At 42.8% G+C, this 72,089-nt stretch overlaps 4 protein-coding genes across 4 annotated transcripts in view; all 4 read left to right on the forward strand.

The window, feature by feature from the left end:
- LOC133919680 (ADP,ATP carrier protein 2, mitochondrial) overlaps positions 1-1,532 on the forward strand; it is a 3,683-nt gene extending 2,151 nt beyond the window's left edge. The window contains exons 2-4 of the mRNA XM_062364151.1: positions 1-66; positions 371-742; positions 824-1,532. The exon at positions 1-66 is cut by the window's left edge and continues 451 nt beyond it. Of these exons, the coding sequence (XP_062220135.1) occupies positions 1-66; positions 371-742; positions 824-1,120 (735 nt within the window). The 3' untranslated portion in view covers positions 1,121-1,532. The remainder of the gene's footprint in view (positions 67-370; positions 743-823) is intronic.
- A 3,113-nt stretch (positions 1,533-4,645) lies between these two features.
- LOC133919681 (rho GDP-dissociation inhibitor 1-like) lies at positions 4,646-8,088 on the forward strand. Its single transcript, XM_062364152.1, has 5 exons — positions 4,646-5,940; positions 6,050-6,116; positions 7,090-7,308; positions 7,445-7,569; positions 7,675-8,088. The coding sequence occupies exons 1-5, from the start codon at positions 5,695-5,697 to the stop codon at positions 7,753-7,755; spliced, it is 738 nt and encodes a 245-aa protein (XP_062220136.1). The 5' UTR covers positions 4,646-5,694; the 3' UTR covers positions 7,756-8,088.
- Positions 8,089-16,905: 8,817 nt separating this feature from the next.
- LOC133919682 (fimbrin-4-like) lies at positions 16,906-22,338 on the forward strand. Its single transcript, XM_062364153.1, has 15 exons — positions 16,906-17,054; positions 17,170-17,297; positions 17,416-17,586; positions 17,697-17,953; positions 18,064-18,235; positions 18,619-18,657; positions 18,760-18,828; positions 18,914-19,030; positions 19,321-19,532; positions 19,722-19,880; positions 19,952-20,151; positions 20,253-20,419; positions 20,500-20,596; positions 20,719-20,810; positions 21,619-22,338. The coding sequence occupies exons 2-15, from the start codon at positions 17,211-17,213 to the stop codon at positions 21,898-21,900; spliced, it is 2,121 nt and encodes a 706-aa protein (XP_062220137.1). The 5' UTR covers positions 16,906-17,054; positions 17,170-17,210; the 3' UTR covers positions 21,901-22,338.
- A 19,391-nt stretch (positions 22,339-41,729) lies between these two features.
- On the forward strand, positions 41,730-43,631 carry LOC133919683 (anthranilate O-methyltransferase 2-like). The gene is made up of 4 exons (XM_062364154.1): positions 41,730-41,921; positions 42,018-42,416; positions 42,599-42,865; positions 42,964-43,631. The coding sequence occupies exons 1-4, from the start codon at positions 41,847-41,849 to the stop codon at positions 43,360-43,362; spliced, it is 1,140 nt and encodes a 379-aa protein (XP_062220138.1). The 5' UTR covers positions 41,730-41,846; the 3' UTR covers positions 43,363-43,631.
- The last annotated feature ends 28,458 nt before the right edge of the window (positions 43,632-72,089 follow it).

Below are 72,089 nucleotides of genomic sequence, written 5' to 3' on the forward strand. Positions count from 1 at the left end.
GATGAGGGTTTTGGCTCCTTGTGGAGGGGTAACACTGCTAATGTTATTCGCTACTTCCCTACTCAGGTAGCCAACACCTTTCTGGTAGCAGAATATCCAATAGCTTTTCTATCCGCATTAAAATTCTTGATATAGTGAATTTTGATGTTCCACAGTGATGGTATGATAGTTGCCCCGATGATCTGATATATACCATTTTTTTTTATTGTTATGTGCTGTACTGGCATTCATCTAGGTGTTGTTGCATTAGTTTTAATTTAGAGGACATCTGATTTGAATTGCTTTTAGATTTAATACAAATGCTTCTCTTGTCTTGCTTTCCAGATAATTAGTTATTTGCACTAAGATTGACATTTTTTCTTTCTCCTAGGCTTTGAACTTTGCTTTCAAGGACTACTTCAAGAGGCTGTTCAACTTTAAGAAGGACAGGGATGGTTACTGGAAGTGGTTTGGTGGCAACCTTGCCTCTGGTGGTGCTGCTGGTGCTTCCTCTCTGTTTTTTGTGTACTCCCTGGACTATGCAAGGACGAGGTTGGCCAATGATGCGAAAGCAGCTAAGGGAGGAGGTGAAAGGCAATTCAATGGTCTTGTGGATGTCTACCGCAAGACTCTCAAGTCAGATGGTATTGCTGGGCTTTACCGTGGATTTAACATCTCTTGTGTTGGAATCATTGTGTACCGTGGCCTGTATTTTGGGTTGTACGACTCTATTAAGCCAGTTGTCCTCACTGGCAACCTCCAGGTATGGTTTAATTTCTCTTCTTTGGACCCTTGTTGCTTTTGATATTGAATCCTCAAAATATGTGACTTTATTCTTTTGTAGGATAATTTCTTTGCCAGTTTCGCTCTGGGTTGGCTGATCACCAATGGTGCTGGTCTTGCATCTTACCCCATTGACACTGTCCGCAGAAGGATGATGATGACCTCCGGAGAGGCCGTCAAGTACAAGAGCTCGTTGGATGCATTCCAACAGATCCTGAAGAAGGAGGGTCCCAAGTCCCTGTTCAAGGGTGCTGGTGCCAACATCCTCCGTGCCATTGCTGGCGCTGGTGTGCTTTCCGGTTACGACCAGCTCCAGATCCTCTTCTTTGGAAAGAAGTACGGCTCAGGCGGTGCATAAACTCTGAAAAAATGATGACGAACAAGAGCAGTTTGTTCCCGTTCCTGCCCATACAGGATCTGGTTAAGTTTTTGCCTTTAATATCGGAAAAAAGTAATAATTCATGTAGAGGGGTATTCTCCCAACATTCGTTTTCGGTGGAGGCTTCGATCACCAAACACTATCGTAACTATTGTAGATGGAGGCATCAGTCTCCAAACTTAATCTTCATAGGTTGAGTTGAGTCTGCCCCTTCGATCTGTTGGGCAATTTTCCTTACATACATTCTTCGGTGAAGTATCGAATGAGTAAGTTAATTTTTAATCTTTTGTTACAGTTTGCAATGTTTTTTTTTGTCTTAGGCGATTTGGGTTATAGCTTATGTTACCTGGCCTGCGTTTTATATGACTAATATGAATAGTATATTTGTTTACGCATGTTCTCGTATGCTATCTTAGACCTCATTGGCCGATGCTTTGTCGGGTGTCTATTGATTTTCCATGGAAGTTTTTTGCTTCAATTTGGCCACATTGTTTCCAATTACCTGCACGGAACACACATTACCTGCATTATAATTTCCTCTAGGTGTCTAGGATGCTGGTAGGCTTAAGCATCATATTGCTTAGAGGCACCTGCCTGGACAAGGTTTCCTGTCAGACTAATTGTTTTTTCCTAAATGATTTAAGAACCTGTACTGTACACGTCAATAACAAGCGAAGAGGGAACGCGCGCCGAGCTCGGCGTTGCCCGGTCCAAATGACGAATCTATCTGCCCATCCGTTCCCTTCCTAGCCACGCCGGCGTCTGCCGCCTAGCTTGGGTTCCCACTTCCCACCCATCAAATCCCTCCTCTAACAGGATGCAGCCGCCAAGGAGAGGGAGGAGTGGAGCCTGCTAATTGACGCTCGCGCGAGTAGCACAGCGCGCGAACCACTTGGAGAGCCTTATTTTCGTTTTACACGAGAACAGTTTAACTTAAAAAAATTACACAAAAGTTTGTACAAGAAAATTTTAGTTAAATTTTTTAAGGAAAAGTTAATGAAAAAATTAAAAAAAATAAAAAAATTACTTAAAAGTTTTGAGAAAAAATTTACTATGCGTCCTACCCTATAGTCATCCGTGACTTAGCACAAGTGGTCCCACGTGGAAAAGAAATTCTAGGGAGTGGGTGGTGCTTCCATCAACCAAGTTCTCTAACCGATTGCTATGCATCGGTCACACCATGTTACTACTTCCCTTTCAGAGTGTTTAAATTGTCGTAGTTATGCATAATTTGTTCTGTGTTAAGATCTTGATCACACCACATTCTCATCAACTTCGTTTTTCACTGCTTAGTGCCTCAACTTATGCATATGTTAGTGTAAGAGTCACTGTCTTGATGTTTAATGACTTCACAATATGTCATTGTGCGATACTAAAAAAGCACTATGATTCAACAGCATTAAGCGTTAGGTGTTAGAAACATATAATACAGTCAGGTAAATTCACTTTAAATCTAGCTTCCTTGCTTATGTTACCCTGCTGTTCTAGAGAAATTGAAACGTGCAGCTCCCTTAAACGGTCATATCGCTCTCTACTGCGTTCACAACATGATAAAATTGGTACACACGAATAGGGATGGCAACAGACCATCCCCAACAAGGAGTTTCAAAACATCCTCGTTCCCTGCCACTATCCCCACACTTGGGGGCGGTTTTTTGGCCCCATCCCCATGCGGAGAACGGGCACTCGACAAATCATTTAACCCTGATAGAATTAACATAAGAAGTAGGAGGAGGATGATGATGCTGCGATCGAAAGTGGCAACACCCGAATCTAGAGGAGGCCTATGCTAGCAGTGCTTCGATCTAATGGTGGTTACGATGCTTGGCAAGGAAACTGTGGCGGTGACAAGTCAAAGGCGCAGCAGCGGATGGTTAGCGGCGTTCCGCTCCTTGGTTGGATCCAGTGTTTGGCTGGCCATGGAGCTTTGACTCTTAACGCTATCTCGCTCTAAGCCCAGTGTGTTTGGTGGCATCGAGATGCTTGTTTTTTTTGGAAGCGATGTGCGTGCTTATGTTGGTTATTGGTGGAGGCTAGGTGCTATGAAAATCGGGAACGTGAGGTGGGGAAAGGCTCTAGGGTTTTCTTAGGCTTGGGTCACATAAGGTATTTTGGGTTAAGGGGCAACTGCGTTGGGCTGGACAGTTGCACCCACCCAAGTCTCTATGGAGGAACGAGGACGGGGAGATGAAAGATTTTTTTTCTTTCTAATTTACCATAATTATACACCGGTTTCATTTCTTTTCTTTTTTCTTTTTTGCAAAAATAGGCCTTATCATCCGTTGAACGGCCAAGATATAAATCTATGAGTGGGTGAGAAGGGTGTTTTTATAACAAATTTGTATTACATATACATAGAGGTTATACTATCCACATCATTTCCTGTAAAAAATAAGTTTAATGTAGAATCAAATTCTAACAATGCGATGTGAACACATTATACTTAAAAGAGCTATGCTTGGACAACACGACATAGATTGCATCTATAAAAACACTATAAAAATTGCATCGGATTGATCATTTCACACTGATTCTGAGTCATTTAAGATGCCTATATTTCACTAGATTAGTCACATTTGTTAGAAATTTATTTTTAGAATGCCTCTATTTTCCAACCCTTTGAGAGGGCATTTTTTTTTAAATCTCATCCTCCCAACGCACTAGGAGCGCGGCTCCCATGGATCACCCACCAAGAGAAAGATTTTTATAAATCTTGCTCTCTCAACGTGTAATCTATTTCTTGGCCCCGATGGCGGCCATACAAGTCATGGTGGCAGATCAGATGAACTCTCCTCGCTTTTGGTTGAGCGATGATATTGATCACCCTATCAACCCTCCGAAAGGATAATTTTTATAAATCTCACCCGTTTAGGGGACGAGATTTATATCTTGCCAACTGAACGGGTGAGAATGGCTTATTTTGTAATTTTTTGAAATAGATGTTTATTTCTGCTAAATTAGAAAATAAAAATTCTCTTAGGAATTGGGTCGCCGACATTAACGGACTGACCTCGCTGCCGCGCAACAATGGCATAGCATTGCCTGTGCCTTGTGGTCCTAAAGAGGTTCAAGCCAGGACCGTGATTATCAGGTCCAGGCATAAATGGGGAGATTGGTACCATGCCTGTTGATGGAATTTCATCAGCATACGTCAATTTGCCTTTGCGAACAAGTCGTCGTTGTAGATTCTTTTATCTGCTAAATTGCAGCTCATATTGTAGAGCATTAGATCGTCTGCACATAGACGATAGGGACGATAGGACACCCGTGTTCCGAAATAAAAATAGCAACTGAAGACTGCAGGAGCAGATCCAACAGTTTTGCGAATAGATGTCATCACAACTTTTCACTCTTACAAAAATCCAACATCCTTGTTTCTACATTTTTGCTGAATAGGCTCAGTTAACACAAGCCAGGTCATGATCATTGCCTACAAATTCTTGGCCGTCTCCATCCAACGCCTGTGAGGCTATTTTTCATGCAAAATTTTCAGCTCGACCTGTTGTAATTACGTACATGGATATTTGGCATGTGAGGATTCTTCAGGTGGCAGAAAGCATCTTGCACTTTGGACTCCAACCAGGCTGAATGGATGGAAAATTTGGTGCAACAGTTGCCTATTTGACAATATTGAACCGCAGTACTGACGACCGTGACGAGTTGGCGTCAGGTGCCCCAATTGATTCCAGAGTTACGCCGCATCAGATGGCCTGGTGCCTGTGCACATCCATGATTGGAGCGTGATGGATGGCACGGGCCATATCGGACAAGACCTGGGACAAAGCTGGCCGCGCGGACAGGGAAAGGCACCAGTCAGATCTTTACTTGCCGGATGAATATCCCAACAGGATAAAAAAGAACATGGACCAGACTAATTATGCAGTAAATGGAAACGTCTACCACCGCTGTAATTGCCAATCTAAGATTTACTGACAGATTACTAGAAAGGATGCTAATTCTTCAGAAAGGAAAGGTTGATAGCACGTAGCCTTTTTTTGAGAGCAGATAGCACGTAACCTGTAATCAGGATTTCCCCCATATCATTGTGCACGGCAGAAACTTCAAAACCACCATCGATATCGTCGTCTTAAGAATTCAGACTCCTAACCAACGCGTCATGGCAGTAGAGTAGAGGCTGTAGCGCAGGTCGTGCCGGTCACGTTGTCTCCACTCCCTCGCCTCTCCCTCCCGGCAGGGGAGAATTAAAGCCCCTTATCCTCTCTGCCGCTGCCATCGTTGGACCCAACCATCCCTGCTCTTCTCCCCTCTCTGCTTTGCGTGCGTGCCGTGGTGCCGCGCCCTCTTCTTTGGAGCCTTGCGCCGCGTTCCTTCCCCCTGTCCGAATCCGCCTCGACGTGTCCGCCTCCTCCCTTCGCGTGCGCTCTCCTTTTGGCGCCCTCTTGGTATCTGTGCTCTCCTCTCCTCCCCCTCCTCCTCGCTGCCTCTGCCACGCTCCCTCTTTTTTGTCCCTGCGCGTCTCGGCCGCTCTCTGCTTCTGCCCGGTCGTTCTTGGCTGACAGCATTGCGTGCGAGAGCTGTGCGCGGTGGTGACGATGTCGTCGGCGGTGGAGGCCATCTCCTGCTCCAAGGTCGACATCCCCGCCGGCCCGGAGCCAGAGGCGGCGGCCAAGAACTCGGCGCCCGTGGAGCAAGGCGACGGCGCGGTGAACGGCAAGTGCGGCGACGCGCCGCCGCATTGCCACGGGGATGAGGAGGATGAAGAGGACGAGGAGAAGGCCCCTAAGGTCATTGACCTCGGCCCCAGGGTCAGCATCAAGGACCAGCTCGAGAAGGACAAGGTACGTACGCGTGCTGCCATTGCCTGAACAGCTGCTGCTAGGTTCGCGACTGCATGTAGCATCAGTACATTTCTCCATTTCTCCTTTGCATTTTACCGTGTGTTTGCAGGATGACGAGAGCCTGCGGAGATGGAAGGAGCAGCTCCTCGGCAGCGTGGATTTGAACTCCGTCGGAGGTAAACTCACAACAGCCTTTTCTTTCTAAATTTTAGCCAAATTGCTGCTTGTGCGCGCGTTTAATTGGCTCGCTCGTCCTTGCGGCCTTGTTTAATGTCGCCAGTAGGCCTAGGCCACCGGCACATGCAGCAGTTTCGCATGTGAGCACCGCCATGCCGAGATGGTCCCGTGAGCGGTCGTCGTTGTTTTCCGTGCACCGTGCTCAGCCCGTTTCCTCGCTAATCCGCCGGCCACACCGTACCGTCCGTGAGGTTCGTGTTGCGTTGCGCCGTAGAAAATAAAGACGCCGATAAAAGTTAGAGTCGGTGGGCGGCTCGGTTGGATAGGCCGGCACGGCTTGCCTGCCTTTTGATGCTGGTCGTTTCTGAGGAAAAGTCTGCAGGCCTTTTGATTATCTTGCTTTTTGCGATGATGATATGAATCCAAGACCTTAGCACTAGAGCAGGATATATTATATACCAATGTCATCATCTTCCAATTTTGATAAGTGGCATGGTGGTTTTTATGCTGATATAGTTATATATAATTCCTCACATACCACACAGATATATGATATATCATTAATCTTACACAGATATATTAGAAATTTAAAAGTTTTACCGATGGTATATAAGAAATTGCCCCTATATAGTTATTATATTCTAGTTTCAATGCTTTTCAGATGAACCCTTTGCTTTTAGTTTAGGCTTTTTAGAGGAACGCGAAACACATTTCCATTCGTAGTATACGTTGTTTACCCAAATTGAACATTAAGCACCTTCCTGGTTTTAGGAAGATCACTCAGGATCGGCCTGACCTCCACTAGAATACAAAATTCAGAACAGTTCGTGTTTGACATTCATGTCGTACATTCAAAACTTCTTCGGCCATTTCTATGGGAGATACATGTGTCTCCAAGCGAAGAAAAAATCGATAGCATCCGAATTCGATATACGCAGATTTTAATTTTGAACTCACCACGTGTGGTTGCAGAGACGCTGGAGCCGGACGTGAAGATCATGAGCCTGTCCATCATGTCGCCCGGCCTGCCCGACATCTTCCTGCCGCTGCCGGTGGAGCCCAACGCCAAGGGCGTGTGGTTCACCCTCAAGGAAGGCTCCCCGTACAGGCTCAAGTTCACCTTCTCCGTCAGCAACAACATCGTCTCCGGTCTCCGCTACACCAACACCGTCTGGAAGACCGGCCTCAAAGGTGAAACACTGAAACCAAGCCGCTCGAATCTCGCCGGAACACACCGTCACTGCCTCCCGTTTCGGCGCACGACGACGTTCCGATCATCACTTGATCTCACAGCTCATGGTTTGCTGGTTGTCACGCGGTGGTGCAGTTGACAGAGCCAAGGAGATGCTCGGCACGTTCAGCCCCCAGCAGGAGCCCTACACGTACGTGACGCCAGAGGACACCACCCCGTCAGGAATGTTTGCCCGGGGGTCGTACTCTGCCAGGACGAAGGTAAATCACATGACTTGCTTATCCATTTCAGTGACAGTGAGTGGTAACTAGGGAGCTCAGAGTTCAGACGTGTGACATCAGAGGGATGCGCTGTTGTTTTGACAGTTCCTCGACGACGACCGGAAGTGCTACCTGGAGATCAACTACACCTTCGACATCCGCCGGGAGTGGCCGTCGACGAGCTGATCAGCCTTTATCGCCGGCGACGAGACCTGCTTGGGTTACTACTTCACTGTTGCCGTGCGAGAGCAGATCGCTCGTTTTGTTTGTCCCGCGTTTCTGTTCGGTCCGTCCTGTCCCTAGGTTTCGTCATGTGCGTGCGCGTCTGTGTGAATATCGCTTCCATGTATCGGTTGTTTCTTGTGCCAACACCGTTCGTAGACACTGTCAGGTCAGTCCATTGTCCGTGCGTCAGCGTGTCCAACTTTTCTCAGGGTCTCGTTTTCGAACTGCCTGTCGAGTTCACAGCAATGGAACCGCATTTCACGTAATGCACTCGTGATCTGTTTTTGGTTTGTACATGTACGTATTACCCTTTTGTCATCGTTCTTACGGAGGTTGAGTGGCTCGATAACTTCACGGGTCAGAAGGCTGAGATCCCCGGATAAGGTTACAGATAGCTGGAGACTCGTATGACTGATTCATGTGGTCGAGGCAGTTAAATGGCAACATGACATCTTCACTAAAAAGTTTATCATTACCGGTTTATCATTACCGGTTTATTATTAAATATAGTTTATTTTGAAAATTCATAATATTTTCATATGAGATCAGATGAAGACAAATTTTATATAAAAATTATATTTCTTGATAAGATTTATAATTTTATAGTTGATTATTTTTTATTTAAAGACATATACATGTCAAATAAGTGTCTAAAGATTATTGAAGGAAACCACACACTTAACCACAAAGTAAATTGCTGGATCTGATTAAAAAACTAGTAGAAATGATTGAAAAAACCACATAAAGAGTCACAAAGTTAAACACTACAATTTTAAAGATTTTTATCACGATTTTGGTAACTCAAATTGATGAAACTCTGCTCAGCACTGAATTTCAGAGGTAACACTATGTCTTAAAAAATATCAGACAAATTAGAGAATACCAATTTTTGACTAAAAACTTCAGAGATCATGTCGAGAGTTTTTTGAGCCTTTTTGGGGTCAAGAAAGGTATAGACGTAAACACGTGTATTTTTTTCATATGCATCTCTTCATTAGCTTTGAAAGCAGAGTGCATGGTTAGAGACAAACTTTTTTATAGTGAGTTGGATGGAAACAAACTTTATATAAATATTATAGATCTTGACGAGATGTACAACTTTGAAGTTGATAACTTTTTCATTTAAAGTCATATAAATACCCAAAGTAATCATCTAAAAATTTGAGCAGGAGATGTCAAAAGAATAAATTTTAACATAGTCATCAGGTAACACTGTGAGGTGAGATGATGAGAAATATTCCACACAAGGATGGAGGTTGCCAGTTCGAATCAAACAAAATGCACGGGCACACAATTTGCTATATTCGAGTGAGAGCGACCACATGCCGGGGGGGGGGGGGTTGTCACAAGTCAGAAAAGCCTACGGGAAGCCACGGGGTTCGTTCATCGAGTACGAAAAAATATTTTGATCCCAAAAATGTCGAATTTAGGACCGATTATTATTGTTGATTCGTAACACAAACCGGCAGTGATAACTCTATTACTGCCGGTTCTAAAACCGACAGTGATACTACCGCTTATTCACTGCCGGTTCAAAAATCGACAGTGATGACGTTTTCTGTAGTAGTGCTTGAAGGTAGTGAAATTCTAGTTCCACTTGCAGTAATTAGGTAGGTGCATGCACATTGCGCCTAGGGATGGCAATTCATCTGATAACTCGCCTACCCGCAGCCAAATATCCTAATAGAATCGGTTAGTTACTTGTTCTCTGCCCGTAGGCACGTTCACGTGCGAGCAGCTCTGCCTGACAGGAAGATGGTCAAGAGTATGGGTAAGACTTATTCGTGCCTGTGTCGCTTGTTTACCTATGTACTCATATGACAAAGTTGGTCTAAAGGTGAATCCCTAAGGTCCCCACCTGGTTGCGGGCACGATAGAGCTCCTCCCACCAATTTTTTCTCAGCCACGGGCAATGGATATGTTTCCAATTCTTTACACATCGCTGTTAACAGGCATGCCCGCGGCTGAGAAAAATCTAACAAGCATGCATATGTGAGCTCTTCCCGTGCCTACCGCGCCCGATTGCCATCTCGTCACATTGGTTTTCAGTCGGCTCATGTCAACAGTCCTTTTTGTAACCACCATATAAATGCTTGTTTGCCCACGCCAATCCTTCTCGTGTGCATCTGCTAGATCCACCCGCAAAGGCTCCACTTCGCAAACCGTATCAACGCCCTCCTATCTCATAGCGGAATTTGAGGGAGCCGAAACCACTAGCACATCATATGCCTCAATACCCTTGAGAGCCTCACCGGCCGTCGCTACAACATCTTACCAACGACGGCTCCCTCCTCTCATTCCTCTCCCTCTCTCCCATCCATCATCTACCTTTTCCCCTTTTTTAGATGGGGATTTTTTCTTCTCGTTAGATATGAGCTCGTCGCCATCAGGATCAAGCTCCTACGCTTGGAATTGGCTCCTCGTTGTCAAGACCAAACTCCTTTGAGTGGAGGTCAAGGTTGGGATGACCTAGGAGAGCTCTGTGGTGACAGATCATGGGCTCCATGTGTCTGATTTTAGTTTTTTTTTGTTTAGCGAATTTGCTTGCTGATTTTTAATTTGGAAAACTTGCTCACCAATTATACAAAAGTGCTCATACATATATAACAACTTACTTTTCCAAACTGTATCAATTTGCTTGCAGATAGACAACAATTTGCTCTCCAACTTTTCAATGATTTTTTTTTTCTCACATTTGATTTTTGCACAATTTGTTTTCCCAAATGTACTAGTTTTACTAGAAAATATGGAACAGACTAGCCTAAGAAAGTGTTCACCATGATTTGATTTTATAGGTGTTGTAACATGCTTTTGATTTTTATTCGAATTTTCTCATGATATTACTATGATTTGTCTATCATTTCTGGATGCAAATCGGAGTATTGGGACTCAATTTCATTTAGAATTTCTGTATTTTTAGCACCGATGGATCTTTGATGGTGTTGCAGGGAAAATATGGCACAATATTTGTTTACCGTTTTTGGCTACGCGTTCAGACATCGGTTACTTTTTTTTCTCTCTTTTCAGTGTGCGTGCTGAGAGTCTAACGCCTGTGCAGGCGGGCGTTAGCATTTCTCATCTTATTATTCAGTTCTATTGTAAAATAGTTGTACTACATTTTATCGTCATTTTTTGGAAAAATCTATATTGCCTCCCATAACTATTGTTCGAATCTGTTTGTCCCTCCCAAACCGTAAAACCAGATATCTCACCACCTCTAACTATTCAAATTAGTGCATTTTACCTCCTTAATTGGTTTGATAGTACTTTTGTCCTACGTGGTGACAACTGTGTAATACTGACTTGGTTTTGAGGCTGAGGTGGCTAACACGTGGCAGCCATGTGGGATCGAGGTGGATTTTGACTGGACAACCGGCTGACCGGGAGGGGCTCAGGCATGGCAGCGGCATCGTCGGAGTTGGGAGGAGACCTCGTCGCTGGCCTCAGAACTCGATAGTGAGTGGTGGGGGAGCATCAGGGTTGGACGGGGATTTCACCTCGAGCAACAAGGAGGTCAAGAGGGGGCGAGGCGGCTATTGACGAGTGAGAGCGGCAGTGACCTCGGGACTTCAACGATGAAAATGCTCTGGAATTTCGCTGCATTGTCGCTCTCAAGTCGCCCCAGAACTTCGTCGTCACCCGTTGAACGCTCTAATGCCCTCACCCTCGCTCGCCAGCTGGCCTCACGTGATGAACTCCAGCTCGATTGCTTCGTGCACCAAGGCGATGATGGTGCAAGAGGGCCTCCTAGCAATGACCCACACGACGGTGAAGAGGGGCGAGCCCAGTAGAGGCGCATGCCCCTCAAGGCATTGTGCATCCCATGGAGGGTGCTGCTCAGTCGATGGTTCCTTAAGGCGACCGGGCGATGTTAGACAACAGTGATGGAAGCAGGGCAACGTCGGTAGTTTCACACCGTTCACCCGAGAGAAAATGAGGGCAAGGGTCAGATTCCTGGGATCCTATGGATGGTTCAATAGTAAGGAATTGGACAGAGGCTCACCAGAGAAGGAGATCAGGCGACAAATGGCACCATGGCTAGAAAGGAGGAAGATGACTCCAAGCTACTCATTTGCTACACGATTCACACTGTAACTTAAGGGGTTTACTCTTGGAAGTAAGTGACACATGCACTTTGGTGGGGTAGGAGATCGCTGAGACAACGTGGACAATGGTGAAGGCTTCGGGTGTGCACGTCGGCAATGAGGAAGACGACATGCGGTGGGTTTGACCCACTCCATATGCACCATCAAGCTTTAAAATGGGATCAGTGGGACATGTGGATCACAATCTGGTGGTCGATGGGCTCCGATACGTAGTTCGACGGTCGGGGTCACTATTGAACAGTTGCTGGAGTCGGAGAAGACGACAAAGTTTTGGGCTGGTTGGTGGAGAGATGAGGGGGATTCTTGCTCGGTTTGGAAGAGGGGGGAGAGGAGAAGAATGAGGCTCTTCCATGTTGTCATGGTCGTGGTGCGCGACCGGGTGTGCAACATTAGGGATGGTTGTCTCGCCTCCTCTGCTTTTGTCCCCATATCCGACCGCTGCCACTGATCTCTACCGCTAGATCAGCTCCAACCCCAGCTAGCCGTCGGTAAGCACCACTCGACCTCCCTCTACATCCCTGACCACTCCCTCCTCCCTCTTCATGCTCGTGCGAGCCTAGCATCGAGCCGCCATGGTTGCCACCTTTCCCTCACCATGGCTCATCGCCAGCAGCGTTGTTCTGGCCCAATTGAATCCCTGACCACCTTCACACGCCCAGCAATAGCTCCCTGACCTCAAGAACCCCCTCCAGAACCTCACCTTGGTCATTTCCATTTTGCGCCGTCGTCTCTGCCAACTCTGGCGAGGCCTAGCCGCCACTCCGGCCAACCTACATTGATGTGGATCCCACCACGCGTCGGTTGTCGCACGGGGACCACCCCTAGGTAGCCCTCTTCACACCTCCCTTCTTGTAGTGCTGTTCCGGTCAAACTCTGATGAACACGCGACCACATGATGCACTATGCCGGCGTTGCTCTGTCCTCTCTCTTTATGTTTGGTTGACGCATGGGACCCTCTCTTTATGTTTGGCTGACGCATGGGACCCGCGATGCCGACTCAGCCGGATCCCAGCCACCTCATCAACAGGGCATGCTGAGTTATCGTCACGTAGGACGATACCACCATCAAAACCCGTTAAAAAGGTAAATTACACTGGTTTGAATAGTTGAAGGAGGTGGAATATCTGATTTTATGGTTTAGGAGGACAAACATATTCAATCAATAGTTGAGAGAGGCAATATAAAGGTTTTCCCTTTTTTTTTGTTACACGATCTCAGGCTCGGCGTCATCTTCAAACTATAAGAAAGCATTCTTCAGCGAAATCTCAACCAAGTTCTAGTCCGGAGCAGCTAGCTCATGGAATCCGAACAGTTTGATATCACAATCAGAAACCACTCAAACCAGGCTTGCGGTGCCCTGGAGGGCATGCCAGCAATTTCGGCCGATAGCACGAAACCTAGCTGACTCAATGAAGTCAGCCGGGCCAAATTGTAAGATCCTCTCGGCTTTGCGGGAAGGGAAGGGAAGGCAGGATGGCATCGAATCACGTCTCTTTTGGCACGGTGGGCCAACTTTGATTGGCTAGGCACTAGGCACTGGGCAGGCCAACCAAACAGTCTTGCTCTCTGGCTCATCATTGACAAAAAAGTGTATCCATAAGCAGGCCGTTTATTTGTGTCGTAGCTCGTGATAAAGATATAGCTAAAAAATTATAAAATAAGTAGAAGAATTAATGGATGAAATTACTCCATATAAATATGTGGACAGCCAAGATAAATCATGCCGCGTCCACAAGTCCTCTAGAGTTGCATTTTCTCACACTGTGACCCTTAGCTGCTCGAGCTAAGAAAAGACGCCCCTTCACGTGAGCGGAGTAAAAATTGTCACGCTACAAAAGACGTGTGAGCACGTTCACGCCGCGCCTCCTCGGTGGCATGTGCCATTGTGGCCAGACGAGTAAACCATCAGGAAATACTTTATTTAGAGAATCCCCATTTCTCTGAACTTGCCATTTGCCTTTGGGAAATGGCATCCCTGCTGCTTTCTTTTCCTTCCTTGAGACGGCCGTACGTGCTGCTCTCTCCCTCTTTCTTGCCGGCAGATCACACGCGGTAACATTACGCTGGCTGGAGTCGAGATCCACGCTGAATATACAAGCCCAGGAATGTGCTGGCGACGCAGCTGTGCCGATCGACGCAGGGACAGCCACGCCGCTACTTCTTGTCCTCTTTTCCGTTTTGGATCCAAGGGAAGACGACCACGCGCGTCGGTTCTCCTTGTGCGGCGTGCAAGCTTGGCGACCTGGAATTTTCGGAGAATGCATTGGCCGGACGCTGGAACGACAGGGCGAGACAATTTTGACAGCAGGAGCTCCATTGTCAGCTCGGCTCCGTGAACGCTCGGCCGTGCGATGTTTGCATGCTTGCTGTTTACTTCATCGTGATTAATTTCTCAGGAGGGTCCTTTCACACATGACGCATGATATAGCTGAATCGCTCGCTCGACCATGCAACTCGCACTGTGAGCGCAGAATTTAGTTTCTTTTAACCAAGATACCGCAAGCGTAAAACTGTCGCTGCAAAATTTCTTGGTTCCGCTTTGATTGTTTCAGTTAGAGTTTTGGGATAAGTTTTTTTACTTAATTTTTCTTATTTTTAAACATTTTTAATCTAAAATTAAACATGTAGGATTAATAAGGTTTAGTATGATTAGATGCAAATTTTGAAATAGGGTTTGTTGGTATTTGAGGCTCAACTCAAATGAGCCTTTGCTGTGGGCTAAATTCATTTGAAAAAAGTTAAGTAGTGTGAGAGAGGCATGATGGATTTAATCCCATATTGCATGGTCATGGTGATATAGTCTAATTTGAAAAAACTTGTAGTAAGCCATATGGGTGGGGAGAGAGGAGGCTTATAGCTATGATAATATAAAGGTGCATTTTGTGTGACTCATGAACGAGGAGAAATCGATAACACCATAACCACATTCTCCAGTTTCTGCTGCGATTGTCGCTTCGGCAATCCAAGGCATAAACGAGGGACCGGTGATCAGGTTTCTAGGAAGCGCAACCGCTCCTGCAACTTTTTTTTTGCAACATCTACATCGACTTCTTTGTCCGTTCGTCTTCCACCTAGCGAGATTCTTTATAAGTTCATTCATATGCAATAACGATATATCTATTATGTGCTATATCTATCTATTTATCATATATTTGGGTTGCTAAGTAGATCTGTTATAATATTTTTGTGACCGTTATGAATCAAATTAATCTTATGTCCTATTAATTTTACAACAAGGTTATCTAGGTGTTCCCTCCATTTTGCACCGCCCCTCCCCATAATCATCGCTCTAGGGCACTGCTCTAAGTTTTCACAATATATACGTTACTACACAAAAATCTATGTGTTTTTCAAATACTGCTACTGGAGCTTAGCGAGATTCTTCCGAAGTCTGAATATTTGTGCTTCTCAGTTTCTAAACGAGCTGTGCACGTAATACTAATATGTGTGCATACAAACGAGCCACGCGTGTTGCTGCGATGGGGCCGATGGGCGGCGAGAGCATGATGGGAAGCCATGTGTTGTACAGGTACGCAGGCTTGTTTGTTCTGACGCGAATAGCAGCGAGTAGGAACAGGCCAAGCCAAGGCCGGTGACGCTTTCGGCAACACAAGTAACAACGAGACAAGGACTCGTTGCAAGCGAGGGGCTGTACCGAATTGTCGGTCCGATGTAGTATTTCGCGCGAGCTGGAAGATGGCCGGTCTTAGCGTTCTTTGTTTTCTGAAATTCTATTTAGCTTGCGAACCACTAGTTACCGTGTTACCAACATTTATCTTTTTCTTTTCCTCGAAAATTTATCAACACTTATCTACACTAGCAGATAAGATGGTCACACTGTTGCATTCTATCTGGCATCCCAATCGATAGATTATAACGTGTTTTGGAAATACAACAATATGTAAGATGGTCACACTTATAATGTGTCAATCAAGAATTTAGTGCCCATGAAAGAAATCCATACAATCCAAAATGGTCGTCAGTTGCTTTAAAGTGGGATATTTAGGAATCATGTAAGAACATATGTTTCGAACTAAGGAAAAGTCAATCATCAACTTATACGTGAAATCCTGCTCGAGTAAGGCTTTGTTTGCAACTGTATTTTTTCATGATTTAGTTGTGAATTGGTACTATTTTTGCAAATTTATTGTAGATTTTTTTTCATTTTTTATTCTAAACATGCCTAAATATGGAAACTATTGGTGCTTGAATTTGCTTTAGAAATATGTGTAAGTGATTCTGACTTCTATCTAATTGTTATAAAACAAAATACAACTATGAATCATAACTGTGCCCCAGATAGTATAGTTCTGCATAGATATTATATGGCAGTTGCTATACTACATGTGATTGAAATTTTGCCTAAGTTCGGTCTACCGTTGTGGACCATCAGATGAGAATCTAACAACATCCGCATCATCTTCCACCTCCCCACTCACCTTGTCTCTCACCTGGCAGTTTCCTTGTAGAGCCGAAGCCTTGCCTCGCTCCCTCATCTCCCGCCCGCCTTCAACCATCTCTGGTGACATCCCTGCCGCCGGATCCACGCTTGTCACTCCTTTCATGCTAACATCTCCATTTTAGAACTCCCCCGCCTCGGCACTAGCTGTCCTTCACCGCTCGCAACGAAGAAACCCCCCAAATTAACCCCTATCATTCTTCGACGCATGAGACACTGATCTCGTTTTCAGACGCACGATAATTAGGACATGTGATATTATATCGATTCAGCCATGAAGTGAGCAGAAGGAAGAAAGAAAGATAACCTCTTCATTTTTTTACCTTTTTCAATGGCTTAAACCTGGGGAAATCGAACCAATTGATTTTTTGTCACCGTTAAAGAGTGATTTGGCTTATATATTACTTTTGCTCACATTCATTGACTCAGATAAGTGATATAGTAATCAAATGATAAATTTTTTCAGTGGCAAATAATCAATTTATTAGAAAAACCTAAATTGAAGACAAAAGAAAGAATAATAAATAAACAATAGAAACCGGCCCATCTTGCCTCCTCTCCTCGTCTCCACCACTTCCCTCCTGGCCCCCGGCCCCACGAAATCTGGAGACCTGGACGCCATTGCTCACCTTTTCCGTCGACGGCAAGGAAAGCGCGCACAAGGGGAGGAGGGATTGTCGTGATCAATTCGAAAGGTATCTCATCGCAGCGCTGCGCGGCGCCGCCCCGTCGGTGGCGCGTCCATCTCCTCGTTATTTTTCAGGGGTTCCAGCCAGGCCGTGGCCTCTCTGATCTTGATTCTTCTCGCAGCTGCTGCGGGCGCGGGTGGAATCGGGCCGTGGCGGGAGGAGATGTCCGGATTCGTCGGCGTTGTGGTGTCCGACCCCTCGCTACAGGGCCAGTTCACGCAGGTCGAGCTCCGATCGTTCAAGGCCAAGGTGACGTCCGAATCCACGGGCTTCTTTGCTCCTCTCCGCCACACCGGAAACCGCAGTTGTTTGCGTTTGGTTCGTCGGTTTCGTTTCAATTGGTAGTTTCTGTTTTGTGGGGTTGCAGTTTGTGTCTCTGAAGAGAGATTCCGGCCATGTCACCACCAAGAATTTGCCGGGGCTGATGAAGAAGCTGCGGGGGCTCAATGAGGTGGTTTCCGAGGAGGAGATCGCCGCCTTCCTGTCGGAGTCGTATCCCGACAGTGACCAGGAGATTGAGTTCGAGTCCTTCCTTCGGGTACATCTCGGCTTTTATCTGAGTTATTGAATGGTAATGTGGATATGAATGGAGTGTCATTCTCATTTTGATTGGATGGGAATGGGGAATTTGGTGCGGTGCTTCTTCAGGAGTATCTGAATCTACAGGCTAGGGTGACTGCCAAGGAAGGTGGCGGTGGCGGGGGTGGGGGTGGCAAGAACTCGTCGTCGTTCCTCAAGTCCAGTACCACTACGCTGCTGCACAATCTCAATCAGGCAGAGAAGTCATCGTATGTGGCGCACATCAATACTTACCTCGGTGAAGACCCATTTCTGAAGAAGTACTTGCCGATTGATCCGTCGGGAAACCAGCTGTTCGATCTCATCAGGGACGGTGTTCTGCTCTGGTGAGATGGCTTTCTAGTTTCTAGCTAGTAGCAGATACACGGTGCAGTCCATTTACTCTTCAAACAGAAATTGTCTGAAATTCGCCCTTCCTGATGGTTCATTTTCTCAGCAAATTGATCAATGTAGCTGTTCCTGGCACCATTGATGAGAGAGCAATAAATAAGAAAAGAGTTCTTAACCCATGGGAGAGGAATGAAAATCACACACTATGCCTCAACTCTGCAAAGGCCATTGGATGCACTGTTGTAAACATTGGTACGCAAGATTTGGTGGAGGGAAGGGTAAGTTATGTGACCCCCTACTTCAAGTTCTTATAGCTCATGCTGCAGTGTAAGTGATGTAGAAAAGTTATGTGAATAATTTGTCCTCTAATTCTTTAATGTACTGTACAGTACTGGTTAACTTGGGTACCAAACTAGCTATAAACTTGGTACCTATCTTTCTATGGTTTCTATTCATTATTAGTATGCGCGCCCTATATTTCCTTGCTCTTTTGCTGATTGCTGTATCTGCTCTTCTCCTACCTGCCTCTTCACGTGTTACAGACGTTAGTCACCTTCTTGAAGCGACTTTATTATTTATCTCAACTCTCGTTTTTTGGTTCAAGCAATTCATTGAAAAGTCACGTGATGACGTACACAAACTTATATTGTTTTCCTTGCAGCCACATTTAGTTCTTGGATTGATATCACAAATCATAAAGGTAAATATTGAACCGAGCTTTGTGTTTTGGGGCAATTCAATGGACAGGCTATCGTTAAACTTGCGCATCATCAAATAAAGAGTTGTTTGTACTTACTATCAGATTCAACTTTTGGCTGATCTGAACCTCAAGAAGACACCACAGCTGGTGGAATTGTTTGATGACAGCAGGGTAAATGAAGGCATTTTATCATTGTTTAATTTTTTTCTGCATGTTTTTTTTAGAACAAAAATACATTTTACTGCTTATTGTGCAGGATATAGATGAGGTTTTGAGCTTGTCACCAGAAAAGATGCTACTTCGGTGGATGAACCATCATCTGAAAAAAGCTGGCTACAAGAAAACTGTTAACAATTTCTCTTCAGATGTGAAGGTGCATATGATAAATAAAAATGCCCCAGAATTTTCTGATCGCTTGTTTATGCGTGGATACATGCCACTTGATGTATCTTGTTGCTGCATTTGAGTTATATTGACAAACTAAAGTTGGTTTTGCAACATTTCCTTTATTCTACTATATCTTTCAGCTGGATGCAATTATCATCTTAGGCAGTATGGGAAAAGTGTGTCAGACCATACTTGATCATCAAAATTGCTTTCTTTTTCATGCTCCTGTGCTTACTCTGTTCAACCACCATGGTCACACAAGTTAGTTTTGCGCAGGATGGTGAAGCCTATGCTTACCTTCTGAAAGCTCTTGCTCCAGAGCATTCCCCTGAAACTACATTGGACACCAAGGATCCGAGTGAGAGGGCTAAACTGATACTTGAACAAGCGGAGAAGTTGGACTGTAAAAGATACCTGACCCCAAAGGATATCACCGAAGGCTCTGCCAATTTAAATCTTGCATTTGTTGCTCAAATATTCCAGCATAGGTAATTATGACTTCCTTTGTTTCCAAAAAATAACTAAAACTTTCATTGTGTGACTTATCTCGTCAATTTCATGTGAGCTATTTTTCCCATGTTCCACCACGTTTACATTAAAAATTTAATAGATAACCACTAAGGATTCAACATTGTCATCTGATCATCACTCCGATGCTATTTTCCTATGTTGCGCAGGAATGGTCTAACTAGTGACACCAAACAAGTTACACTTACACACACGGCAACATGTGATGATGTCCTATTATCTAGAGAAGAAAGGGCCTTTCGAATGTGGATCAACAGCCTTGGGGTTGAATCATATGTGAACAATGTCTTCGAAGATGTTCGCAATGGGTAACAAGATATTCAATTGATATTGTGTTTTTCTCTAAATGAGTTGGTAAGTAATGTATATTCTCATGCAGATGGGTACTTCTTGAAGTACTTGACAAGGTTTCTCCAGGATCTGTCAATTGGAAGCTGGCATCAAAACCTCCAATTAAATTGCCATTTAGAAAACTGGAGAATTGCAATCAAGTTGTAAAAATTGGGAAGCAGTTAAAGTTTTCTTTAGTGAATCTAGCTGGGAATGATATTGTTCAGGGAAATAAGAAATTGATCGTTGGTGAGTCTGTCATCTAATTTTTCTAGCTCACTAATGGATCGTGCCCTTAATATCTTGTTTGTAGCAGCACATAATTTAAGTTTTTGGTGTTGTCTTTTCAGCACTTCTGTGGCAATTGATGAGATTTAATATCCTTCAGCTGTTAAACAGACTGAGATTCCACTCCCAAGGATCCCAAGGAAAAGAAGTTACTGATGCTGATATACTAAATTGGGCCAACAGCAAAGTGAAAGCATCAGGAAGAACATCTCGAATGGAGAGTTTCAAGGTGCTTAAATTTCTGTAGCTTTAAGTTCTATTTTCTTGTCAGAAAACTCCAGTTGCTTACTTTCCTATGTTCTCCTTCAGGACAAGAGCTTATCAAATGGGTTGTTCTTCCTTGAACTTCTTAGTGCAGTACAGCCAAGGGTTGTGAACTGGAAAGTTGTTACAAAAGGGGAAGAGGGTCTGTTCTGAGCCCATATGCATTCAATTGACCATTTGATGACCTTATCTCCGACTAATCATTTTTTGTTTTCTTCACAAACAACTTCAAAACTGAATGACATTCGTTTTTAAATTTGTCAGATGAGGAAAAGAAGCTGAATGCTACCTACATCATTAGTGTTGCAAGGAAGCTTGGATGCTCTGTGTTTCTTCTGCCAGAGGACATCATAGAGGTAAAAGTGCTATTACTAGTCAACACTATATATTAAAGCTCCAAGAATTGGAGTGATTTTAGGGTCCAAGTCACTGTAGCTACTGTTTATATGGGTCCTACGTATGTATACTGATATATACGGATACAGATATGTATACGTACATGTATATATGTACATATATGTGTATATATGTGTATACATATCTGTATATTTACATGTATAATATAATTTCTGGGAAATTTTCGAAAAATAGCGAAAAGTATAATAGTTATATTGATAAATCGGTCGAAATAATCTAAAATGCATAGAAAAATATCTAAAACTCAAAAAAATATGAAACAAATTTGTTAGTTCATATTACTGTCGTCTACATATTAAAATTATGTGCATGCATAAAAATAATATTGTTTTCCCCATAATTAAATGAATGTGTTAAATATTAATAAATTCATAAATAAATATTGAGATACCCAAAATTGGTGAACATAATTTTTTTTAGACTTCTTTTGTCATGTTCTGTGAAAAAAAGGGGTGCGGCGTAGGCGCGCCAATCCGCCTAGTAAATATGAAACTGCCTGTAGTTTTGCCACCAGAAATGAACTAAATGCCCAGTGTGCAGCATTACTTGCTGTGTTGCATGCTGCAATTCATCCATGATCTCAGCGAAATTTTACGCTATCTGCATCATGTATTGTTTTAAATCATATTCTCTCTCTCTCTCTCTCTCTCTCTAAACAATGACACTGTTTCTCACTTGAGTATTGCAACTTAGTCATTGCCATTACAGTATGTGTTCAAATTTCTTACGTTCTTACTGGTTCAACAGGTGAATCAGAAGATGATCCTTACACTTACTGCTAGCATTATGTATTGGAGCCTACAGAAACAGCCACGGTCACCATCTGAAATGCCAGAACAATCAGAGCCATCTAGTATGACTTCAGATGCAGCCTCTGATATTGCTTCGGAGGATGGTGCTTCAACAACAGAACCATCTGAGGGAGAAGAGGTGAATTCGCTTTCTGATAGCATATCCAAATTGACCACGGATGATGCTACTTCACATGCCTCATCTGCTGAAAATGGAAACGGTGTGGTAGGATCCTGATGGTTACGCAGCTGCATTTCTTTTTCCACATAGTGCTGTTTTTTTATACAGGTAATGGTGCTCAAAGTCGTTGCTACCAGAAGTGATTTTTTTACTACTTCTGTTTCCTGTGTATGATAGCTTGATAGATACAACAAATGCAGAAAGATAGGTGTCGTTTGTTCATTGAATTTACTCAATATCATACGATAGAAAAAAATATTTATATGCCGCTGGCTAGGTGTTTTCTGTACTCCTGGCACTCCCATGCGAATCGCCTGAACTCTTCTGTATCTTGTCGGTCAGTCTGTTCATCTTTTTCTCGGACTAGTCATGATGTACCACTTCGTGGCCATTATAGTTTGTAACGCGTTGCTATTCTGAACCATGAGCTGTACATAACATGCTTAAAAGTTATAAATCTTTGTCCAGGAGTTTCTGTGCACATTGCTTATTTTTTGTTCTTTGCGTGTGATTTGCATTCTTCAATTTGATAGTGCGAATTGATTTGACTGTCTTCCCGGAGGACGTTTTCAAATCCCATCCAATTCCCGTTTGAATATCATTTCCAGGAGCCAAAGTTAGCTGAGCAACTGCATTGAACACGGTTCTTTCACCACTGCACACTCACCGGTTTTGTGCGTCTCTTGAATTATTTTCTTTTCCCTCCACACGGGAAAACACGATAATGAGATGACTTCACCTGTTAAGCATCCATGCATCTTACAATTACCTGCTTGTAGCAGACTACATAATAAATAGACACAGGGCTAAGCCCTGTTTTTTAGAGGCAGGGCTAAGCCATTGAAGAGGCTTAGACGGATAGCTCCCTACCATTACTCAGTTAGTACATAGCTGCCTTCTACCTTGCTGGGACTCCATTGTCCATTGCATCATTCTCTCTCTCCCTCAACTCTCACTTCGCAAGGTCCAGGCACTATGCAAGTCAAGCCGGAAGCCACTGCTCTCTTCGTCTTCGCCATTGCCAGCTCCGCCTTTCGATCTACGCAGAATGGAGAAGAATAACAGCGTGACAATGCGGCGGCGGTCTAGGAATTAAACCGGCCTACACGTATTGGCGTCGCGGCATACAAGGGCAGGCCAGGCATTCGATTTCCTACATATATTAAGTTCTAGCTATAAATTTCTTGCTGTTGTGTTTAGTTTTTGCTTTCTCAGCGTCAGCGACACTATATTTCTGCAGCGGGCTGTGAATAATCTCTCGCAGTTTTCAGATGATGGGTTGCCTTGGTTGATCTGTACGCATAAAGCTTTGCTGCCAAATAAAACTGCTAAGGGAATCAAAATGAGGGTTGTTGCCTTGTAAACTCATGTGCCTTCTGAATTTGTGTGCTGGTACGGTGCATGACCGTTTTCGGCACTGCACCTATCATGACGCATATAGTTCGTTATTGGCACCATGATAGAGCCAATGAACGACATTGCAGGTGAACAAAACTCTTCCTTTATATTTATCTCTTAACGACATGTTAAAAATAAAGAACATGGCATCTCTGCATGATCCCAAAATCTTCAATCAGTCTGTTGCAGAGCTTGTTTGTTTTCTGATTATATCCATCTACCATGGAGCCCCTGTTAACTTCGTTCGCTTTTGGAAAATTGATTGTGTATCACTGCCAAATCAGTGTCGAAAACCGACATTCTTAACCGCTTTGGCAAACTGCTAGCTGCATTAGTACCTGTAAGCTGTGACCTAATTATGACCTTCTCCCCTTCACTCGGATTGCTTTTCACATTTGGCCTGGATTGCAAGAGACACCATATTCCCATCGTTTTATCTGTTCTTCACCAAGCCAGCCGATGGTCCCCATGACCATGAGAATGAGCACGCGTCAATGGCAGGCACACACTCTCTTTTTTATGCATGGAACGGCAGGCACACTCTCACTCACTGCTGCATGCGGCATGCCTGCGACTTCCATGCACTGAAGCGGCGACAGCACTTGCTGGCTAGTTTAATCGAGGCACGGCCGAGTACCACCAAAACCCGTGCGCACGACCCGCAGATGCAGGCGTCGCTGTCGGATTTCCCCATAAATCGTGGTCGGCTTGCTGGCGCTGCTCGCGCAGACAGCCCAGGGCCGGTCCCTGTCCAGTCCACAGCGTACGCCGCGCGCCAGAGAGGACACGGAGCCGAGGCGACGAGCCGGCGAGCTCAGGCAGCCGGCGACCGCGCCGCGAAGGCGTGCAGTCCGCCGAGCCCCGGCCCCCGCGTCGCGTCAGGCCTGTCCACCGGCACCTGGTTCTCGGGCGTGCCGCTGGCATCTGGCAGGTTCCCTTCATGCGTCGCATGCTCGCTTAACCATCTTTGAACTTTGAACCAGTGCTCGATGCGATAGAGATGCTTAATTAATGGTTTGGCGATCGGCGCTTGGACGTTTCATGGAGCTGTCGCTCGCGGGCTGCGTCTCTTGCGTGCATGGGTGCCTGTTTTTTGTGGCTTGGTAGAGCGTGCCGGGCGTCCCCCTGCTCAGGATCTTGCCAACCGGCCCCAAGATAACGCGGCTTGCGTCGCGCCCGAGAAAGGGACTGGAATTTGGAGTTGACATGGGGTGCGGGCGTGTGATGCGATCGGGCTCGGCCAGGCAGTTGACTTCGTTTTTCAGCGACAAGGGACAGCGCCTAGTGGGACCAGGGGTTACTGTTGGACTTGTAGCACATTATTTAAGACGGGTTCCTGCCGTTTTGGGAGCTAGCCGTGCTACAACTGTGAGGTGGTCTGATCTCGACATGGAATCGGACGATACGCGATGATCAACTGTAGTGTTTTTTTTATAAAGAAAAAACTGAGCCTTTCTTTAAAAGGAAACTATGGCAGTTTATTGAATCGTCTGGACACAAATATACATGGGAAGGGTTAGAGGTGGGACTTGGTCAGATTGGGTCGAACTGGCACGATATGACCCCTTTGTGCCTCATGCCGTCTCGTACCGAGCAGACTCGGCCCAGTTGGCCCATCAGGCCATGCCGTGCCAACACGGCAAGCTGACGGTTAGGCTTAAGCATGGCACATGGCACACTGTGTCGCCGTCGTGCCTTATCGGTCCAAGCACGACTCTCATATTTATGAACTCGTACACAGTCGCTGCTGCATGATTAGACACCGTTAAGAGTTCAATCTAGCCGTCACGATAAGCAAACACAATTGTTATGCTCGATGAATGGGGACACACACGAACATAATTAGCAACAACCAGCAAACAAGCTCCGGTCTGTTCGTGGACATACGTAAAATTCCCATACCTCAATTGATAAGCGCCACAATAAGAGGCTTGGATAAAACGTTACGTGCCCAGTGACGTGCCAACTGCCGGACACTTGTATTAGCTTGACCCATTATCAATGACAGTATGTTCCAATCACCAACCAACAACTCTGTGAGAATCGAACCCATTCGTGTCGGGCCAGCCCAGGCACAACCCATTATTTGGATCGGACTGGGTCGCCCACCATGCCAAGACCCTGGGCATGGCACAACCCGTGTGTCTGTGTCGTGCTGGCCCGGCCTGTGTATCCGTGTCGTGCTGGCCCGATCTAATTTTTCTCGTGCCATGCTGTGCCATGGGTCATGCTAAATCGTCGTGCCATGGGCCACCCTAATTCAGCCCGGTCCAAGTCCCACCTCTAGGAAGGATGAAGGAATACAAGGGGATGAGAGATGGATAGGTGGCTAGCACAAAAAAAAAACCTTAGCCTTTTCAATCAAGACATAAATAGAATCTAGCGCTATACATACAGAGCTAGAAGCGGCCCTAATAGCTATTCAACGGGCCAATGAATGGGGCATGTTCAACGGGCTAATGAATGGGGCATGATAAACATAGTTCTCAAGTCTGATACATCCAACCTGATGAATGTTGTAATAGGTCCTGCCTTAGATTACTCTCTATTTGGTGTCCTATAAAGGAATTAAAGAGTCTACTATTGTTAAATTTCAATGATGCTAGGGTGATTCATTGCCCTCGTGAGTGTAATACAGTAGTAGATTGTTTAGTAAAGTATAATGCTAGTCTTAGTGGAATTGATTCTAAATTCTGATTGAATCATTTTCCAGACTTTGTATTCGCTCATGTGGCCAGCGTTTTGACTGAGCCAATAGTCCAATGGAATACATTTCTATAAAAAAAAGCAATACACATACTGTCCCAATAGAATACAGGTCATGGGCGAGTAAGGTGACCAATTTTTGGCCCACATGAGAAAAAGGTTGCGGACTGATAGCACCCACGAGAGGTCCAATGAATAGTGTTGGACCAGAGGCTTCTTCGGCCATGATTTGTAGAAAGCGTAAGGCCCAATGAATAGTGCCCCGAGGATGATGAGACGTAAAATGGAGTTCAATTCCAATCACAGTTTATGTTGTCTGAGCAATAAATGCAACAAGTATGGTACAACAATATGGCAAAAGATGGCCCAGAAGGAGACTTCGACTAACTTACGCAGCTGCATCAATTGCAGCTTGTGCTACTGCAAGGTCAGTGACTGAGTTTCAATATGCATGATTGGCACATTGGTCGTCAGGTTTTGGTCAATACCTGACAAGCGTGCCCACACGTTTCATGATCTTTTTTGAGACTCTGGGTAGCAACTGAACATGCTTCCTACACAAGGACCAATACGCCAGATGTAACAATATTGGGAAGATGACAACGACTGATTGGCCGAGGAGCTAAAACTACGTGTGTGTGTGTGTGTGTGTGGAGTCATTCGTGTTCACACTTCACACTATTGTATGGAATGGTGTCGGGAATAAATAGACAGTACGCTCCTCCTTGCTGCCCTCCTTTTCAAGAGTGTCAACTACTGCTTGGACATGCCGGCTACGCCTATAAATGGATATGCTCTCGTGCTCTGCAACTGCGATGTTCAATAGCGAACATACCACTCGAAGTCTCCAGAACAAGCAAGCTTTTGCCATCTATTATACAATTATTTAAATGTTAAAAGGTGCCTCTAGTTCATTCTCAAGTCTAAAAATTACCACATTAATCGATATAAAGAGAGAAATATCTAGACTACTCATTATCATGAACATCTAACGGTCTAGATTAAAACAAAAGTCCATATCAAATACGATTAATAAATAGCTAAATTTAGAATTAAAAATTATGAAAAATTAGCAGTTCTATATCACATCACATTTCATAATCATGTATTATGTATAATCATTAATCATGAGCATTATGTTTAATTGTTAGACATTGTTGAGTATTGTTAATTCATATGGTTGCTAAAAAATTCTTCAAGTTATGTTATAGCCTAATGGTCTCGCATAAGCGTGTCCGGTGAATCTATATAAAATGGGTTCATCTCATTTGTAATCGCTGTGCATTTATTTTACTAATTTTTTGGGCATTAGAGGACCTTCTTTGGGTTAATAAAAGAGAGAAGGATTTTTTATGAGGAATAGAATTGTTTTCCAGTTGTAATTTTGTTTGTCTCTCTAACATGTGGGGTCCATTGAGATTGGCCGGCTTACACCTCCTCCTCTCCCTTCACCAGCAGCCCCAAATTCACTCACTCTCCCTCACTCCTCTTACTCTCCCAACCGGCCAAAGAGCAGAGAAGAGCAGCATTCCCCCTCCCTCTCTCATTCTCCCCCAAATATCCCCTTCAAGAGCAAGGATTCGAGGTATGCATGTGTTGTCATGGTGTTCCCCATGTTCTTAGCTCTCTATCCACCAAAAAATCTCTTGCATACATGAGGTTTTGGGTGATTCCCAAATCATTTTTGTCACCACCTTGCTCTACAATTACAGCAGCAAGCCTTCTTCCCTTCTCCAAGTTTTTACCTCTGATTCTTCCTCAAATTGATGATCACAACCTTTGGCAAAGGACCTAGGGTAAGTCTCTAGTGTTCCTTAGTAGCAATACATGTTTTAGTTAGTTTTTGGATGGTCTTGGAGCTATGTTTGCGAGGTTGTGAAGCACCATTTCGTTCTTGATGAAATGGAGATAGTAGGAGGAGAATGGATGAGAAAGAGCTAGGGGTTCATGTGTATTTCGTTGTTGGATGAAGACTAGAACCCATGTACTAGTGCAAAACCACCTTTTCTTTGAATTAGTGAGACATGCAATCGAATCAACCTTGGTTTCTTCATGAAATTAGGCAAACTGGAAGCATTAGAAGTTTTGAATGTACGTGATGTCGCCTAGAGGAGGTGAATAGGCGTTTCCTGAAAATTAAAACTTTGCAGCGGATTAAACAGTCTTGATATTCTGGGTCAAACCGGATACTCTGGGGTCCGAAGGTTTTGGGCACAACCTGAATAGTCCGAGTAAAGACAGGAAATCGAAGGCTATGAACTTCTAAGCAATTCTAATTGATTTCAAGTGTTACCACATGTTCATAAGGTTGCATGTAAGCCTTTTGACACTTCACCTGCAGCTAGAAACACACAAACACATAGATCAAGGTAAATCACATAGAATCAACTAAAATAACAACGAAAGCAAATGAGTCACGAATTTGTTTCCCGAACTTCGGATCCAATGATCCTACGTCTCCGTTGAGGTGCTCATAAAGAGCTGGACCTCTCTCAACCCTTATCCTCACTGAGCGACCACGAAGATCAAGCTTAGGGCTTACTCAACTTTCCTCTTTCCTTGCAGAGACAAGGATGACCTTCACAAACTTTCCGGGACACTTCACAAGCTTGGGTGCTCTCTAGGTGACGCCTAACCATCTAGGAGCTTGGAGCTCCAAGAGTAAAGAACACGAAACGACGGCTTGATGATGAACTCAAATGCTTAAAGATGGATTTATGCTCACAAGCACTCGATCTCATTTTCCCAACCTAACTCTCAAATACTTGCAAGATTTAATGCACTAGAGGAGTAGGAGGGCTCTAAGGTGGCTTTGAATGCTTTTGTCTCGAGTTGGTTTAGCAGCATATGAAGGAGGGGGTATTTAAACCTATCCCCCCAAAACTAGCCATTACGATTCTTTTTGTACTGACTCAGAGTATCTGGGTTAACCCGGAGGCTCCATGTTGGTACTAAAACGCTCAGCCGAGAGACCTGTCCGGAACCCAACCCGGAGGGTCCGGATAGACAATAGAACCTGGAGTATCTGGGTCAACCCGGAGACTCCGGGTGAAACACTTTGACTCAAGCCGAGCACCTCTGCCGGAGCAACACCCGGAGACTCTAGCCACCCGGAGTATCCGGGCCAATCCGGAGACTCCGGTTTGGACTCCAACACCAAACCGAACACCTCTTGCCGGAGCTAAACTCGAAGACTCCGGCCAACCCAGAGTATCCGGGTCAACCCAGAGACTCCGGGTTCAGACAAAGACTAAGAACTACCCGGTGTTCGTGGGGTGATTTGTTACTCCCATCTTTGGTCTAAAAAAATCATTTGAGCACTGAGACATCTTCAAGTCAATCTAAACGTATCCCTCTTGATAGAACAGCACGCCTATACTTAATTTCAAAAATAAAATTAAATTAAATCTACTGAGTGACTATGTGCTGCTTCTCTTTTCTTTTTGAGGGACGCCAACGTCATTTAACTTTCTCAATAGGACTTAAAACCTGTTTATAACTTAAATAAACTCATTAGTCCCATAATCGTTTGTTATTAATTATCCAAAACCCACATAGAGCGCCTAGATGCACTTTCAATATCCTCTTTTTTAGTGATTGATGACAACCCGATTGAAGTTGAAAAAAGATATTTGAAATAAAGATTTTGAATTCTAAGATATATGTGAGCTCCTACTAAATATGTGCATTAGATAAATTTGAATTTGAGCTCCCCTATATCTTAGCATCCGTGAGGTGCAAAGAGTGTGAGTGAAAGTGATAATACATGATACGTATGGTATGGTATATCACATAATAAAAGAAATAGAGAAACAAACATTATACCAAACATCCCATAGCATCACACTAACATACTTAAGTTCTTACAAATTAAAGTTCAACGACAAGCACACCACATGGTTCATCACACATATTACAATAGTCTTACATGTCCAATAGAAGCGATACAGAGTTTGAACGGATAAATAAGACAGGACATTGCCTAACCCGAAGACTCTGGGTCAACCCGGAGACAAGACATTGCCTAACCCTAAGACTCTGGGTCAACCCGGAGACTCTGGGTTGGTGGCAGAACAGAATAGAGAACTGACACAGGATTTTTCTCCCCCTTTGGCATCAAGAAACGAAAAAAAAAGAGAAGCAAAGATGTCTTCTTCCTCGCTGTCATCTTCATAGTCCTCATCTCCATCTCCGTTGCCATCATCATCTTCCGAAGAGTTTTCTTCGGCGCTACCCACATCTTCTTCCTCTTCTTGAGCATGAGAGGTTTCAGCACCCCCTGCAGCAGCTTGGGCCTCATCATAACAAGCCCATGGGTTGTCAAAACCTTCCGGTTCGCTTACTTCTTCTTCGGAGGCAATCGAAGAGTAATAAGGCTAAATCCTTAAATTAGCATAAATAGCCTTTTGCCTTTCCTCAATCTTCCTTAACCTCAAATTGGTCTTATCTTTGTGTTCATTTATATTCACAGCATTATGAGTGCAAACATTAAAAATTGCTTTGAGAGCGCTCTTGATAAAGGATGATGAGCTATGAGAGGAAGATGCACGCCTCAGTGCTGCCCTTTGTGCTGCACTAGGAGTTAACCTTGGAGGAGAAGGTGGCAAAGATGAAGATTATTTTGAGCTAACCAATCTCACTCTATAAGGCTCAAGCTTTACTTCTTTGAAGAAGTTTTTCTTTATGACTTTCTCGATCATGTACATGATGTAGGGGATATAGGCACAACTATTGCTAGGTGTGAGTGATGTAGTATGAATCTCTTCCCATATAAAATCTGCCACACTAAAAGGATCACTCTCATTGGACATCCTAGCAAGCAGATTTCTTATTATCCCTTGAACAGTAGTGGCATCGCCACTTTTAGGAGTGAGAGTAGCATGGAACAAGAAATTGAGGCATTTTTAGAATGGCCTCATGCCTTTGTTTGTGCCATAAGTCACTTCTCCTTGATTTTCATACATGAAATCCATTTCTTCAGACGAGAGTCGTTACTCAACATGGATTTTGGTCTTGCTAGTGTCACGGATATCAAATCCAAACAAGCGACCAAAGTTACTATACTTGATCTGATATTTGTCTCCTTCTATCATCCAATACATTGTTTGGTTCTCCTTATGATCATAGTGGAGTGTGACATAAAATTGGGCTATGACCTCAACACTCCAATTATACTTCAAACCCATGATACTTTTGATCCTTTTGTCCTCACAAGCTACTATGACCTCATTGAAGGTAGGATCATCCTTACTTGCCATGTAGTCCCAGTCAATCTATTGCATTGGGGCGACTGACTTCTTCTTCTTGAGAATCATGCTTTTATAGAAATCTGTCTGAAAGTCATTCTAAAAGCGATGATCTATCATACTCTTCTCATAATCAAAGGGATCTTCATCTCTTTCTTTCTTGACCCTACCGACACTTTTCATTTAATCCTCCATCCTTCTGGGCATCTGAGATAAAGTGGTTGTACTGTAGGGTCGATGAAGCTTTAAAGGTTGCACATTTGTCCTTTCTTCTTGCTGCTCATCACTTTCTTCACCATGATCTCTTAGATCCTAATGCAATAGCCTTGCCTTTCCCTCTGTCTGTACCTATAGCACCCTTTCCTCCCCTTGGTGGCAAAGCATCACCATGAGGCACATTGGTGGTTTGGCCCGCCTCACCAATACGGATACCAGCTGATGAGGCCGGCACCTTCCGAACAGCCTTGCAGATGTGACCTTGTCCACTACCACTGCCATATCCACCAAACTCAGTCGGTCGCGGAGGAACATCGCTTTGAGGTTGCGGATCAAACCTAGCATTTGTTCTCATTTGATAGGTTTGAGAATTAAACTTATCATGGTTCATCTTGATCTTCTCTGAGATAGACATGGATAACATGCTTGAGATACAAGAGAGATTACGCACGAATTGAATTGAGGAACAAAGAATAGATTGAACAAAGATTGCACAACCCGGAGTACCCGGTTCAACCTGGAGACTCTGGGTTGCCCAACCCCGGGGAAAATGCTTAGGGTTTGAGAGATTAAACCAAGAAAATTGCATGCCCTTAAGATATGTGATACTAGGAAGGATAGGGGCCATCTTCATCAAAGGGATTCGACTCTAAAGCATGGCTTTGAGAGATCGGGTGAACCGGTCTTAAGATGTACCTTTAGGTCAAATGAAGCACCCGAAGTCGATCCGGAGGGAGGGCTGGAGAATTCGACCAAGAGATGAGGTCACTTGTCGAAAAACTTGGAAATCCCATGCTGGAACTTTGAAATCATCAGAGGAGAGGTCACCGTGGTGGGAGGAAGAGAGAGGAGGTGAAAGAGATAGAGTAAAAGGGTAACTCCTCGGGTTGAGGCTAAAGACTGAGTTACCCGGAGTATTCAAGTGGACTTGGAGTCTTTGGGCTGGGAAATAAAAGCAACCCAAGAGGGGTCACCTGGAGGGAAGGTCGGAACCTCCGGGTTGAGTGACAGAATCCGGAGTATCTAGGTGAACCCAGAGTATCCGGGTTCTGTCAACTCGACAGAGATGGTTGTGATGCTGAGGACTTCCAGAATCTGGATACTCCGGGCTAGTCCGGACTATTCGGGTTCTGGACTTGACAAAATAGGAATTTAGAGCTGAGATTTGATGCAGATCTTTGAGAGATTGAGTAGTTGGATATATAAGATATTTTTACCACTTGTGCTCAGTCAACAAACAACAATACATAACAATGATCACAAGTAGTAAAATTTGACCATAAGATCAAAGAATCAAATCTTTTTGAAAATAGCACTAAAAAAAGGGAATTTTTGCGAACTTCTAACTATCAAACCTACAACACTAAAACAATTAACTGTATGCAATATATCAAGCCACGTTGCGAGAATCTAGGATATTTAGCTCACTTCTCAACCCGCAAAACATTTGCTCGTCTAGTGGCTTTGTGAGGATATCGGTTAGTTATTTTTCAGTTCTCACACGGCGAATATCGATATCCCCTTTAGTTGAGTGATCTCTCAAGAAATAGTATCAGATGTCTATATGTTTGGTTCTTGAGTGTTGCACGAGATTGTTGACTATTTTGATTGCACTCTCACTGTCACACAAAAGTTCAATTTTGGTCATATTGTAGCCATAGTCTCTAAAGGTTTGCCTCATCCAAAGTAGTTGAGTACAACAAGCGCCCACAACAACATACTCGGCTTTGGTGGTGGATAGGGCTACATAATTTTGTTTTTTGAGGACCAGAACACCAAGGACCTACCCAAGAATTAATAAGTCTCGGAGGTACTCTTCCTATCCACTTTGCAACTGGCATAATCGGAGTCCGAATAGCCGATAAGGTCAAATGATGAACCTTTATGACACCATAAGCCAAGGTAAGGAGCATGAACCAAATATCTAAGAATTCTCTTAACAGCCACTAAATGGCACACTTTTGGAGTAGCTTGAAATCTTGTGCACATGCACACACTGATCATAATATCGAGCCTAGAAGCACAAAGGAAAAGTAAAGAATCAATTATGGAGCGATATACCTTTTGATCCACATCCTTTCCATTTTTATTGAGATCGAGATGTCCATTTGCTTGCATGGGAGTCTTGATGGATTTGGCATTCTCCATGTCAAACTTCTTGAGCATATCTTTGATGTACTTGGTTTGACATATGAATGTGACTTCCTTGAGTTGTTTGATTTGAAATCCTAGGAAGAACTTCAACTCTCCCATCATTGGCATCTCAAATCTTTTAGTCATAATCCTGCTAAATTATTCACAAAAAGTTAATTAATGGAACCAAATATAATATCATCAACATATATTTGGCAAACAAATAAATCATAATCAACTTTCTTAGTGAAAAGAGTAGTATCAGCTTTGCCGATCTCAAACCCTTATTTAACAAGAAAATCTCTAAGACATCCATACCATACTCTAGGTGCTTACTTAAGCCCATAGAGCGTCTTATGGAGTTTATACATATGATGAGGATACTTGTGATCTTCAAATCTGGGTGGTTGCTCCACAAATATTAATTTGGAGATTAGTCCATTAAGAAAAGCGCTCTTCACATCCATTTGATATAACTTGAAGTCATAGTGAGTAGCATTAGCAAGTAATATGCGAATTGACTCAAGCCTAGCTACGGGAGCATAAGTCTCACCAAAATCCAAACCTTCTACTTGTGAAGGTGAGGGGGTAATTAAACATATCCCCCCAAAACTAGCCCTTACAGTTATTTTTGTACTAATTCGGAGTATCTAGGTTAACCTGGAGACTCCGAGTTGGTACTAAAACGCTCAGCCGAGAGACCTGTCCGGAACCCAACCTGGAGGGTCCGGATAGACAACAGAACCCAGAGTATCCAGATCAAACCGGAGACTCTGGGTGAAACACATTGACTCAAGCCAAGCACCTCTGCCGGAGCAACATCCGAAGACTCCAGCCACCCGGAGTATCCGAGCCAACCTGGAGACCGGAGTATCCGAGCCGACCTGGAGACTCCAGGTTAGACTCCAACACCAAACCGAACACCCCTTGCTAGAGCTAAACTCGGAGACTCTGGCCAACCTAGAGTATCCGGGTCAACCTGGAGACTCCGGATTCATACAAAGACTAAGCACTACCCGGTGTTCGTGGGGTGATTTGTGACTCCCATCTTTGGACTAAAAAAGTCATTTGAGCATTGAGGTATCTTCAAGTCAATCTAAACACATCCCTCTTGATAGAATGACATACCTATACTCAAATTCAAAAATAAAATAAAATAAAATCTATTGAGTGATTACATGTTGCTTCTCTTTTTTTTTTGAGGGACACCAACATTATTTAACTTTCTCAATGGGACTAAAACTTGTTCATAACCTCAATAAACTCATTAGTCCATTAATAGTTTGTCATCAATTACCCAAAACTCACATGGGAGGTTTAGATGCACTTTTAAGTTCCGAATTTTGGATTGGAACTTCTAGTTAACCTTGAGTTAACCCAACTGAGAGCCTCGTTTTCATATAAGTCTGGAATATCCGACCCGATCGGAAGTTCTGAATTTTATACTGGAACTTATGATTGAATAGAGCTACAACCCGAGAACCTTGTTTTGTAAAACACGGGATGTTCCGACCCGAAGATCAGAACTTCCGAAGTTACTGTTTATCAGACGATTTTCCTTTCTGTTTACTTTGCTAATAGCTTATATATTTTGTAACTAATTCATACGAAATCAAATAATCTTGAAACTAGTTGCGTTAGCTTTGTATGATTATGAGCTACATGTTAAAAATGTTGGAACTCCTGAAATACTTTCTGATACTTAATTAATAAATAAAATAGTTTTAGTTTAATTAAATCACTGTTAATTAATACTATGTCCTAAAATTATGAAACCACTTGGACAATTCATGTTATGATCAGTTCTATCTAGAAAAAATATACGTTGGTATGAAAGTGTTGTTTAAATTATTGAAGCTCATTTAATCTTGATAGTTAGCTTAATTAAGGTATTTTTTATAGACCTTAAATAAATTATTTATACCATGAACATGTGTACTTCAATCCGAGTGAATTTTGTTGTATTTTGATCTTTATTCAGTACCACATTCTCCATTAATTTTTCATGGCATTTGGTGCATTTTTCATATCATTTCGTCACGTTGATTGTGATGCACCGTTCTTCCTTTTAGCGATCGACAAACTGGAGAGCGACAGGAGTATTCTTGAGTTGCAACCTGATTGTAATTTTGTGTGTGAAGTAATTGTGCACCAAGTTAAGCATCTAAGCATGTTGCATCCGTTACATGTTGATCCTATGTTGTCTTTAATTTGATAAAAATATGTTATATGTATGTCATGCATGATAGTTAGTCGAGATTGGGTTTTGGGGAGTAGATTCTAATTGTTGCATTACATTGTCAATTCCTTTGAGTTTTATTCTTGCGAACGTACTCCCCAGATGGGATACTTAACGTTACTTGGTATTGTTATCTCTTAATCTATTGTAATTCTGGGTATAGTACTCAATGGTCTAACTTAGAATGAATACGTAATGATTAGCAAGACTTAGGTCATCGATATAAGTCGAGCGGTGGTTCGACCATCGTTCATGAGCTTAGGGCCTACTCTTATTTCACAAATACAATAATGCTGATGGGATATGTAAGTTAGTGAGGACGAGACAAGATTCGGGCGGGCAATAGGGATAGCTCGAGTAGAGAGTCTCGGATGCTATAGGCTCACTTGAATCGATTAAGCACCATCCGTTGTTGTAGTTGATTTTAGCATTTTCCGTACTTACCACATATCGATATTATGGTAGATAAGCCGAATACCTTTTATAGCTGTGACCTTTTGGCTATAGTATCGTGGGCATAATAGAATTGTAGAGGTAACATCTTAAATGTGTTGTGGGCATAATATGCTTGTAGATGTATCTATTTTGCTCAGGGAGTAGATCTATCTACCTCCACACCTTTAGGTGTAACTAGTGTGCTCTGGGAGTAGCCCTAGTGGACTTCCGTACTTATAGGTGCATGTTCAAACGATTAGGGATCAATTAAAAAAGGTTGACATGAGTACCCCTTGTGTGCATTTTAGCGGGTGACACAAGCCGAATAGGTCTTGTGTTGTGTTGGTAAAGATGTACCCCTGCAAGGTATAAGATCAATTCGAATTGCTGCGCTCTCGGTTATGAGTATGCTTCTGTCTATTTACATTAATCGTAGTGTTTCGTTATTAGGATGTTGTGATGGAATGTTGGGACATAACTAGTGATGTTGATGAATAGTTGATATGGTACAAGTTATATCTTTGTTATGTTGATGGTCTCAGGATACAAAGGTGTTTGGTTAGGTGTAGATGCTTACACTTGAGTTCAAATCGTTTTTGTATATGGAGTTACTTAACCTTTGTAGCTGAGTCCTTGTTGATTACCCATATGACTTCTCTTTGAAGTTGGGCTATTTATAAGTGCCCATTATGAATTAAGCCTTACGAGTACCTTTGTACTCACGTGCTTTGTTTACTTTTCAGGTGAGGAAGATTTAGTTTTTGGCTACTTTACGTCCGTTGATGTTGATGACGGGCAGGAGTAGTGATATTTTACTCGTGTGTTGTTATTTTGGGGTGGTGTTTTAGGGCAAATGATGTTACCTATCTGTCGGAGGGTGAACTCCTGTTGCAGGGATCCCGAGAGACCCCCTTTTAGAGATTCGGCCGGGGGGATGATCCTGGAAAAGCTTGTTTGGGAAATAAGCGGGAACGGAAACAAATGCGATGGCTGGTGGGAGATGATCGCCCTAATGCGAGAAAAATGGGTGCACCGGGGTTTAGACAGGTTCGGGCCGCACGGAGGCGTAACACCCTACTCCTGTGTGAGCGCTATATTTATCCTTGAAGGGAATTCTTCAAGGATGTATCTGGTTCCAAGGGGAGAGCCGTTTACAAAGAGCTTGAGGCTCTCGTGTTCTAGCTTGGCTTGAGCTGGTTCGAGCGTATGCGTCCTCTTCTTCACACACTTCCGGTCCCTCTTCGGTCTGGTTCGTCGGGGGCCTTTTACGTGTTCTCCATCCTTTCCTTTTATAGGCGCGCCGACCTCAACATATCCTGAATGGGAAAGAGGGGATGCGAATGCCAAGGTGCCACGGAGAAAGGCGTAATCATTTCGTCTTGACGAAGTGACAGGGGCGGTGGAGAAATGCGGCGCGCATCCGACCACTCGCCACTGTGGAAGCCCTCGGGCGCCATAAAGGGGTCCACCGGGCAGCCTCAGAGGTGCCCGGTGCGCCCACCCTGTCTTGTTCTTTTGCCAGGGCAGGATGGCAGGCGGAGCGCTTCGATTCTGGCAACGTTATCCCGAGGCACCCGGATGAAACGGGACGGGACCCGTGCATTTAATGGACCCACGCCCCCCCTGCCAGTTCATGGCAGGGTCTGACACTGGGGCGTGGGCAGCTGAGAATGTCAGGATATCAGGATGTCAGGATGTCAGGCCGCGCGTGCCTATTAAATGCGGCATTGGGCCTTTGACTGGATGACACCCTGACGACGGGACCCTTCGGGTCGTCGAATGATCTTGCGCGAACCTTCGGGGAACCGAGTCCTCGGGGGCTGCCACGTGCAGCCCCGAGCACTTGAGTGAGACCTTCGGGGAACCGAGTCCTCGGGGGCTGCCACGTGCAGCCCCGAGCACTCTCTCCCGAGCACTTCGGTGGGACCTTCGGGGCACCGAGTCCTCGGGGGCTGCCACGTGCAGCCCCGAGCACTCTCTCCCGAGCACTTCGGTGGGACCTTCGGGGCACCGAGTCCTCGGGGGCTGCCACGTGCAGCCCCGAGCACTCTCTCCCGAGCACTTCGGTGGGACCTTCGGGGAACCGAGTCCTCGGGGGCTGCCACGTGCAGCCCCGAGCACTCTCTCCCGAGCACTTCCTTCTTGGTATTTGGGCTCTGCGGATCATCGGGGAACTAGGGTGCTCGGGAACCAGAGGCGGCGGCCCCGAGCACCTTCTCCCGGGACTTAGCTTCTTCTTACCTTGTAGGGTGGTGACATGTGGCGGATGACCGTCCTGGTCTCGGGACTTAGGGACCCCTGGTTCTGAATACACCGACACTATCTTTTATCGTTATGTCACTTATTTCGTTACATAGCTACTCTAGCAAATATTCAGATTATGTTTTTTTTATGTGAAGTTAAATCTACTTAAAGACTTGTAACTCAATTTAATTACTCGCTCTTTATTATGTCTTGTGATGATGTGCTTGTTGTAAAGACGTGTGTTCTGATCCTATAAGTAAACATATGCCAAGATTATCAGGGTGATATTTTGGTTAATCATTATTGACGTGATTATAGAAAAATAATAGTCCTAATAATTAGCTCGGATACTATTTAGATGGTTTGTTACATTCTATTTTTAAACAGGTTGGGAAGCAATATCTAAATAAAGATCCCAAATAAAATAAGATTAATAATAATTGAAATTGAGTTTAAAATAGAAAAAATATAGATCCATATAAAAATTATTATAAAAATCAGATATCTAAATAAAGAGTCCATGTAAAATGTAATTAATCAATAGCTAAAATTCATAATAAAAAATAATGAAATAAAATTCAAAATTCTTAGTAAGATAATAGATCAAAACACACTGTATATCTCAAGATCATCGTATCAAGCAGGCAGCCGCCAAAGCACAATACGCAATCAAGACAAACATATTTTAGTTTTGATTGGGTTGCCTACATCTGACGCACGATTTTGATAATTGATCAAAACGTATAAGAATCAAACTAATATATGTATAGGATTTTGGTATAAGTTTGGAGCATAAATAATTTTTTTTCTACTAACATAATTTTTATCTTTTTTTCTAATTTTATGTATAATGACACTAACCTTAGAAAAAAGATAAAGAGACTAATTTTTAATTAAGTATTATCGTGACAAAATATTGTAGGAGATTCATCACGCTATTAGTGTGAGTGATCTTACTAATCTTTCCGATGGTAGTGTCATTGGCATGTTCGTTCCTGCATTGGAAACGCTGTGGACCACTTAAGAATTAACGACTCCTTCCGGACATCGCAAATGTTCTATTCTAGAGACCTAATCTGATGATACGGGTTCAGTTATGCCTAAGATTTGTGCATGCAGCCGAATGTGCTTCCTCCTTGTAGCCCTTTTGACGTGCCATATAGCCCGCTGCCGAGCATAAAGATATGAAACCACAAAATTAGAATATGAGGTATTGCAATACAATTGGACATCACCAAAGTTCAGCTAGGAGGATATTGATAATTAGATATTTATTCAGTACATACTACAGGTGGACATATTACAGTAGATAATTTTCAAAATACATTAATGAATACCTAATTGGTGGTGGTGGGGTAGACAGGGTAGGCGGAGGGCCGGCCGAGCGGAGAAGACGCTCGAAGACTCGTGATTCGGTGGATATATGTGGGTTGATGTATGTATATCGGCAGCTGCTGGCGTAATCCGACGGCTCGCATAAAAAGGCTGACGTGGATACCTAAGAACGCGGCGTTTAAATAATATAGATGAGCAATTAGTCAACATGATTAGTGTTGGCATTTCGCAAGTTGATGGGGGTCCGTCCAAGAGGAGCTAGGTAGCGTCAATTAGCAGCTGGAATCTCGTCGATCTTCTCATGAAATCCGGGCTAAAAAACCATTGAGACCGAGATTGCCATGAGACCAGCAGCTAGCTTGCCGTGGTCAGTTTTCTTGCGAATTTTGATTAACAGTCGCGTATGGCAGGTGCATGTACTTCGCATTCTGAATCGGGGAACTCTTTCAGGGGTGAGACACCTCGTGGTTCACGACTGCGACGCCAGTGCTTCGACTGTGCAAATGCATGCAGCTTTCAGCATTGGGGAGCATGCAACGGGCTATAGCTACCCCTGTTCAATTTTTTGCCACTGGAGGGTTGCACTTGTACTCCTGTATTTGTTTTGTTTGTTTTCCGTGGCATCCAGATTTTTTTTTTATTTCGACTGAATAGTCAGATTCGAGTATGTTAATATGCAATCAATTCTACATATACCGTTGCATCATCAGGAGTGGAGAAAAAGAACCAAGCAATTGATAAGAAAACTACCAGTCCGTACATATAAGTAGGCAGTAGATACTGATTAGTTAATCTCGTTCTCATGTACACCACTAACCATACTTAACGTAAGTGCCTCCAGGGCGACAGGCCGAGCCAGTGGCGGACCTAGGATTTGACGATTGGGTATTCAGTATTAAAAAAATGTTCAATCCAAAATACAAGAAGTCCATAGTAGCGTAAATTTTAAAGTATAAATTGTTCATAGTAGAGAAGTTTCAACTAATTAAAAGAAATTACAAAATATTTAAAGAAAATTACAATTTAACTTTGTGTTCCTTTATGACTCGGAAGCGTTTAATGATATCAATATCCTTAACTTGCGAAAAAATTCACGTTCAACTGCTGATTGCCGAACTGAACAGTCACAACATAGATATCATAAGCTCCTGATGTTTGTTGCTACGTGGGCTCTTTTCAGTTAGGGAAAAATGCAAACCCCCCCTCAAAAGTCACTTAGATTTTAACTTTCCCCTCCAAAAATTGTTTTATTGCCAAAAAAAAAACCCCAAAGGTTTGATTTTGTTGCAAAAACACGTCCAAAAATTTAAAAAATTTAAAAAATTCATAAAAAATTCTTAAAAAAAACTAGAGACAATTATAAGACCTTTTGTTAAATTTGTTTTCAAAAATAATATACTTTGCATCATATTACATGGAGAGTAAGTTTGAAAAAAAAGAAAAACGTGCAACTCATTTATTAATTCGAGTTAAATGCATAGTTAATTATTTACTAATCCAAAAATTATGAAACAAAATTTTTTAGTCTTCTTACATGATCCTCTATCTTGTAAAAATACATGAAATCTTGAGAGTTTTTTTGCGGTTTTCCCCTTCAGTTAATAGGTCGAGCGGAGGATGGATAGTAGTTTGGGCTCACAATTTACTGAGTGATCTGATGGATTGAAGCAGCAAAGATATATATACGTAGTATAGGTGCTATATACTCAATTTTTTTCAAAAAAGTTGGGTATTCAATTGAATACCCATGCATCATGATGGATCCGCCCATGGGCCGAGCATGCGCGGATACGTGTCGTTTACCTCCCCTGACCTCACGCTCTCTCCTTCCTCGCATTCCATGGCCCATCCCTGTGGCAGACCGGGTCATTGTCTCCGCTGCGCATCCATGTTATTCCACACCCCCCTTTAAAGGGACCACCTCACCGCCTCCCTGTTCTACGTCCTTGTCCATGGACTCGTGGTGTCGAGGGCAACCCAGCTGAGTATTAACTCATAGTCATAGTTCTTGTCTACCTATAGTTGTTAAGTACCGGGCCGTTAGCGCAGCCATGAAGGTAGAACGCGACCTCCACATGAGCCATGGCGACGGCGAGACCAGCTACGCCACCAACTCCAGGCTTCAGGTTTGTGCTTCCGCGTGCATAGTTAAGTTGTTAACAATGCGAAAAACTTTCACTGATGCATGGCATGCGCCCTTGACGTACGTGCACGTTCATCAGGAGAAGTCCATACTGAAGACGAGGCCGGTGCTCCACAAGGCCGTGGAGGCGGCCCACGCGTCGCTCACCCCCGCCGGCACGATGGTCGTCGCCGACCTCGGCTGCTCGTCGGGGCCCAACACGCTCCTCGTCGTATCCGAGGTGCTCGGCGCCATCGCCGACTGCCGTGAGGAGCTTGGCGACCAGCAGCCGCCGGTGCACGTGCAGTTCTTCCTGAACGACCTCCCCGGCAACGACTTTAACCTCGTCTTCCAGTCCCTGGAGCTGTTCAAGGAGAAAGGGGAGGCGGTGCCGCCTTACTACATCGCCGGGCTGCCGGGTTCCTTCTACACCAGGCTCTTCCCTGACCGCTGCGTTCACATTTTCCACTCCTCCTACTGCCTCATGTGGCGCTCCAAGGTATGCACAAATTAGGGAATCACCTCTTAGCGTGGTGGTGGATGTATCTGAGTACGATTCCATCCACAGGGTTCAAATCCCTGTGTCCACCATTTACATACGAATGCTTTTAGCGATGCTGAGCACATGAGCATTTGCGATGCACAACTACTATATATGTGGCATGCGTGTTTCCTGTTTAGGTACCGGAGGAGCTCTCAAGAGGCACGGTTGAAAACGAAGGCAACATGTACATTTGGGAGACCACGCCGCCGTCGGTGGTGAAGCTGCATCGGAAGCAGTTCCAGGAGGACTTCTCGCTGTTCCTCAGGCTCCATCACAACGAGCTCGTGTCGAGTGGCCAGATGGTGCTGACATTTCTGGGCAGGAAGAACGAAGACGTACTGCGTGGCGAGGTCAGCTGCATGTGGGGGCTGCTTGCCCAAGCTGTTCAGTCCCTAGTCCAAGAGGTACGCGCACGTACACCAGCATAAAAAAGGTTTGTTGAAATTCACTCGTGAACTGAAATACTGAACCCGGCCAGTTCTTGCTTCTTGATGCATTGCAGGGCCGTGTGGAGAAGGGGAAGCTGGACTCCTTCAACCTGCCGTTCTACGCGCCTTCGGTCGACGAAGTGAGGGAGGTGATCCAGCAGAGCGAGTTGTTTGAAATCAACCACATCCAGCTCTTCGAGTCGAACTGGGATCCCCATGACGACTCGGATGGTGATCTCGTGCTCGACAACGCTCAGAGCGGTGTCAACGTCGCCAGGTGCATAAGGGCTGTGGTTGAGCCCCTGATCGCGCACCATTTTGGTGGGCATATACTCGACGATCTCTTTGAGATGTTTGCGCAGAATGTCGCAAAGCACCTCCAGAAAGTGAAGACTAAGTACCCTGTTATTGTCCTTTCCTTGAAGGCAAGACGTGTGCCGAAGCACCCAGCAAACCACAGTTGCTATTCCTGATCATCGTTCAGGCATATACAGCTTATGTAGAAGCTTGTGTCAAATTAGTGCTAAAAAAAATGCAAATATAGATGCAATATAACTGTGAACTATACAACCAATCAATAAAAGAAATAAAGTAGTTCAAGTAAAATGTTAGTGGTAGAATAGTTCCTCCACTACTTCCCTTGGATTTAGCAGGTTTGTTGCAACAAGTCGATATATCTGGTTATGTACTGTAATCTTAAATGGAAGCAAATATTTTATGATCGTTTGGTTCTACACTACTACTTCTAGGTAATATCTTATACGGCAAAAATACGAATTTATACAATATACCTGAGCATATTTATTGAAATAAACAACATATTGTTGTATTCACGAATCTAGCATATGTATTCGGCACACGGTGTGCCGAAAATCACCTATATTCGGCACACCGTGTGCCTAATACAGGGAACAGTTCATTTGGTCGTGGTATTATTTATCTGGTTATGATATTGTTCATCTGGACGTCCATTAAACCAAATCTTGTCGAAAATAAGAATTTAGTCATGGTACCCGTCGAAAATACCAAATCTTATGATCAAAAGTTACAATATTCAATTGTGGTTCGTGAGAGGTATTATTCAAACAGTCAAAACAGCAGATGTCGTCAGGATTAACGCGTTGTGGATGTCGAAATTGCTGTGGTTATAAAAAGGATGTTAAAGTAATCAGGCACAGTTGGTGAGAGTTATTACTCAAACAGTCAAAACCGCAGATGCCCTCAGGATTAACACTTTGTGGATGTCAAAATTGTTGTGGTTATAAAAAAGATGTTACAATAATCAAGTACGGTTGGTGAGAGGTATTACTCAAACAGTCAAAATTGCATATGCCATCAGGATTAACACATTGTGGATGTCAAAATTGGTATGGTTACAAAAAAGGCTGTTACAGTAATTAGTTGGGTTGATAGGGAATCAACTTCAACCGTTGCTAGTGCTGTCTAATCTCGATGCCGTTTCTTCGTGAGGAATCTAGCTAATTTCCTGGCCTTAACAGCAGCTGCAACGCTATACGAAGAGAACACCAAATAACACTAACATCAATTTGCCAAACCTAAACCGCGCGTGGCTATTGTTGTGGTTGATCTCCTTCGATATCCAACCGTCCATGGCGGTTGCCAGGTGCCCATTGGAGAAAGAGGGTGTCTCTTCGACGAACATTCATTTATCATATATAAATATATGACTTATCAATAAAATAGATAACGAATTTCTCTATTCGACTAATATCTCAATTCATTCCAACATGTTATCAACCATGATTATTCTCCAATCCAAGCGACAGAGCCACACAAATAAAAAGGATGAAAAAGAACAACGGGTAAGAAATGAATGATGCTGACATACCTTCGATTCCTTTGTCGATTGCGACGGCTATTCATTTGGTCCCCCCCCCCCCCCTAATCAAGCCAGAAGTTGTCATATCATGCAACTCTCCCTTTCAATTAGTACGTGTGAATTGATCAAGTATTTTCGGTATGTAAACATTCAATTGCGTTGTGTGTATATCGATATCACTATCGTAGCGTACATCAATGGACCTCCATAGAAAAATGTGAGTATATGTGATGTATAATTCTCCGTCAATCATAAAATATCTCGAGCCCCTAACAAAAGACTTATTCACAGCGCGCTATGTTGATTGCATATTTGATAAGGACAATTTTCCAGCATTATGGGGGATTTGTACCTTAAATAATGCCATAAAATAGATCAAAATGTCACCGCATTCAGTCCTTAGATCCACGTACTATAAAATCTGAATAAGAAGTTAAGAGGGTTATAAATTTGTAACACCTTGTAAATAATCTGCTAGATGCATTTATTGACCATAATGGTGTCACTTAATCTAATATGCCTATGGTGAATGCACCAAAAAGAGTGGATGTGCCTCATAAAACTACTTATCTCCCAAATGTAAATAACAAAGGGAGAAATCTGATCGTAATTAATGCTTCTCAAAAGCAATCGCAGAAATAGAGAAAGATATCTATAAGCTAGTAAATAAATTCAACCTCGTATTGATAGACACCTAGTTGATGCGCTATATCCAAAATTTAGTATAAATGTGCGCACTAATCTATGTGCTGGAATATTGGAACAACCTAACTACATAGTTATGGAAAATCCTAATGAATTAGAAGAAGTAAATGAAATTCTCACAAAATATATTGATTTAGGATAATCATATAACCGAAAAACTACGGTTGCCAACATCTATTTTTCCTTAAATATTACCAAAAACATCGAGGTAGATCTAAAACCTAAGACCATGGCAGAGTGCCTTAAGAGCTCATACTGGATAAAATGGAATGAGACAATTGAGGTAGATCCATTTGGCGAGGGTTAGCAGCTCTGAAGTTGTAGATTGGGTGCTCCCTCAGTTGTTGGTGACCTGCGCTGATGCGCTCGGTACACAGAGATTGTCCAATTAGCTGTTTGCTGCGAGGTAGAACCAATCCTCTCTCTAGCCCTACTACGACGACTTGAGGCCCACCTTGATGTAGGAGTCTCGGTGCGAGATAGAACCTGCAGCTTCCGGTGGCTGGCACGGTCACCGACCGACATGTGTAAAAGAATTGGAAGAGATCAAGGCACGGTTCGACCCTAACGAAATTCTCACATAGATGAGCAAAAATGCTAAGCTTGAGAATAGAATTGGGGTTGAGGTGGAGATAGTAGATGTCGTAGAAGGAAATGACGGTGGTGAAGAATTCGAAGAAGGGCGGCACGAGGCCAGCCAAGAAGAAGGAAATAAACATCACAATCTTTCCCTGGCGGGGAGCACACACGCTCTCCCTTGAGTGGTACCCCGAGGTCAGGCGGCGGGTGAGAAGGCCGGCGTCGTGCATTTGCCTCAGCCTTGCCGCATCGCACTTGGACTTTGGAAAAGTGGGCTCGTTGCTTATGTGTGCCATCGGATGTTGGCGGAGGTTGTGTCGGTGGCAAGAACGGTGGTGTAAGACCCCAAACTCGGGTTCTTCTGTGCCTCCAGTATCAGTCCCTGGATTAAGTAGCTGATACGCACAATATAAAAGTTGTAGTATGATAGTTAAACTTCGAACATAATTATTAAGGTTAAAGAGTATAAAAGGTTTACGAACCATATTGTATATTACAAACCTAGCCAAGAGGCCAATAAAACACAGCAGAAAGCAAAAGCTCAAGCCACAAGCAACTTAGGGTGCGGGCACGACTTCTAAGACTATTCTTCATCCTTGCCTTCACCTCTGACGAAGTTGGCATCGGCTTTCTCATCTGAATAACAGCAAGAATGAGTACGGAAGTTACTTAGCAAGCCCTATACTAATTTAATGTGTTTGATAGATACATAAATGGGTGATTCAAGAATAATGCTTTACGTTTTAGTTTTAAGCGTAAAGTAGTTTATGAGGGTTTCCAATTATATTATCTATGATTGACTTTAAAAAAGTTTAAAAATTTCAAAACCAGGTAACAAGCTATATCTGGGGTTTTCTCGGTCCTGGGAGGGGCTACACCTCACTCCGCAGTACCTTTCATCACATCTGGTGTACCTCTGGTACCACACAGATCCTGCCGAATTCAGCTAACAACCTCATCATACGGACATCTAGTCCACACACTCACTCATCAAGACACATGTACCAGAGTCTAGTAAAAAAGGTTCTGCCTTCGCAAGTCCATGACCGTGGACACAGCTGCTTGAATAGATTTACACTCTGCAGAGGTTGTACAGCTTTACCCACATGATATGCTCAGCATCCAGCTGTTGTAAGCAGAGGAGCGAATCATAGCGAGACACTCCAATCACCTTTCCTGCTGGACTTTTCTACAAGATTTACCCCCAAGTACCAGAGTCCATGTACTGAAGGCCAGTCCCCTTTTTAAGCCTAGGCCGATACTACTAACCTCCAAACAAATGGACAGATGGCCACCTGACTGCTCGCTGCTCCCAGCCTCCTAGTATGATACCCAACTCAGTCCGGTGAAGGAGAAGTCAAGTCTTGCCTATTCAGAACGCATGGTTGCACGGGGGTTGCTAAGACATAGTTGCAAAATGACTCGATCCTTAAACGACCAGGGCAGGTATCTTCCAGCAATGAATACCACAAAGGTAACTCAAGCCCCAAAGAGCATCCGCGTCCAGAGTACTACTCTACCTGCCCCTGCCAAAGTAGTTTTAACCCATTTTTATACATCTCTCACCATATCCCACACGACATCAATGATTTCACAACCATCAAGGATTCATGGTATATGAGTTATCATTGATAACAGTAAGTCTTATATCCGAAGAGAAGTGTTTTAAAAGCGACGTCTCCGAGTAGACCTATTCAATCCTAAACATGCTAGATATTAAGACGTCGTCTGACATTAATATAGGTAACAAGAGATAATTCTAGGGTGATATGTGTTTTAGATGATAGCATTTATGGCATGGTAAGTGTTGTTAGAATTAACTACTACAAGAAATTTGTAAAGGCACAATATATAGCACATGCGATATAAGTTCAGTTTTAAGTTGATCACGTAAATTATTTGAAAACATAGGTTCAATATGATCGAGGATATCGAACTTGCCTTCTCCGAAGTTCTCTTCGAGTTCTTAGTTGTAGTCGGGTTCCTCCTTGCTCGTGACACTTCCCGTACAACACTCGCAGAACTTTAGTTACTCTGCAATTGCGACTACGATCAATAATGACTATACTAGAGAAGAATCAAATAACACCAAATGAAAAGCTAAATGAACCGTAATAGATACCACAATGTGATAGATGAGTAGATCGTGATTTTAGATGAATTACAGCGAAAGAATCACCGAAATAGGAGCTAGAACGGAGAAGTTATGGCTCCCGAAAGATTTAATCAAAAATTAAATCAAGAAATTACGAAATAGTACTATTTATAGATGGGACCCACAGGTGGGGCCCACTGAACAGTAACTGAGGCCCACATGAATAGTGACTTAGTGGGACCCACATGAACAGTACTGGTTTGGGTTGAGTTGGGCTCAACCCAGGCCTAGATGGGCTGGGCTGCACAATGCTGGGCCCACACAGTGCAGACTCGCTCGGGTCTTGGGCTGGCTGGCTATTAGGCTTGGAAGCTGGGCTGGCTCATGGGGCGCGGCCACTGGACAGCTGGCCCAGCCCAGCCAGCCACTGGGCCAAGCCTTGGCCCACTCGATCAGGCCGAGCTACGGCCCGCTGGCCGGTTCGTGAGAGCGCGCAAGCATGCGGGTACACGAGCGGTGGAGGGGAGGGAGAAAACACCGACGGTGGCCAATCGACGTGCGACACGTGGACAGTCGAGCGGCGCGCGGGCGAGCGCGCGGGAGCGGGCTGACGCGGCGTGGGCGAGCTCGGCCGGGATAGCGCGGGGGGAGAGACAAGAGGAGACTGTACTGGCTGCGCTTGGGCAAAAACAGTGAGGGATAGAGAGATTGAGCCCAGGGTGAATAGGAGAAGAGGAAATAATTTTTTTTTGGGATAAAATTCAGATGAGAGATTTGAATTTGAATTTGACTTTGGATTTGGATCATTTCAAATAAAATAAATATATTTGAATTATGATTTGAACTTAAATCTTGAGCTTCCTAAGATAGTTTGAATCAAGTGATTTGAATTTGAATTGGATTTGAGCTGAATAGAATCTAAGAATAGATTTGAATTTGAGAAATATTCAAATTCAAATCTCCACACAAAGAACCATAAAGATCACGAACCAAAGCATATGAACCAAATTAAGGCAAGGATTAATTCAGAAATTATTTTGGTGCTATTTGGAATACTTAGCCCAAAATATATTTGAATATATACATATGTGCATATATATTTCAAATATATACTGCTTGGTTTTATTTTGGTTTAAATAATTAGAAAAATGTTAATTTGGAGTGAAATTCGTAATAAATTTACATGCTAAAACTCAGGATGTTACAAGTGGTTGAGATGAAAGACTATGGGTGCAGAGGCTTGTGTAGCGAAAATGATCCTATTAGGTCATGATTGTGATTTTATTGATTAATGATAACATAGTCATTGAGACTAACATATTTGTCAATAATATATATTAGTAGGTCTCATGTATGCAATACATTTAGAAGCCACCGCAGTCGGGACAAAGTTTGATTCAGTTAGAGAAGTCCTAGGAGAATTGACCTTACCGGAAGGTCTGGCGTAGAGGAGTTTGCACTCACCAGAGTATTGTGCACAAAGGCTGATAGTCTCACTGGATAGTCTGGTGCTCTGTGTGTTGAACTCACAGGAATATTTCTGACAAATGTGGAGAAGCCTGATGACCTTAGCGGATAATCCGATGATCTGCACAAGGTAACACTTGAGAATTTCTTGCAGAGAAGAATGTGAGTGCAGAAGACTAAAGATCAACCCACTGGAAGGTCCGGTGATTGGTTTGTGCACACCGGAGTATAGCGCCAAAGCATTTCTTGCAGAGGCGACTGTAAGTGCTAAAGAATGAAGATCAATTCACTGGATAGTCCAGTGATCACAGAGATAGTTGCACCGGAGCATTTCTAGTGAAAAGGCTTGTGTGGTCGGCGTTAATGGAATGAACACCGGATGAATGTATTGGAGCATTTTACACAATTTGATCCGTCACTGATGTCTTGGGTCAAGTTTTGACCCATCACTTATGACTGCCAGAATAACCCGTCACTGATGCCAGGTCATAAATGACGGGTCACAACTTGACCTATCACTTATGACTAACCCAAGACGGCCCGTCACTGATGTCAGGTAATAAGTGATAGGTCATAACTTGACCTGTCACTTATGACTGGTCTAGGATGACCCGTACTGATGAGTTATAATTAGTGACAAGTCACAACTATGACCTATCACTATTATCATAAGTGACGGGTTGTTACGAGCTGTCACTGATTTCGATCTCTTTTGTCTGTTTTTCACATAGTGCAATGACTGGTTTTCATTTTGACAAATAAAATAGGTGACTCGGAGTGCTTTTAGTAAAAAGGGTATAACTTTTGAATATGGACTCTGATTTTGATGTTTTTTGATTCTACGAACATCTAAAAAAAGTTACATCCGTTCCTTCTCGATTTTGTCAGATTCGGAGAATTTTTCAAGGTCAAACCTGGCTTGAAAGATTGAGTTCTCGCCCTTGAAAGTTTCTGCACCATTTTCAGAATGAGCGTTTGTGTCCATAGCCGCCACCCCTTACATCAAACTTGAGCAAAATTATACAATAATTCCTATTCTAGTGTTGCTGAGATGAGAAAAATAAGAGAAAAATAAAAAAATAAAAAATTAGCATCATATACATATATATTCTTAAGGTTGTATATTATATATATATATATATATATATATATATATATATATATATATATATATATATATACACCCCTAATGAATAGAGAAAAATAATATAGAATACACATATATATGAGTATATGTTTGTACTACTATACATATATATGTACACACACATGGCATAAACTAGGAGTACATGCACTTTTGCACCATATGAAATGATAGCTCTATATATATATCGATCATGTACATCCGTAAAAATAACCATAATTGTTGTGTATATATATCTGTATAAACCAAAGTACATGAATACCTAGGGGTACATATACACATAATACATGAAATGATAGCTCTATGTATTGATCAAGTTATTGGTGGCATGTCATAACTTGATCCATCACTAATGACTGGCTAGGATGACCCGTCACAACTTAACCTGTCATCAATAACTGGCTAGAATAACCCGTCACTTATGAGTCGTAATAGGTGACAGGTCACAACTATGACCCGTCACCTATGACTGATCTAGGATGACCCGTCACTTTTATCATCAGTGACGGATCATGTCATGACTCGTCACTCATTTCGTGTCTCATTTGTCCGTTTTTCACATAGTGAATAGAGATAAACTCCAATCACGGTTTAAGTTATCTGAGCAATAAATGCAATAAATCACATACAACAATATGACAAAAGATGGTCTAGTAGGATGGAATTTTTACTTTTTAACTTTTTTTGAAAAGAATTTTTTATAAATAGATCCTTTAGAAAATGTTGACCGGTAGTAGAACTTTTGAATGGCGCCACGATATTTAACGCCATTGATCTATTGCATAACACTACAATACTTACACATATGCGCTCTAAGCTCTTACTAACGTGTCATCGCACGGCACCAAATGATTTGGTGCCATAGTGTAATAACACAGTGCCATACGATTTAGGGCCATGACCACTAACTAACTAGCTGCTTGGTCACAAGGGACACAAGAGCCATAAGATATGATTTGGCGTCATGACAAGCAGCTTGATCTTACAGTAGGGACATGAGCGTACATGATATGTATCATAATCATTTATGGAGATATTATTATAGGCGGTTCACATAATAAACTGTTTATAGAAACTAATTTTTAGAGATGGTTCCTTACGTGAACCATCTACGATAATAGAGTTATTATCATATGCGGTTCATATAAGGAATCATCTGTGAAAATAGAGATTTTTCGAAGCGGTTCTTCAAGTGAACCGTCTGTGAAAAAAGGCTCCATTTTCACAAGCGGTTCGTATAAAAACCGTATGTGAAAATAGATATTTTCTGATGCGGTTCCTTATATAATCTGCTTATGATAATAGAGTTATTTTCTCATACGGTTCATATAAGGAACCATCTGTGAAAATTAATTTCCACATGTGGCCCAAAACCGTACAAGGTTCTAGCCTACTACTCAGGTGGTTTGTCATATAAACCGCATATAGAAATAAAACCTATATGTCTCGAAAAATAACTTTGGTAGTAGTGTGTACTAGGACGGACATGACATAGTGCAGCTTTTGATCTATTCCTTCCATGCGAAAAAATACATAGTGTAGCAACGGGGCGAAGCACACGAAATGCGGCAAAAATGCAAATATAGACAACATACGTCGGTGTATTTGCCAAAATAGATAACAGACCGGCGTATTTGCAAATCTAGCACCTGTATTCGCCACCTCAAAATTCAAAAACCCGATTTTGGTACCTGAAAAACCGAAAAAAGACTGGCCCCACAGTTTTCGGCACCTGAGGTGCCGAATACGGCACGACTCACCTATATTCAGAGCTAAAGCTTAAGAAGGCCTAAAAGTGCAAGTTTTCTTATTTAACTCATATTTTTTTTGGATTACAAAAATAGTCAAAAAATTCTAATCGTTTTCATGAGCAAACTAAAGATCACTAGCAACCCATTATAATTGGTTTCATCCAAAAAGCCTGAGCCAATATTTATTTAAAATTCTCCAAATAAGCCAACTTTTATAAATTATAGCAATATTTAATGCCTCAAATAAATTCTCAAAAATCTAGAAAAATTCACTAATATTCTTCTCATATGATGTACTAATTTATAAAAATATTTTCAACCCTATGTTATTTGGTGAAAAAGTGAATTCCTTTGTAACGCTCCATTTATACGCATTTGTATCATTTCATGTGATATTCTCTTTTTAATTCAATTTGAATAAAAATAATTTAACATGCACAAAACCTTGGTTCTCATATTAATATTAAGCCTTTGTAATGCTCCATTTATATGTATTTTTTTTATCATTTCATATTAATATTAAACCTTGTTGGATAGAATTCTGCAAGGTAATTTTGTAGTGAATTAATGTTGGGAGGATACATATTCTAATTTATCGAACATTAATAGTTGTGAAGAACAATTATTGCATACGCTGATATACCATACATTTGATATAAGGTTTTTCGTCGGTGCGTGAATGAACACTAACTATAAAGAGATGACGACAATAAATATTGGCATGTACGGTACGCCTAACAATTAACTTAATAGCGTGTCGCTGCTAAACCTAACATGCCTTAGGGAATAAAGGTAGACTGGGTTGCAAAAGATGGTCTCTACTGAGTGCACATGGGATATTTTCCCTTCTTCAGAGCATCGAGGCCCAAAGTCTTAGTGCAACGGGGCCTCTCCCGCTTCTTTTCCCTTTCATCCTCGCGAGCTTCAGCCGCGGCGCGCTCCTCCGCTGCCTTCCTCATATGCTCCTCTTCCTGACGCTTAAGCCATAGTTCCTCATGCTGTTGCTCGTACTCCTGGTGTTCGTATGCTTTCCTCCTCTACAGCATGCTCATTTGGACCCACTGTTTCTGGTCGTTACTTTGCTCCATATCTAGCCATTCCATGAAATCATATAGATGTGGAGGAGACTAGACAAATGAAAGAAGATAAAAGATTAGTAAGACACTGCATGAAATCATATGGAAAGTACCACATGAGTGATGTATGTCGTTATACCAGTGGGTACTCGTACGGTCCATATTGAGGTTTGGTGGAGCTGAGTAAGATATTGCAATTGAGAGAGCTGATAAATGACTGATCTATCCATGGATGAGGGTGGGGTTATGTATGGTGGCTGGGGGCCAGCGCATGGATTGAGTGTATAGGCATGGCTGGAGGCTGGAGCATAGGATTCCCTGTGGGAGCTGAAAAAGTTCTGACACTGATGCTTTGCAAAGATTCCCTACAAAAGCTATTACTTGGTGTGGTCATTTCATTCTGCAGAAGTTTAGCATGAGTTATTGTTGGCTCTGCATTGAGGCATGAATTCCTTTGAAAGCTGAGTCGTGTAGTAACTTCGTGTCTATTGCATGACTCACGGCAGATGTGTTGTCATTTCATAGTTAAAGCTATATCGTATGGTCACTTCCTGTCTAAAGACTGACTCACGACAGATGTGTTGTCATTTAATGGTTAAAGCTGAGTCGTGTCGTCACTTTGTGTCTAAATGGTGTCTCACGATAGAGGTGTTATCTTTTAATGCTTAAAGCCATGTCATGTGGTTATTACAAACATTCGATAAATTAAAGCTATATGCCAAAATTATTTGACAAATATTAGATGAATTAAAAGTAATTACAACAACAATACAATTAATGAGACATAATATGGCTCACTACTACATTATAGTGAATAGTGCATGTGTCATAAAGAATTACAATTGCACTGAATAACAGCACTGCCTCCTCGACGACGACGACGACGACGACAATGCACGCAGTCCCTAGGAGTCTAAGCGTTTGGCGGGTGTGTGGCCCTCATCCTAGTGGCCTGTGCTGGCCCCTGCCTCCTGTCCCCTTGATCATCGTCATTATCATCCTGTCCTGTGTGATCCCCACCGAATGTGTATCCAGACCCGCTAACTCGGCCATGTATGTACCATGATGACGGATCCTCATACAAAAATGTTGACGCCCCTAGAACGTGCTCTGATGGAGTCCGGTGTCCTGAAGGTTCAGCCTGCTAGTACCATTGTGAACACCCAGGTGCATCGGGATATTGAGGGTATTGTCCGCTGAGGAGATCGATGAAGCTTGTGGCCTACATTGCAGCAGGCCAGTCAAAATCATGTGTATCACTCCAACTAGACGTTTGCTGCGTACAATCAACGACGTCCTCATGATGCATCGAAGCTCCAGGCGGAGGTGTCATAGTTACGAGGATGTTGTGTCCACTAGGGGCCTGTGAACCTAGTGTACACTACTCGGGCTTAGGCGCCTGCGTGCACTCCTCAGCCTCAGCATTGAACGTGACACATGATGTTCCGAAGCCGAAGGTACCTCTTGCGGTTGTGCGTGAATAGGTTCGTCATGAGCACTGGATGAGCGCTTGCTGTGGGAGGCATGAGACGAGTCCATTTCTTGTACGTCGTATCCCCTCCAACGCGGGTCACAACCAACTAGAGCACGTATAGCAAATAGGAAGCAGGACCCTCTCGTCCTCATGTACTCCCAGAGAAAGTCCCGATCCCTCCGCGTTGATGACCCGCTTGGTTTCCACAAGCTTGCTCCGCCTGCATATGCATCGTGTACGTCTCTTTGGTCTGTATGAGATGAGGGACATGTTAGTAATACGGAGGTTTAACCAATTAACATCGTTATAAGTACTACATCACCTACTACAACATGAAGAAGGCGGGCATGATTCTCGAGGAACGGTCTGGGGCCCGACTCCACAAGTCCGCTGAGTAAGGTAACACGCGTGCATGGACGGAACCACGAAAGGTGCTCCCAGTAGGTGCCATCGTCGTATTGTCCAGCAGGAACAACGACATCTACCGCGGCTGACTACATCCACCTCTGTATGCGCTCGGCATTCATGGATGCCCAGTCCCGCATGCCTCTGGCCCCCTGTGCGCTCCTCCTGTACGTGACATACACAATTATAATATATTAATATTGATCACCTTAGGCACTAATGCTACCTATAATAACACACTTACTCGTGCGCACGACCGGTGTCTCGTGGGGGAGGTACTGGCACCACCTGTCGGTACCCGAACTACCTCTGCATATGCTCAAAAGAATATACTTTCACGTTGTTCATGTACAACAATAAGTATCTAGTCATCCATAAGCCTGAGTCGCGTCAACAACATGATGCGATGAGCCCACCGGTCGCAATTTCAGTCACTCGTGCCATACGTCATGGATCATACTCCATGAGATCTGCGCTAAGGACGTCCAAATCACTGACCACACGGGAGTAGCTATCATAATCTTGTTGCTGACTCCATCTCAGCCTAGCATGTATCTACCGATACCTCATCGTAGGCCTCATGTCATCTATAATGTCATTGTAGATGGGGACTAGATAGTAGCTCTTGAGCACCTAAGGCCGATAAATCGAGAGGTACTTCTAGCTCCATAACTGTAAGAGGTGTAGGCAGCCTGTTACAGATCTTTTCTTCGTTGATCGTCGAGTTGCATCACACAATCCTCTGTAGGTGGCAGCTAGCACAACAGATCCCTAACTATAAGATATCGGCTCATAAGGAGGATGTTAAGTAAGTTAACTCGCTAACCATATAATACGAGGAATGACATAAGTTTTTTTGTTTTTTCTACACTTCCTGGATTGCAATATTAAATTACTGGATGATTTAGGAACCAACTCGGCCTGCCATACTGTAGCTGTTGGTGCCATCTACCAGCATTTGATCCAAAATGGCCTCCGTATGTCTGCTTCTATTGTTGCTGATGCTGCTCAGTGTTTCAACACCCATCACTTTGCCTGTTTGATCAGATATGGTGCCAGGTATGAGTTTGTTGTTAACAATAGATTTCTTTCAATAGCAGTAGTTCGTTACTTAGACTAAGTCAAACGTTTTTCTTCAGGAACGAAAATCTCATCATGAAGAGATTTTTTTTTTCTTCAGCGTTCCAATAATTTTACTTTATGATTTTCATCACGAAGCGATTCCTAAGATTATTTTTTTAGAACGAGATCCTCTCATTTTACTTCATAATTTCCTTCGAAATAAAACTGTTAGAGATAAAAGAAAATAAAAAGAATAAAAACAAAAAAATTAAAAAAAAACAAAATAAATAAAATATAGCTAAAGGTGATCTTATATTTGCTTCACTTATTGTCTCATCCTGCATAGAAGCATGTGCACATCCAATCTGAATTAACTTAGGCTGCTCCTCCACCCGCGGGTCCCCTACCCAGCCAAGGTTCACGTGACTCTGCTGCATGTCATGTCATGCACCCTCCTGTCCCTACTGCACCATCAAGCAGCTTGTCATGACGCGAAATCTTATGGCACAGTGCGTGAACCACGACAACAAATTATTTGGCGCCATTCGATGACGTTAGACTATCTTTTAAATATTTAAAAAATTTATCATATTTAATATTATTATAATATTTTTTATTGTTTTTATTTTCAACCGCTATTTATTTTCTACATTCTATTACTCTTATTCTTTTTTCAAATTTACATTCCTACAGTGTGAACAATATTGCAAGGTTCTCACAGTCCGCGAAGTTGCGGCCACAAACGTCCGTCCGCATCACTGTTGTGGGTGATACGGCTTCCACGGGAGCCGTTTTGCAGGCGTCATCCATCCGCATCACTATAGCAGCGTACACCGTAACGATGAATACCGTAGCTACTAGAGCTATCCTTAACACACATATTTTACATGTTAAATATATGATGCCAAATTAGATGGTACCCTACAATGAACAGACGACGCCAAAGTTTATGTCACCGTTCATCGGGTCAATTTTTTAACAACCTTTTCTGAAAAGGTCCATTTATAAAGTGGACAAACTTACCCGGCTGCATCAAATGCAGCTTGTGCTTGTGCTCGGTCTGCTACTGAGTTTAAATATGCATGAATGGCACATTGCTCGTCAGGTTTTGGTCAATACATAACGAGCGTGGACACACATTGTGGCTAGCAACTGAACGTTGAGCCCCTGATCGCGCACCATTTTGGTGGGCATATACTCGACGATCTCTTTGAGATGTTTGCGCAGAATGTCGCAAAGCACCTCCAGAAAGTGAAGACTAAGTACCCTGTTATTGTCCTTTCCTTGAAGGCAAGACGTGTGCCGAAGCACCCAGCAAACCACAGTTGCTATTCATGATCAGCTTTGAATGGCCACCTATAACTGTTAAGTTGTTGGCCTTACAATAGGTGACAGACGCCTATAGTTGCTATTTTTCAAATGGCCACCTATAACTGTTAAGTTTGAAAAATAAAAATATCAAATAGTTTTGGACCAGAGGCTTCTTCGGCGCCCTGATTTGTAGAAAGATCAGGCCCAACGAATAGTGGCCCCTAGGATGACGAGACGCAAAATGGAGTCTCCATCCGTGTGCTCGAACAGTTCGCCCCCTTCCTGACTTCCTGTACCGTTTCCTTGGCGCCCCAAGTGCGTTCAATTTTAAAAAATGCGTTTTTGTTCCGAGCAATTCAAAAAGATGAGTTACGCCATGATCCAAGCCGGTCGCAGGATTCGCAGGCACGCTCAAAAGGTCAAAACGTTGGGCGATGGCGAGAGCCGGTTACACACGGGCACGTTTAAAACGATGCCCACACGGCTCCACGCAGGACAAGGTACTTTAGCAGCTCGATGATTCAGGGTCCTGCCCTTCTTAATAAGTATACACCTACAGTTGGTGCATTCTTAATAAGTACCGTTGGTGAGAGGTGTTATATTGGTTCTTTTTTCTTTATTATTTAAAATATCGATATAGTCTTTAATAAATAAGTTTAACTATTACTTTTGATAGCTAACTATTGATAAAACTTAGTAAAAATTAGATGATGTTAAAGTATTTTCTATAACAAATTTACTACTATCATTTCTATATGTTAAATTCTAATGTTTTTATGTATATTAATGGCCAGGGTTTTTAAAATTTACTATATGTATCTTAGAAAATATCTATTTGAGAACAGATGTGGTCAAACAATTAAAACCGTAGATACTCACGATTAACATGTTGTGCACGTCAGACATTGTTGTGGTTATAAAAAGAATGTTACTGTTGATGCAAAAACGTGGCACGTCAACACACTGAGCAACTCGTGTGTAATATCCGGCGAGCAGTACCCATGATACCCTGATCGTGGCACTGTGTCGTCGGACCTTCATCGTCACCCACGTTCAGGAGGAACCCGTCAGAGTGCGAATGGTCCGCGGCTTGTCTTTGGTCGTCGAGATCAAGAACATGAAACAACATAAATGGGAAAAAAAACGAGACTACGAGAGCTAGGCAAAAGACGAAAGATAATGTAAATTATGTTTGATCGATTGTTTTTTTATACGATTTCAATCGGCCACGACCCTCTCATATTTAAAGAGCAGCAGGTCTTAGCTGTAAGAGATCAAGACTCCTAATTCATACTGAATAAGACTTACAGATATGAGTCGGCTATGCCTACTTGATCTCCAAATTTTCTATAACAAACATATATTTCCTATTTGAACACGTAAAAACTCTCATATATCTACCCGAATACGCTTTAATGTAGTTCGGCTTCTGGGATTCGATCAACTCTTTCATCTGTTCGGAGACCAACTGCAGGAACAAATCGTGGTCACTGGTCGCCTGGTCATTGGTCGTGACCACCGGTCGGAAGTTACTATCTATCAGTTGGAAATTATTGTTCGTCTGACCAAAAAATACTGTTCATCTGGTCGTGGCACTGTTCATCTGACCGTGATATTGTTTATCTGATTTTGGTACTGTTTATCTAGTCGTCTATTAAACCAAATCTTGTCGAAAATAAGAATTTAGTCATGGTACCCGTCGAAAATACTAAATCTTATGATCAACAGTTACAATAATCAATTGTGGTTGGTGAGAGGTATTATTCAAACAGTCAAAACAGCAGATGTCCTCGGGATTAACGCGTTGTGGATGTCGAAATTGCTGTGGTTATAAAAAGGATGTTAAAGTAATCAGGCACAGTTGGTGAGTTATTACTCAAACAGTCAAAACCGCAGATGCCCTCAGGATTAACACTTTGTGGATATCGAAATTGTTGTGGTTATAAAAAAGATGTTACAATAATCAAGTACGGTTGGTGAGAGGTATTACTCAAACAGTCAAAATTGCATATGCCATCAGGATTAACACATTGTGGATGTCAAAATTGGTATGGTTATAAAAAAGGCTGTTACAGTAATTAGTTGGGTTGATAGGGAATCAACTTCAACCGTTGCTAGTGCTGTCTAATCTCGATGCCGTTTCTTCGTGAGGAATCTAGCTAATTTCCTGGCCTTAACAGCAGCTGCAACGCTATACGAAGAGAACACCAAATAACACTAACATCAATTTGCCAAACCTAAACCGCGCGTGGCAATTGTTGTGGTTGATCTCCTTCTGAACCGTCCATGGCGGTTGCCAGGTGCCCATTGGAGAAAGAGGGTGTCTCTTCGACGAACATTCATTTATCATATATAAATATATGACTTATCAATGAAATAGATAACGAATTTCTCTATTAGACTAATATCTCAATTCATTCCAACATGTTATCAACCATGATTGTTCTCCAATCCAAGCGACAGAGCCACACAAATAAAAAGGATGAAAAAGAACAACGGGTAAGAAATGGATGATGCTGACATACCTTCGATTCCTTTGTCGATTGCGATGGCTATTCATTTGGTGCCCCCCGCCCTAATCAATCTATATCGATATCACTATCGTAGCGTACATCAATGGACATCCATAGCAAAATGTGAGTATATGTGATGTATAATTCTCCGTCAATCATAAAATATCTCGAGCCCCTAACAAAAGACTTAGATCCAAATGTCACCGCATTCAGTCCTTAGATCCACGTACTATAAAATCTGAATAAGAAGTTAAGAGGGTTATAAATTTGTAACACCTTGTAAATAATCTGCTAGATGTATTTATTGACCATAATGGTGTCACTTAATTTAATATGCCTATGGTGAATGCACCAAAAAAGAGTGGATGTGCCTCATAAAACTACTTATCTCCCAAATGCAAATAACAAAGGGAGAAATCTGATCATAATAAATTCAGTAAATAAATTCAACCTCGTATTAATAGACACCTAGTTGATGCGCTATATCCAAAATTTAGTATAAATGTGCGCACTAATCTATGTGCTGGAATATTGGAACAACCTAACTACATAGTTATGAGAAATCCTAAGGAATTAGAAGAAGTAAATGAAATTCTCACAAAATATATTGATTTAGGATAATCATATAACGGAAAAACTACAGTTGTCAACATCTATTTTTCCTTAAATATTACCAAAAACATCGAGGTAGATCTAAAACCTAAGACCATGGCAGAGTGCCTTAAGAGCTCAGACTGGATAAAATGGAATGAGACAATTGAGGTAGATCCATTTGGCGAGGGTCAGCAGCTCTGAAGTTGTAGATGGGGTGCTCCCTCAGTTGTTGGTGACCTGCACTGACGCGCTCGGTAAACAGAGATTGCCCAATTAGCTGTCTGCAGCGAGGTAGAACCAATCCTCTCTCTAGCCCTACCACGACGACTTGAGGCCCACCTTGATGTAGGAGTCTCAGCGCGAGATAGAACCTGCAGCTTCCGGTGGTTGGCACGGTCACCGACCGACATGTGTAAAAGAATTGGAAGAGATCAAGGCATGGTTCGACCCCAACGACATTCTCACATAGATGAGCAAAAATGCTAAGCTTGAGAATAGAATTGGGGTTGAGGTGGAGGTAGTAGATGTCGTAGAAGGAAATGATGGTGGTGAAGAATTCGAAGAAGGGCGGCACGAGGCCAGCCAAGAAGAAGGAAATAAACATCACAATCTTCCCCTGGCGGGGAGCACACACGCTCTCCCTTGAGTGGTACCCCGAGGTCAGGTGGTGGGTGAGAAGGTTGGCATCGTGCATTTGCCTCAGCCTTGCCGCATTGCACATGGACTTAGGAAAAGTGGGCTCGTTGCTTGTGCGCACCATCGGATGTCGGCAGAGGTTGCGTCGGTGGCAAGAACGGTGGTGTAAGACCCCAAACTCGGGTTCTTATGTGCCTCCAGTATCAGTCCCAGGATTAAGTAGCTGATACGCACAATATAAAAGTTGTAGTATGATAGTTATACTTCGAACATAATTATTAAGGTTAAAGAGTACAAAAGGTTTACAAATCATATTGTATATTACAAACCTAGCTGAGAGGCCAACAAAACACAGCAGAAAGCAAAAGCTCAAGCCACAAGCAGCTTAGGGTGCGGGCGCGACTTCTAAGACTATTCTTCATCATTGCCTTGTACTGAAGGTCAGTCCCCTTTTAAGACGTCGGCTGTCATTAATATAGATAACAACAGGTAATTCTAGGGTGATATGTGTTTTGGATGATAGCATTTATGGCATAGTAAGTGTTGATAGAATTAACTACTACAAGAAGTTTGTAAAGGCACAATATATAGCACATGCGATATAAGTCCAGTTTTAAGTTGATCACGTAAATTATTTGAAAACATAAGTTCAATATGATCAAGAAGATAGGACTTGCATTCTCCGAAGTTCTCTTCGAGTTCTTAGTTGTAATCGGGATCGTCCTCGCTTGTGATACTTTCCGCACAACACTCGCAGAACTTTGGTTGCTCTGCAATTGCGACTACGATCAATAATGACTATACTAGAGAAGAATCAAATAACACAAAATAGAAAGCTAGAGAAACCCTAATAGGTTTCTCTAATAGGTTCCGCACAACACTGGCAGCTGGGCCAACCCAGCGAGCCACTGGGCCAAGCCTTGGCCCACTCGACCAGGTCGAGCTACGGCCCGCTGGCCGGTTCACGAGAGCACGTAGGCGCGCGGGCACACGAGCGGCAGAGGGGAGGGAGAAAACACTGGCGGTGGCCAATCGACGTGTGACGCGTGGAAGGTCGAGCGACGCGCGGGTGAGCTGGGCTGGGAGAGCGCGCAGGGGAGAGAGAAGAGGAGACTCGTCCGGCTGCGCTTGGCCCAAAACAGTGAGGGATAGAGAGATTGAGCCAAGGGTGAATAGGAGAAGAGGAAAGAATTTTTGGTTTTGGGATAAAATTCAAATGAGAGATGTGAATTTGAATTTGAATTTGACTTTGGATTTGGATCATTTCAAATAAAATAAATATATTTGAATTATGATTTGAACTTAAGTCTTGAGCTTCCTAAGATGGTTTGAATCAAGTGATTTGAATTTGAATTGGATTTAAGCTGAATAAAATCTAAGAGTAGATTTGAATTTGATAGACATTCAAATTCAAATCTCCACACAAAGAACCATAAAGATCACAAACCAAAGCATATGAACCAAATTAAGGTAAGGATTAATTTAGAAATTATTTTGGTGCTATTTGGAATACTTAGCCCAAAATATATTTGAATATATACGTGCGTGCATATATATTTCAAATATATACTGCCTGGTTTTATATTGGCTTAAATAATTAGAAAAGTGTTAATTTGGAGTGAAATTCGTAATAAATTTACATGCTAAAACTCAGGATGTTACAGGTGGTTGAGATGAAGGACTATAGGCGCAGAGGCTTGTGTAGCGAAAATGATCCTATTAGGCCAGGATTGTGATTTTGGTGATTAATGAAAATATAGTCATTGAGACTAACATATTTGTCAAGAATATATGTTAGCAGGTCTCATATATGCAATAAATTTAGAAGCCACCGCAGCCGAGACAAAGTTTGATTCAATTAGAGAAGTCACAGTAGAATTGACCTTACCAGAAGGTCCGACGTAGAGCAGTTTGCACTCACCAGAGCATTGTGCACAGAGGTTGATAGCCTCATTGGATAGTCTGGTGCTCTGTGTGATGAACACATCGGAGTATTTCTGACAAATGTGGAGAAGGCTGATGACCTCACCAGATAATCCGATGATCTGCACAGAGTAACACTAGAGAATTTCTTGCAGACAAGAATGTGAGTGCAGAAGACTAAAGATCAACGCACTGGAAGGTCCGGTGATTGATTTGTGCACACCGGAGTATAGCGTCGAAGCATTTCTTGCAGAGGTGACTGTAAGTGCTAAAGAATGAAGATCAATTCACCGGATAGTCCAGTGATCACGGAGATAGTTGCAGCGGAGCATTTCTAGGGAAAAGGCTTGTATGGTCGGCATGAATGGAATGAACACCGGATGAATGCATTGGAGCATTTTACACAACTTGATCCGTCACTAATGTCACGTTATAAGTGACGGGTCAAAACTTGACCCGTCACTTATGACTGCCAGAACAACCCGTCACTGATGCCAGATCATAAGTGACGGGTCACAACTTGACCTATCACTGATGACTGACCCAGGACGGCCCATCAATGATGTCAAGTAATAAGTGATGGGTCATAACTTGACCTGTCACTTATGACTTGTCTAGGATGACCCGTACTGATGAATTATAATTAGTGACGGGTCACAACTATGACATATCACTATTATCATAAGTGACGGGTTGTTACGACCTGTCACTGATTTTGATCTCTTTTGTATGTTTTTCACATAGTGTAATGACTGATTTTCATTTTGACAAATAAAATAGGTGACCCGGAGTGCTTTTAGTAAAAAGGGCATACCTTTTGAATATGGACTCTGATTTTGATGTTTTTTTGATTCTATGAACATCTTAAAAAAAGTTACATCCGTTCCTTCTCGACTTTGTCAGATTCGGAGAATTTTTGAAGGCCAAACCTGGCTTGGAAGATTGAGTTATCGCCCCTGGAAGTTTCTGCACCATTTTTGGAATGAGCGTTTGTGTCCATAGCCACCACCCCTTACATTAAACTTGAGCAAAATTGTACAATAATTCCTATTCTAGTGTTGCTGAGGTGAGAAAAATAAAAAAATTAGCATCATATACATATATATTCTCAAGGTTGTATATTATATATATACACACCTAATAATAGAGAAAAATAATGTAGAATACATAATTATATGAGTATATGTTTGTACTACTATATATATATATATACACACACACACACACATAACATAAACTAGAGTACATGCACTGTTGCACCACATGAAATGATAGCTCTATATATATATCGATCAGGTACATCTGTAAAAACAACCATAATTGTTGTGTATATATATCTGTATAAACCTAAGTACATGAATACCTAGGGGTATATATACACATAATACATGAAATGATAGCTCTATGTATTGATCAAGTTATTGGTGACGGGTCATAACTTGACCCATCACTAATGACTGGCTAGGATGACATGTCACAATTTGACCTGTCATCAATAACTGGCTAGAATAACCCGTCACTTATGAGTCGTAATAGGTGACGGGTCACAACTATGACATATCACATATGACTGATCTAGGATGATTCATCATTTATGATAAATTATAGGTAACGGGTCACAACTATGACCCATCAGTTTTATCATCAGTGACAGATCATATCATAACTCGTCACTCATTTCGTATCTCATTTATCTGTTTTTCACATAGTAAATGGAACTCGGTTTATATAAGTTATCTGAGCAATAAATGCAACACATCACGTACAACAATATGACAAAAGACGGTCTAGTCGGATGGAATTTTTACTTTTTAATTCTTTTCGAAAAGAATTTTTTATAAATAGATCCTTTAGAAAATGTTGATCTATCGGAAATATAACTTTTGAATGGCGCCACGATACTTAACGCCATTGGTTTATTGCATAACACCACAATACTTACACATATGCGCTCTAAGCTCTTACTAACGTGTCATCGCACGACACCAAATGATTTGGTGCCATAGTGTAATAACACAGTGCCATACGATTTAGGGCCTTGACCACTAACTAACTAGCTGCTTGGTCACAAGGGGCACGAGAGCCATAAGATATGATTTGGCGTTATGACAAGCAGCTTGATCTTACAGCAGGGATATGAGCGTACATTACATGATATGTATCATAGTTATTTATAGAGATATTATTATTGACGGTTCACATAACTAACTACCTATAGAAACTAATTTTTAGAGATGGTTACTTATGTGAACTATCTACTATAATAGGGTTATTATCATATACGGTTCATATAAGTAATCATCTGTGAAAATAGAGATTTTTCGAGGCGATTCTTTATGTGAACCGTCTGTGAAAAAAGGCTCAATTTCCACAAGCGGTTCGTATAAAAATTGTATGTGGAAATAGATATTTTCTGACACGGTTCCTTATATAATCCGCTTATAATAATAGAGTTATTTTCACATACGGTTCAACTAAGAAAACATCTGTGAAAATTAATTTTCACATGTGGCCCAAAACCGTACAAGGTCCTAGCTTAATACTAAGGTGGTTCATCATATGAAACACCTATAAAAATGAAATCTATATGTCTCAAAAAATAACATTGGTAGTAGTGTGTACTAGGATGGACATGACATAGTGCAGCTTTTGATGTATTCCTTCAATGCCAAAACATACATAGTGTAGCAACGGGGTGAAGCACACGAAATGCGGCAAAAATGAAAAAATAGACAACATACTTCGGCGTATTTACCAAAATAGATAACAGATCGACGTATTTGCAAATCTAGCATCTGTATTCGGCACCTCAAAATCTGAAAACCCGATTTCGATACCAAAAAAACGAAAAAAGACTGCCCCCACTGTTTTCGGCACCTAAGGTACCAAATACAGCACGACTCATTTGTATTCAGAGCTGACGCTTAAGAAGGCCTAAAAGTGCAAGTTTTTTATTTAACTCATGATTTTTTTGGAGTACAAAAACAGTCAAAAAATTCTAAACATTTTCATGAGCAACCCATTATAATTGGTTTCATCCAAAAAGACTGAGCCAATATTTAATTAAAATTCTCCAAATAAACCAACTTTTATAAATTATAGCAATATTTAATACCTCAAACAAATTCTCAAAAATCTAGAAAAATTCACTAATATTCTTCTCATGTGATGTACTAATTTATAAAAATGTTTTCAACCCTATGTTATTTGGTGAAAAAGTGAATTCCTTTGTAACGCTCCATTTATACACATTTGTATCATTTCATGTGATATTCTCTTTTTAATTCAATTTGAAAAAAAATAATTTAACTTGTACAAAACCTTGATTCTCATATTAATATTAAGCCTTTGTAATGCTCCATTTATATGTATTTTTTATCATTTCATATTAATATTAAACCTTGTTGGATAGAATTCTACAAGGTAATTTTGTAGTGAATTAATGTTGGGAGGATACACATTCTAATTTATCGAACATTAATAGTTGTGGAGAACAATTATTGCTTACACCGGTAAACCTTACATTTGATATGTGGTTTTTCGTCGGTTCGTGAACGAACACTAACTATAAAGAGATTATGATAACAAATATTGGCATGTACGGTATGCCTAACAAATGAAAGAAGATAAAAGATTAGTAAGACACTGCTTGAAATCATATAGAAAGTACCACATGAGTGATATATATCGCTATACCGGTGGGTACTCGTACGGTCCATATCGAGGCTTGGTGGAGCTGAGTAAGACATTGCAATTGAGAGAGCTGAGAAATGACTGATCTATCCATGGATAAGGGTGGGGTTATGTATGGTGGCTGGGGGGCTAGTGCATGGATTGAGTGCATGGGTATGGCTGGAGATTGGAGCATAGGATTCCTCGTGGGAGCTGGAAAAGTTCTGACACTGATGCTTTGCAAAGATTCCCTACAAAAACTATTGTTTGGTGTTGTAATTTCATTCTGCAAAGGTTTAGCATGAGTTATTGTTGGCTCTGCATTGAGGCATGGATTCTTATGAAAGCTGAGTCATATATTAACTTCGTGTCTATTGCATGACTCACGGCATTTCATAGTTAAAGCTATGTCACGTGGTCACTTCCTGTCTAAAGACTGACTCACGACAGATGTGTTGTCATTTCATGGTGAAAGCTGAGTCGTGTCGCACTTTGTGTCTAAATGGTGTTATCTTTTAATGCTTAAAGCCATGTCGTGTGGTTATTACAAACATTAGATAAATTAAAGCTATGTGCCAAAATTATTTCACAAATATTAGATGAATTAAAATTAATTACAACAACAATACAATGAATGGGACATAATATGGCTCACTACTACATTATAGTGAATAGTGCATGTGTCATAAAGAATTACAATTGCATCGAATAACAGCACTGCCTCCTCGACGACGACGACAACACTGCACGCAGTCCCTAGGAGTCTAAGCGTCTGGCGAGTGTGTGGCCCTCATCCTAACGGCCTGCGTTGGCCCCTGCCTCCTGTCCCCTTGATCATCGTCATTATCATCCTGCCCTGTGTGACCCCCACCGAATGTGTATCCAAACCCTTTAACTCGGCCCTGCATGTACCATGATGACAGATCCTCATACGAAAATGTCGACGCCCCTAGAACATGCTCCGATGGAGTCCAGTGTCCCGAAGTCTCGGCCTGCTGGTACCATTCTGAACACCCAGGTGCATCGGGATATTGAGGGTATTGTCCGCTGAGGAGATCGATGAAGCTTGTGTCCTGTATTGCAGCAGCCCAGTCAAAATCATGTGTATCACTCCAGCTAGACGTCTGTTGCGTACAGTCAACGACATCCTCATGATGCATTGAAGCTCCGGTGGAGGTGTCATAGTAGTACGAGGATGTTGTGTCCACTGGGGGGCCTGTGAAGCCAGTGTACACTGCTCAGGCTCAGGCACCTGCGTGCACTCCTTGGCCTCAGCATTAGAATGTGACACATGATGTTTCAAAACCGAAGGTGCCTCTTGCGATTGTGCGTGAATAGGTTCGTCACGAGCACTGGACGAGCGCTTGCTGTGGGAGGCATGGGACGAGTCCATTTCTGGTACGTCGTATCCCCTCCAACGCAGGTCACAACCACCTAGACCATGTATAGCAGATATGAAGCAGGACCCTCTCGTCCTCATATACTCCCAGAGCGGGTCCTGTTCCCTCCGTGTTGATAACCCGCTTGGTTCCCACAAGCTTGCTCCGCCTGCATATGCATCGCGTACGTCTCTTTGGTCTGTATGAGATGAGGGACATGTTAGTAATACAGAGGTTTAACCAATTAAAATCGTTATAAGTACTACATCACCTGCCACAACATGAAGAAGGTGAGTATGATTCTCAGGGAACGGCCTAGGGCCCAGCTCCATAAGTCCGCTGAGTAAGGTGACACGCGTGCACGAACAGAACCACGAAAGGTACTCCCAGTAGGTGTCATCGTCGTATTGTCCAGGAGGAACAACGACATCCACCGCGGCTGACTACGTCCACTTTTGTATGCGCTCGGCATTCATGGATGCCCAATCCTGCATGCCTCTGGCCCCCTGTGCGCTCCTCCTATACGTGACATACACAGTTATAATATATTAATATTGATCACCTTGGGCACTAATGCTACCTACAATAACACACTTACTCGTGCGCCCGACCGGTGTCTCGTGGGGGAGGTACTGGCACCACTGTCAGTACCCGAATTGCCTCTGTACACGCTCAGAAGAATATACTTCCACGTTGTTCATGTACATCAAGAAGTATCTAGTCATCTATAAGCCTGAGTCACACCAACAACATGATGTGATGAGCCCACCAGTCGCAATTCCAGCCACTCGTGCCATACGCCATGGATCCCACTCCACGAGATCTGCGCTAAGGACGTCCAAATCACTGATCACCAGGGAGTAGCTACCATGGTCTTCTTGCTGACTCCATCTCAGCCTTGCATGCATCCACCGATATCTCATCGTAGGCCTCATGTCATCTACTGTAAGAGGTGTAGGCAGTCTGTTACAGATCCTTTCTTCGTTGATCGCTGGGTTGCATCACACAATCCTTTGTAGGTGGCAGCTAGTACAACAGATCCCTAACTGTAAGATATCGGCTCATAAGCATGTGAAGCAAGTTGTCTCGCAAACCATACAATATGGGGAATGACATAATCGCCTACCGTGTTGCAGAACATGATGCCTCCCAGCATGACGTACAAGTACACATCATAGTGTTGTATTACTGTAGCCTCGTCTGCATCCGGTGGGCATGGACCGAACTGTGATAGCCTATGAATCCAGGACATGCAGAGGCAAACATCCTTCTTCTCACATGGCACGCCAAACCTACAAGATGCATATGGTCAATGAAGCTTGAATAGCACTACAATATTTGAAGTGCGGTACATAAAAAATAATTATATGCCATCAACATAACCCTTCCACTGTTCCTTCACTGGTCGTGAAACTACTAATGGGACACCCCTGATTTGCAGCCCGGTTAGCGTGGCCACGTCCCTCAATATTATGGTCATCTCGCCAAAAGGAAAGTGGAACGTGTACATCTCAGGATGCCACCGGTTGACGAGACCTGTGAGCAGTGGTTCCTCAATTGGCGGGAGAGGTGTCCAGCCACCACCCACCATGGGAGCTTTGGCCATCATAAGAGCGGAAGGTAGTAAGCTTGCCCGTGCGAGTGGCTCGTGAAATCGATGGTCAAACTCCTTAATCGTGTGGACATTCTGGGCTCGCAACGAAAGCAACTGTAAAAGGTAACCAATACATGTATTGCGTTAGTAGCAAATTATGTTAGCAATTAAAAAGCACATATAATCGTGGTACCTACTGCCCTGTGAAAATCATCCGTCTTCTATTGTTCTCGTCGTACCGCTGTTGAAGAAGCTCGGGAAGACCAGCATGAGCCATGACAATGATTTCAAGCTACATGGTTCAATAAGTAGGTGAACAACAAATATGAATATATTACAAGCTTCATGGTTCAATACGTATGTGAATAACAAAAAAGAATTTATTACACTCGTCGTAGTTCAATAAGTATGTGAATAATAAATTAGAATATGTTACAAGCTTTATGGTTCAATAAATAGTGAAAAATAAGCTTCATGGTTTAATAAAATGCAACAACACTAAAACATTATAGTTTGATAGTGCATGATAGTTTACTGCCGAGTTGGGCATGTCCTGCTGTCATGGTCAGGTTGTTTGCAAAGTTTTCACTTGCGTAGGCCATCAACAACATCTGCTTCATCCATGTCACCTTGCAGCCTCGTGGATCTAGGCCTTCCAGGATCTATGCATCATGCTCGCGGATAAAGTACCCACGTAGGCCCCTCGATCGCTTTGTAGCTGCTTCCGATGTTGAAGGATCGCATCTTTGAAAACCATGTGCTCCTCAATGCATCTATCGTGAAGTACGGTGCTACGTACTATGATCCATCATTGCCGCCTATATCCCTGCAAGCGGCTAAGACATGCGAGAATGGGATATGGTGTAGTTTTGGCTTATTGCATGTGCACTTTGCCTCGTGAGGTTGTTGCATGGTGTCCCCTGCGCTACACCCTGAAGCATACCTATAGCGGCACATAACCTCAAAGTCATTGTTGGCCATGTCATAGATCCTCGTCTGATGAAATTGTGTCAATATGATCATTTAAATTCTAAGTGCTAACATGGCGCTGTGAGTGTCATGGGTTAGGGCCCAACGCTCCACCGGCTGCCCCGCTATTCACTGGCTAAACGTAGCACGTGAACGGCTAACGATAGTTTGTCCCCCAACTATTTGCGTTCGCAGATGGTCATTCTATTCTTGTTGATCTGTCATTATCTTGCGAGTGGTCTCATTTAACTCTCTCTATATCTCATTGAACTTCGCATGCTGGTTCTGCAAACACAAACATTTGAATCTCTTTACAAGAGACTTGTTACGGTACCTTGTGTACAGGTTCACTCCCAGGTGGCGCATTCACCACCTTCTCTCCACATCAGGCCATGCAATGGAGTAGTTTGTGCTATCATGCAACACGTCCAACGCATGCAGAAAACCCTTGTTGCGGTCAGAGATGATGCAAACTCGTTCCCTATTGCCCATGACACGTGCCCTCAACAAAGTGAGGAACCACAATCAGCTATCATTGTTCTCACTCTCAACTATTGCAAAGGCGAGAGGAATAATCTGATTATTTGCATCCGCCACCATCACAGTTATAAGGGTAACATGGTACTTACCACTTAGAAATGTGGCATTCACGTATAGAACCGGCATGCAATGTCTGAAACCTTCGATGCATTATCCAAAAGAACAGAACAACCTAATGAGGTATCGGTCAGTGGGGCTATATGACCCATCCTCTAGCTTGATCGGCTCATCTGTCATCGCCCATTGAGTCCCTATATTCGTCATGGTAATCTTTTACAGTAACCTCAGAGCATAGCTGTAAGACCCCTCGAAGCTTCCAGATACCATCTTCAACGCCTTCTACTCCACTCACCACGCGGTGTGGTAATTGATCTGCATACCCGTCTTAGTTTCTTCCCATGCCTTGCGTGAGTACAAAGCCCATGCATTTTTCCTTCTCATCTCGAACAACGTATGCACAACGACCGAGCT

Source organism: Phragmites australis, chromosome 5 (genome assembly GCF_958298935.1).
Source record: "Phragmites australis chromosome 5, lpPhrAust1.1, whole genome shotgun sequence".
Lineage (NCBI taxonomy): Eukaryota > Viridiplantae > Streptophyta > Magnoliopsida > Poales > Poaceae > Phragmites > Phragmites australis.

Coding starts and splice junctions, on each gene's coding strand:
- LOC133919681 (XM_062364152.1), top strand. CDS start 5,695: ATGTCGTCGGCGGTGGAGGCCATCTCCTGCTCCAAGGTCGACATCCCC. Junction 5,941..6,049: donor ACCAGCTCGAGAAGGACAAG/GTACGTACGCGT, acceptor GTGTGTTTGCAG/GATGACGAGAGCCTGCGGAG. Junction 6,117..7,089: donor GGATTTGAACTCCGTCGGAG/GTAAACTCACAA, acceptor GTGTGGTTGCAG/AGACGCTGGAGCCGGACGTG.
- LOC133919682 (XM_062364153.1), top strand. CDS start 17,211: ATGTCCGGATTCGTCGGCGTTGTGGTGTCCGACCCCTCGCTACAGGGC. Junction 18,829..18,913: donor AATTGTTTGATGACAGCAGG/GTAAATGAAGGC, acceptor CTTATTGTGCAG/GATATAGATGAGGTTTTGAG. Junction 20,811..21,618: donor TGCCAGAGGACATCATAGAG/GTAAAAGTGCTA, acceptor CTGGTTCAACAG/GTGAATCAGAAGATGATCCT.
- LOC133919683 (XM_062364154.1), top strand. CDS start 41,847: ATGAAGGTAGAACGCGACCTCCACATGAGCCATGGCGACGGCGAGACC. Junction 42,417..42,598: donor GCCTCATGTGGCGCTCCAAG/GTATGCACAAAT, acceptor TTTCCTGTTTAG/GTACCGGAGGAGCTCTCAAG. Junction 42,866..42,963: donor TTCAGTCCCTAGTCCAAGAG/GTACGCGCACGT, acceptor GATGCATTGCAG/GGCCGTGTGGAGAAGGGGAA.